Below are 72,089 nucleotides of genomic sequence, written 5' to 3'. Positions count from 1 at the left end.
TGTGCTACCAAATGTCACAACGTAACTGGGTGATTATGAAGGTGCTCTATAGGTGTTTCCGAAGGTACTTGTTGCATTGGCGAATTTCGAGGTTAGGATTTGTCACTCCGATTGTCGGAGAGGTATCTCTGGGCCCACTCGGTAATGCACATCACTATAAGCCTTGCAAGCATTGCAACTAATGAGTTAGTTGTGGGATGATGTATTACAGAATGAGTAAAGAGACTTGCCAGCAACGAGATTGAACTAGGTATTGAGATACCGATGATCGAATCTCAGGCAAGTAACATACCTATGACAAAGGGAACAATGTATGTTGTTATGTGGTCTGACTGATAAAGATCTTCGTAGAATATGTAGGAGCCAATATGGGCATCTAGGTCCCGCTATTGGTTATTGACCAGAGAGGTGTCTTGGTCATGTCTACATAGTTCTCGAACCCGTAGGGTCCGCACGCTTAACGTTCGTTGACGATATAGTACTATGAGTTATGTATGTTGGTGACCGAATGTTGTTCGGAGTTTCGGATAAGATCACGGACATGACGAGGAACTCCGAAATGGCCCGGAGATAAAGATTGATATATGGATAATAGTGTTTGGACTCCGGAAGGGGTTCCAGATGTTTCTCGAAATGTTTGGGTACGAGAACACTTTATTTGGGCCAAAGGGAAAGCCCACAAGGTTTTTGGAAAGCGCAAAAGGAAGTTTTGCGGAGTCCACGGGCTAGACGCCAGGGTCCCTGGCGTCTGGGTCCAGACGTCGAGAACCCTGGCGTCTGGCCCTGGAGTCCGAGAAGGACTCTTTCTTTTTGGGTGAAACCGACTTTGTGGAGGCTTTTACTCCAAGTTTCGACCCCAAGGCTCAACATATAAATAGAGGGGTAGGGCTAGCACCCAAGAGAAATCAAGAAACACCAAGCCATGTGCCGGCTACCCCGTCCCCTCTAGTTTATCATCCATCATAGTTTTCGTAGTGCTTAGGCAAAGCCATGCGGAGATTGTTCTTCACCAACACCGTCACCACATCGTCGTGATGCCGGAACTCATCTACTACTTCGCCCCTCTTGCTGCATCGAGAAGGCGAGGACGTCATCGAGCTCAACGTGTCCTGAACACGGAGGTGCCGTATGTTCGGTACTTGATCGGGACGGATCATGAAGGTGTATGACTACATCAACCGCGTTGATAAACGCTTCCACTTACGGTCTATGAGGGTACGTAGACAACACTCTCCCCTCTCGTTGCTATGCATCACCATGATCCTGTGTGTGCGTAGGAATTTTTTTTGAAATTACTACGTTCCCCAACAATGGCATCCGAGCCAGGTTTTATGCGTTGATGTAACATGCACGAGTAGAACACAAGTGAGTTGTGGGCGATATAATTCATACTGCTTACCAGCATGTCACACTTTGGTCCGGCGGTATTGTTGGATGAAGCGGCTCGGACCGACATTATGTGTACGCTTACGTGAGACTGGTTTTACCGCCGTTCTATGCACACAGATGACTAGCGGGTGTCAGTTTCTCCAACTTTAGTTGAACCGAGTGTGGCTACGTCCGGTCCTTGAGAAGGTTAAAAGTGCACTAACTTGACAAACTATCATTGTGGTTTTGATGCGTAGGTAAGAACGGTTCTTGCTCAGCCCATAGCAGCCACGTAAAACTTGCAACAACAAAGTAGAGGACATCTAACTTGTTTTTGTAGGGCATGTTGTGATGTGACATGGTCAAGAAGTGATGAGATATAAGTTGTTGTATAAGATGATCATGTTTTGTTGAAGTTATCGGCAACTGGCAGAAGCCTTATGGTTGTCTCTTTATTGCATAAGATGCAAGCGCCAAATAATTGCTTTACTTTATCGCTATGCGATAGCAATAGTTGCAAGAGCAATAGTTGGCGAGACGACCATGTGACGACACATTGATATAGATCAAGATGATGGAGATCATGGTGTCATGCCGGTAACGATGGAAGTCATGATGATGCTTTGGAGATGGAGATCAAAGGCACAAGATGATGATGGCCATATCATGTCACATATTTTGATTGCATGTGATGTTTATCTTTTATACATCTTATTTTGCTTTGTTTGACGGTAGCATTATAAGATGATTTCTCACTAAATTATCAAGATATAAGTGTTCTCCCCGAGTATGCGCCGTTGCGAAAGTTCTTCCTGCTGAGACACCACGTGATGATCGGGTGTGATAGGCTCTACGTTCAAATACAACGGGTGCAAAACAGTTGCACACGCGGAATACTCAGGTTAAACTTGACGAGCCTAGCATATAACAGATATGGCCTCGGAACACTGAGACTGAAAGGTCGAGCGTGAATCATATAGTAGATATGATCAACATAGTGATGTTCACCATTGAAACTACTCCATCTCACGTGATGATCGGACAAGGTTTAGTTGATATGGATCACGTGATCACTTAGAGGATTAGAGGGATGTCTATCTAAGTAGGAGTTCTTAAGTAATATGATTAATTGAACTTAAATTTATCATGAACTTAGTCCCGGTAGTATTAGCATATCTATGTTGTAGATCAATAGCTCGCGTTTATCTCCCCTGTTTTATTTTTGATATGTTCCTAGAGAAAACTAAGTTGAAAGATGTTAGTAGCAATGATGCGGATTGGATCTGTGATCTGAGGTTTATCCTCATTGCTGCACAGAAGAATTATGTCCTTGATGCACCGCTAGGTGACAAACCTATTGCAGGAGCAGATGCAGATGTTATGAACGTTTGGCTAGCTCAATATGATGACTACTTGATAGTTTAGTGCACCATGCTTAAATGGCTTAGAATCGGGACTTCAAAGTCGTTTTGAACGTCATGGACCATATGAGATGTTCCAGGAGTCGAAGTTAATATTTCAAGCAAATACCCGAGTTGAGAGATATGAAGTCTCCAACAAGTTCTATAGCTAAAAGATGGAGGAGAATAGCTCAAGCAGTGAGCATGTGCTCAGATTGTCTGGGTACTACAATTGCTTGAATCAAGTGGGAGTTAATCTTCTAGATAAAATAGTGATTGACAGAATTCTCTAGTCACCATCACCAAGTTAGTAGAACTTCATGATGAACTATAATATGCAAGGGATAACGGAAACGATTCCCAAGCTCTTCGTGATACTGAAATCGACGAAGGTAGAAATCAAGAAAAGCATCAAGTGTTGATGGTAAACAAAACCACTAGTTTCAAGTAAAGGGACAAAGGGAAGAAAGAGGAACTTCAAGAAGAACGGCAAGCAAGTTGTTGCTCAAGTGAAAAAATCCAAGTCTGGACCTAAGCCTGAAACTGAGTGCTTCTACTGCAAAGGGACTGGTCACTGGAAGTGGAACTACCCCAATTAATTGGCGGATAAGAAGGATGGCAAAGTGAACATAGGTATATTTGATATACATGTTATTGATGTGTAATTTACTAGTGTTTATAGCAACCCCTCAATATTTGATACTAGTTCAATTGCTAAGAATAGTAACTCGAAACGGGAGTTGCCTAATGAACAGAGACTAGTTAAGGGTGAAGTGACGATGTGTATTGGAAATGGTTCCAAGATTGATATGATCATCATCGCACACTCCCTATACTTTTGGGATTAGTGTTAAACCTAAAATAAATGTTATTTAGTGTTTGCGTTGAGCATGAATATGATTGGATCATGTTTATTGCAATACGGTTATTCATGTAAGTTAGAAAATAATTGTTGTTCTGTTTACATGAATAAAACCTTCTACGGTCATACACCCAATGAAAAAGGTTTGTTGGATCTCGATCGTGGTGATACACATTTTCATAATATTGAAGCCAAAAGATGCAAAGTTAATAATGATAGTGCAACTTATTTGTGGCACTGCCATTTAGGTCATATTGGTGTAAAGCACGTGAAGATCCATGTTGATGGGCTTTTGGAATCACTTGATTATGAATCAGTTGAAGCTTGCGAACCATGCCTCATGGGCAAGATGACTAAGACTCCATTCTCCAGAACAATGAAGCGAGCAACAGATTTGTTGGAAATCATACATACTGATGTATGTGGTCCGATGAATATTGAGGCTCGCGGTAGGTATCATTATTTTCTGATCTTCACAGATGATTTGAGCAGATATGAGTATATCTACTTGATGAAACACAAGTCTGAGACATTTGAAAAGTTCAAAGAATTTCAGAGTGAAGTGGTGAATCATCATAACAAAAATAAAAATTTCTACGATATGATCGCAGAAGTAAAATATTTGAGTTACGAGTTTGGCCTTCAGTTAAAACAATGTGAAATAGTTTCACTACTCACGCCACCTGGAACACCACAGTGTAATGGTGTGTCTGAATGTCGTAACCATACTTTATTAGATATGGTGCGATCTATGATGTCTCTTACCGATTTACCACTATCGTTTTGGGGTTATGCATTAGAGACAGCTACATTCACGTTAAATAGGGGACCATCTAAATCCGTTGAGACGACACCGTATGAACTATGGTTTAGCAAGAAGCCTAAGCTATCGTTTCTTAAAGTTTGAGGTTGCAATACTTATGTGAAAAAGTTTCAACCTGATAAGCTCAAACCCAAATCGGAGAAGTGCGTCTTCATAGGATACCCAAAAGAAAATGTTGGGTACACCATCTATCACAGATCTGAAGGCAAGATATTCATTGCTGAGAACGGAACCTTTCTAGAGAAGGAGTTTCTCTCGAAAGAAGTGAGTGGGAGGAAAGTAGAACTTGATGATGTAACTGTACCTGCTCCCTTATTGGAAAGCAGTTCATCACAGAAAATATGTTCTTGTGACTACTACACCAATTAGTGAGGAAGCTAATGATGATGATCATGTAACTTCAGATCAAGTTACTACCGAACCTCGTAGGTAAACAAGAGTGAGATCCACACCAGAGTGGTACGGCAATCCTATTCTGGAGGTCATGCTACTTGACCATGACGAACCTACGAACTATGAGGAAGCATTGATGAGCCCAGATTCCACAAAATGGCTTGAGGCCATCAAATCTGAGATGAGATCCATGTATGAGAACAAAGTATGGGCTTTGATTGACTTGCCCAATGATCGGCGAGCCATTGAGATTAAATGGATCTTCAAGAGGAAGACGGACGCTGATAGTAGTATTACTATCTACAAAGCTAGAATTGTCGCAAAAAGTTTTCGACAAGTTCAAGGTGTTGACTACGATGAGAGTTTCTCAGTCGTATCTATGCTTAAGTCAGTCTGAATCATGTTAGCAATTGCCGCATTTTATGAAATCTGGCAAATGGATAAACAAAACTGCATTCCTTGATGAGTTTATTAAAGAAGAGTTGTATATGATGCAACCAGAAGGTTTTGTCAATCCTAAAGGTGCTAACAAAATATGCAAGCTCCAGCGATCCATCTATGGACTGGTGCAAGCATCTCGGAGTTGGAATATAAGCTTTGATAAGTTGATCAAAGCATATAGTTTTATACAGACTTGCGGTGAAGCCTTTCTGATAAGTATTTCTGATAAATGAGTGGGAACACTACAGCATTTCTGTTAAGTATATGTGAATGACATATTGTTGATCGGAGATAATGTAGAATTATTCTGCAAAGAATAAATGAATGTTTGAAAGGAGTTTTTCAAAGAAAGACCTCGGTGAAGCTGCTTACATATTGAGAATCAAGATCTATAGAGATAGATCAAGACGCTTGATAAGTTTTTCAATGAGTACATACCTTGACAAGATTTTGAAGTAGTTCAAAATGGAACAGTCAAAGAAAGAGTTATTGTCTGTGTTACAAGGTGTGAAACTGAGTAAGACTCAAAGCCCGACCACGGCAGAAGATAGAAAGAGAATGAAAATCATTCCCTATGCCTTGGCCATAGGTTCTATAAAATATGCCATGTTGTGTACCAGATCTATTGTATACCCTACACTGATTTTGGCAAGGGAGTACAATAATGATCTAGGAGTAGATCACTGGACAGCGGTCAAAATTATCCTTAGTGAAATAAGGATATGTTTCTCGATTATGGAAGTGACAAAAAGGTTTGTCGTAAAGGGTTACGTCGATGCAAATTTTGAACTGATCCAGATGACTCTAAATCTCAATCTGGATACATATTGAAAGTGGGAGCATTTAGCTAGAGTAGCTCCGTGCAGAGCATTGTTGACATAGAAATTTGCAAAAATACATACGGATCTGAATGTTGCAGACCCGTTGACTAAACTTCTCTCACAAGCAAAACATGATCACACCTTAGTACTCTTTGGGTGTTAATCACATAGCGATGTGAACTAGATTGTTGACTCTGCTAAACCCTTTGGGTGTTGGTCTCATGACGATGTGAACTATGGGTGTTAATCACATGGTGATGTGAACTATTGATGTTAAATCACATGGCGATGTGATCTAGATTATTGACCCTAGTGCAAGTGGGAGACTGAAGGAAATATGCCCTAGAGGCAATAATAAAGTTATTATTTATTTCCTTATTTCATGATAAATGTTTATTATTCATGCTAGAATTGTATTAACCGGAAACATAATGCATGTGTGAATACATAGACAAACAGAGTGTCACTAGTATGCCTCTACTTGACTAGCTCGTTGATCAAAGATGCTTAAGTTTCCTAACCATAGACATGAGTTGTCATTTGATTAACGAGATCACATCATTAGGAGAATGATGTGATTGACTTGACCCATTCCGTTAGCTTAGCACTTGATCGTTTAGTTTGTTGTTATTGCTTTCTTCATGACTTATACATGTTCCTATGACTATGAGATTATGCAACTCTCATTTACCGGAGGAACACTTTGTGTGCTACCAAACATCACAATGTAACTGGGTGATTATGAAGGTGCTCTACAGGTGTCTCCGAAGGTACTTGTTGGGTTGGCGTATTTCGAGATTAGGATTTGTCACTCCGATTGTCGGAGAGGTATCTCTAGACCCACCCGGTAATGCACATCACTATAAGCCTTGCAAGCATTGCAACTAATTAGTTAGTTGCGGGATGATGTATTACAGAACGAGTAAAGAGACTTGCCAGTAACGAGATTGAACTAGGTATTGAGATACCGATGATCAAATCTCGGGCAAGTAACATACCGATGACAAAGGGAACAACATATGTTGTTATGCGGTCTGACCGATAAAGATCTTTGTAGAATATGTAGGAGCCAATATGGGCATCCAGGTCCCGCTATTGGTTATTGACCAGAGAGTGTCTCGGTCATGTCTACATAGTTCTCGAACCTGTAGGGTCCGCATGCTTAACGTTCGTCAACGATATAGTACTATGAGTTATGTATGTTGGTGACCGAATATTGTTCGGAGTTCCGGATAAGATCACAAACATGACGAGGAACTCCGGAATGGTCCGGAGATAAAGATTGATATATGGGATAATAGTGTTTGGAATCCGGAAGGGTTCCAGAATTCACCGGAAGGGCTTCTGGATGTTTCCCAAAATGTTTGGGTACTTGAACACTTTATTTGGGCCAAAGGGGAAAGCCCACAAGGTTTTTGGAAAGTGCAAAAGGATATTTTGCGGAGTCCAGGGGCCAGACGCCAGGGTCCCTGGCGTCTGGGTCCAGACGCCGGGAACCGTGGCGTCTGGCCCTGGAGTCCGAGAAGGACTCTTGCCTTCCGGGTGAAACCGATTTTGTGGAGGCTTTTACTCCAAGTTTCGACCCCAAGGCTCAACATATAAATAGAGGGATAGGGCTAGCACCCATGACACATCAAGAAACACCAAGCCGTGTGCCGGCTACCCCGTCCCCTCTAGTTTATCCTCCGTCATAGTTTGTGTAGTGCTTAGGCGAAGCCCTGCGGAGACTGTTCTTCACCAACACTGTCACCACGCCGTCGTGCTGCCGGAACTCATCTACTACTTCGCCCCTCTTGTTGGATCGAAAAGGCAAGGACGTCATCGAGCTGAACGTGTGCTAAACGCGGAGGTGCCGTACGTTCGGTACTTGATCGGGACGGGTCGTGAAGGTGTACGACTACATCAACCGCGTTGATAAACGCTTCCGCTTATGGTCTACAAGGGTTGATACGTCTCCAACGTATCTATAATTTTTTATTGTTCCATGCTATTATATTATCTGTTTTGGATGTTTATGGCCTTTATTATAAACTTTTATATTATTTTTGGGACTAACCTATTAACCCAGAGCCCAGTGCCAGTTTCTGTTTTTTCCTTGTTTTAGAGTATCACGGAAAAGGAAAATCAAACGGAGTCCAATTGACCTGAAACTTCACGGAACTTATTTTTGGAACGGAAGCAATCCAAAAGACTTGGGTTGTGCGTAAGGGAAGCAACAATGAATGCACGAGGCAGGGGGCGCACCCTCCACCCTCGTGGCCCCCCTGATGTATTTCTTCCTCCTATATATACCAATATACCCTAAAACCATCGAGGAGCACAATAGATCGGGAGTTCCGCCGCCAGAAGCCTTCATAGCCACCGAAAGCCAATCTAGACCCGTTCCGGCACCCTGCCGGAGGGGGAATCCCTCTCCGGTGGCCATCTTCATCATCCCGGTGCTCTCCATGACGAGGAGGGAGTAGTTCTCCCTCGGGGCTGAGGGTATGTACCAGTAGCTATGTGTTTGATCTCTCTCTCTCTCGTGTTCTTGAGGTGGTACGATCTTGATGTATCGCGAGCTTTGCTATTATAGTTGGATCTTATGATGTTTCTCCCCCTCTACTCTCTTGTAATGGATTGAGTTTTCCCTTTGAAGTTATCTTATCGGATTGAGTCTTTAAGGATTTGAGAACACTTGATGTATGTCTTGCGTGGGATAACCGTGGTGAAAATGGGTTATTCTATTGATTCTCTTGATGTATGTTTTGGTGATCAACTTGCGGGTTCCGCCCATGAACCTATGCATAGGGGTTGGCACACGTTTTCGTCTTGACTCTCCGGTAGAAACTTTGGGGCACTCTTTGAAGTACTTTGTGTTGGTTTGAATAGATGAATCTGAGATTGTGTGATGCATATCGTATAATCATACCCACAGATACTTGAGGTGACATTGGAGTATCTAGGTGACATTAGGGTTTTGGTTGATTTATATCTTAAGGTGTTATTCTAGTACGAACTCTAGAGTTGTTTGTGACACTTATAGGAATATCCCAACAGATTGATTGGAAAGAATAACTATGAGGTGGTTTCGTACCCTACCATAATCTCTTCGTTTGTTTTCCGCTATTAGTGACTTTGGAGTGACTCTTTGTTGCATGTTGAGGGATAGTTATGTGATCCAGTTGTTATTATTGTTGAGAGAACTTGCACTGGTGAAAGTATGAACCCTAGGCCTTGTTTCAACGCATTGCAATACCGTTTACGCTCACTTTTATCATTAGTTACCTTGCTGTTTTTACATTTTCAGATTACAAAAACCTTTATCTACCATCCATATACCACTTGTATCACCATCTCTTCGCCGAACTAGTGCACCTATACAATTTACCATTGTATTGGGTGTGTTGGGGACACAAGAGACTCTTTGTTATTTGGTTGCAGGGTTGCTTGAGAGAGACCATCTTCATCCTATGCCTTCTACGGATTGATAAACCTTAGGTCATCCACTTGAGGGAAATTTGCTACTGTCCTACAAACCTCTGCACTTGGAGGCCCAACAACGTCTACAAGAAGAAGGTTGTGTAGTAGACATCAAGCTCTTTTCTGGCACCGTTGCCGGGGAGGTTAGCGCTTGAAGGTATATCTTTAGATCTTGCAATCGAATCTTTTTGTTTCTTTTTTTATCACTAGTTTAGTCTATAAAAGAAAACTACAAAAAAATGGAATTAAGGGTACCTCATATGCTTCATCTTTTTAATATCTATCATGAAAAGAAGGATTCCGATAATTGTGCTCAAGTGCTAGAAGAAGAATGCATTAGAATGTTTGGCACTAAATATTTGAATGATGAGCATGATTTCAATGTTGTTAGTATGAATTCCTTGAATATCCATGATGCTAATGATATGCAAAGCCACAAGCTTGGGGATGGTATGTTTGATGAAGATGATATTTTTTGTCCCCCAAGTTTTGATGAGCAAATTTATAATGATGAAAGCATTCCTCCTATTTATGATGATTATATATATATATATATATATATATATATATGAAAGTGGATTTGGAGAGGTCATGACTTTATTTTGTGATGAATCCACTATTTCGGAAGAGGTTCCAATTGATTATGAGAACAAAGTTGCTATCTATGATGATTATTGTGATGACTTGTATGCTATAAAGAATAATGATATCCATGAAACTTGTCATCATGATTTTAATTTTCAATTGGATTATGCCTCACATGATAGTTATTTCGTTGAGTTTGCTCCCACTACTATTGATGAGGATACATTTGCTTATGTGGAGAGTAATAAATTTTCTATGCTTGTAGATCATGAAAAGAATGCTTTATGTGATGGTTATATTTTTGAATTCATTCATGATGCTACTTAAAATTATTATGAGGGAGTAATATATGCTTCTAGGAATTGCAATAATATCAAGTTTCCTCTCTATGTGCTTAAAGTTTTAAAGTTATCCTTGTTTTGCTTTCCTATGCTAGTTGATTATTGTTCCCATAAATTGTTCGCTCACAAAATCCCTATGCATAGGAAGTGGGTTAGACTTAAATGTGTTAGTCATATTCTTCATGATGCTCTCTTTATGTTTCAATTCTTATCTTTTATGTGAGCATCATTGAAATCATCATGCCTAGCTAGGGGCGTTAAACAATAGCGCTTATTGGGAGGCAACCCAAGTTTATTTTTGTTCCTTGCTGTTTGATACTGTTTAGTAATAAATAATTCATCTACCCTATGTTTATATGTGGTTTTATGCTTTTAATTAGTGTTTGTGCCGAGTAGAACCTTTGGGAAGACTTGGGGAAAGTCTTTGCGATCATGCTGTAAAAAACAGAAACTTTAGCGCTCACGAGAATTGCTGCCATTTTTTATTGGAGAGTGATATTTAGTTAATTATTTTTTCAGATGATTAATAGATAAATTCCTCGCTTCCAGAAATTTATTTGAGAATTTTATGAGTTCCAGAAGTATACGTTTGACCCAGATTACTACTGACTGTTCTGTTTTTGACAGATTCTATTTTCGATGTGTTGTTTGCTTATTTTGATGAATCTATGAGCAGTATCGGAGGGTATGAACCATAGATAAGTTGGAATACAGTAGATATTACACCAATATGAATTTAGAATGAGTTCATTACAGTACCTTGAAGTGGTGTTTTGTTTTCTTTCGCTAACGGAGCTTACGAGTTTTCTGTTAAGTTTTGTGTTGTGAAGTTTTCAAGTTTTGGATAAAGATTCGATGTATTATGGAATAAGGAGTGGCAAGAGCCTAATCTTGGGGATGACCAAGGCACCCCAAGTTAATATTCAAGGACAACCAAGAGCCTAAGCTTGAGGATGCCCCGGAAGGCATCCCCTCTTTCGTCTTCATTCATCGGTAACTTTACTTGGAGCTATATTTTTATTCACCACATGATATGTGTTTTGCTTGGAGTGTCATTTTACTTTGTTTTGATTGCTGTTTGAATAAAATACCAAGATCTGAAATTATTAAATGTTAGAGAGTCTTCACATGGTTGCATAATTATTCGACTACTCATTGATCTTCACTTATATCTTTTGGAGTAGTTTGTCATTTGCTCTAGTGCTTCACTTATATCTTTTTTAGAGCACGGTGGTGGTTTTATTTTATAGAAATAGATGAACTCTCATGCTTCACTTATATCATTTTAGAGTCTCTAAACAGCATGGTAGTTTGCTTTGGTTATGAATTTAGTCCTAATATGATGGGCATCCAAGAGGGGTATAATAAAAACTTTCATATAAAGTGCATTGAATACTATGAGAAGTTTGATACTTGATAATTGTTTTGAGATATGGAGATGGTGATATTAGATTCATGCTAGTTGAGTAGTTGTGAATTTGAGAAATACCTGTGTTGAAGTTTGTGATTCCCGTAGCATGCACGTATGGTGAACCGTTATGTTAAGAAGTCGGAGCATGATGTATTTATTGATTGTCCTCCTTATGAGTGGCGGTCGGAGACGAGCGATGGTCTTTTCCTACCAATCTATCCCCCTGGGAGCATGCGTGTAGTACTTTGTTTCGATAACTAATAGATTTTTGCAATAAGTATGTGAGTTCTTTATGACTAATGTTGAGTCCATGGATTATACGCACTCTCACCTTTCCACCATTGCTAGCCTCTCTAGTACCTCACAACTTTCGCCGGTACCATAAACCCACCATTTACCTTCCTCAAAACAGCCACCATACCTAACTATCATGGCATTTCCATAGCCATTCCGAGATATATTGCCATGCAACTTTCCACCGTTCCGTTTATTATGACACGCTTCATCATTATCATATTGCTTTGCATGATCATGTAGTTGACATCGTATTTGTGGCAAAGCCACCGTTCATAATTCTTTCATACATGTCACTCATTGCACATCCCGGTACACCGTAGGAGGCATTCATATAGATTCATACTTTGTTCTAGCATCGAGTTGTAATCATTGAGTTGTAAATAAATAGAAGTGTGATGATCATCATTAATAGAGCATTGTCCCAAAAAAAAGCCAAATAAAAAAATAAAGGCCAAATAAAAAAAGAAAAAAAGAAAGGCCAAATAAAAAAAGGCCAAAAAAGGGGGCAATGCTACTATCCTTTTACCACACTTGTGCTTCAAAGTAGCACCATGATCTTCATGATAGAGAGTCTCTTATTTTGTCACTTTCATATACTAGTGGGAAATTTTCATTATATAACTTGGCTTGTATATTCCAACAATGGGCTTCCTCAAATGCCCTAGGTCTTCGTGAGCAAGCAAGTTGGATGCACACCCACTTAGTTTCTTTTGTTGAGCTTTCATACATTTATGGCTCTAGTGCATCCATCGCATGGCAATCCCTACTTGCTCACATTGATATCTATTGATGGGCATCTCCATAGCCCGTTGATACGCCTAGTCGATGTGAGACTATCTTCTCCCTTTTTGTCTTCTCCACAACCACCATTCTATTCCACATATAGTGTTATATCCATGGCTCACGCTGTATTGCGTGAAGATTGAAAATTTTTGAGAACATCAAAAGTATGAAACAATTTCTTGGCTTGTCGTCGAGGTTGGGCATGATTTATATATTTTGTGTGGTGAAGATAGAGCATAGCCAGACTATATGATTTTGTAGGGATAGCTTCCTTTGGCCATGTTATTTTGAGAAGACATAATTTCTTTGTTAGTATGCTTGAAGTATTATTATTTTTATGTCAATATTAAACTTTTGTCATGAATCTTATGGATCTGAATATTCTTGCCACAATAAAGAGATTTACTTAGAGAAATATGTTAGGTATCATTCCACATCAAAAATTATGTTTTTATCATTTACCTACTCGAGGACGAGCATGAATTAAGCTTGGGGATGCTGATACGTCTCCAACGTATCTATAATTTTTTATTGTTCCATGCTATTATATTATCTGTTTTGGATGTTTATGGGCTTTATTATACACTTTTATATTATTTTTGGGACTAACCTATTAACCCAGAGCCCAGTGCCAGTTTTTTCCTTGTTTTAGAGTATTGCAGAAAAGGAAAATCAAATGGAGTCCAATTGACCTAAAACTTCATGGAACTTATTTTCGAAACGGAAGCAATCTAGAAGACTTGGGGTGTACATAAGGGAAGCAACAAGGAAGGCACGAGGTAGGGGGGCATGCCCACCCCCTGGGCATGCCCTCCACCCTCGTGGGCCCCTCGTGGCCCCCCTGACGTATTTCTTCCTCCTATATATACCAATATACCCTAAAACCATCGAGGAGCACAATAGATCGGGAGCTCCGCCGCCAGAAGCCTCCATAGCCACCAAAAGCCAATCTAGACCCGTTCCGGCACCCTGCCGGAGGGGGAATCCCTCTCCGGTGGCCATCTTCATCATCCTGGCGCTCTCCATGACGAGGAGGAAGTAGTTCTCCCTCGGGGCTGAGGGTATGTACCAGTAGCTATGTGTTTGATCTCTCTCTCTCTCTCGTGTTCTTGAGGTGGTACGATCTTGATGTATCGCGAGCTTTGCTATTATAGTTGGATCTTATGATGTTTCTCCCCCTCTACTCTCTTGTAATGGATTGAGTTTTCCCTTTGAAGTTATCTTATCAGATTGAGTCTTTAAGAATTTGAGAACACTTGATGTATGTCTTGCGTGGGATAACCGTGGTGACAATGGGTTATTCTATTGATTCTCTTGATGTATGTTTTGGTGATCAACTTGCGGGTTCCGCCCATGAACCTATGCATAGGGGTTGGCACACGTTTTCATCTTGAATCTCCGGTAGAAACTTTGGGGCACTCTTTGAAGTACTTTGTGTTGGTTTGAATAGATGAATCTGAGATTGTGTGATGCATATCGTATAATCATACCCACGGATACTTGAGGTGACATTTGAGTATCTAGGTGACATTAGGGTTTTGGTTGATTTGTGTCTTAAGGTGTTATTCTATTACGAACTCTAGGGCTGCTTGTGACACTTATAGGAATAGCCCAACGGATTGATTGGAAAGAATAACTTTGAGGTGGTTTCGTACCCTACCATAATCTCTTCGTTTATTTTCCGCTATTAGTGACTTTGGAGTGACTCTTTGTTGCATGTTGAGGGATAGTTATGTGATACAATTATGTTATTATTGTTGAGAGATTGGAAAGTATGAACCCTAGGCCTTGTTTTAATGCATTGCAATACCGTTTACGCTCACTTTTATCATTAGTTACCTTGCTGTTTTTACATTTTCAGATTACAAAAACCTTTATCTACCATCCATGTACCACTTGTATCACCATCTCTTCGCCGAACTAATGCACCTATATAATTTACCATTGTATTGGGTGTGTTGGGGACACAAGAGACTCTTTGTTATTTGGTTGCAGGGTTGCTTGAGAGAGACCATCTTCATCCTATGCCTCCTACGGATTGATAAACCTTAGGTCATCCACTTGACGGAAATTTGCTACTGTCCTACAAACCTCTGCACTTGGAGGCCCAACAACGTATACAAGAAGAAGGTTGTGTAGTAGACATCAAGGGTACGTAGACAACACTCTCCCCTCTCGTTTCTATGCATCACCATGATCCTGCGTGTGCGGAGGAATTTTTTTTGAAATTACTACGTTCCCCAATATGGAGATGCCCATCAATAGATATATATCAATGTGAGTGAGTAGGGATTTCCATGCAACGGATTCACCAAAGCTATAAGTTTATGAAAGCTCGAAAAGAAACTAAGTGGTGGTGCATCCAACTCGCTTGCTCACGAAGACCTAGGGCAATTTGAGGAAACCCATCATTGGAATATACAAGCGAAGTTCTATAATGAAAAATTCCCACTAGTATATGAAAGTGACAACATAGGAGACTCTCTATCATGAAGATCAAGGTGCTACTTTGAAGCACAAGTGTGGAAAAAGGATAGTAGCGTTGCCCCTTCTCTATTTTCTCCCATTTTTCTGGTGGGCTTCTTTGGCCTCTTTTATTTTCTTAAAGTCCAGAGACTCATCCCAACTTGTGAGGGGATCATAGCTTCCTTCATCCTTTCCTCACATGGGACAAGGCTCTAATAATGATGATCATCACACTTTTATTTACTTACAACTCAAGAATTACAACTCGGTACTTAGAACAAAATATGACTCTATATGTATGCCTCCGGCGGTGTACCGGGATGTGCAATGATCTAGTGTAGAAAATGACATAAAAACAGATAAGCCATGAAAACATCATGCTAGCTATCTTACGATCATGCAAAGCAATATGACAATGATGAAGTGTGTCATAATAAAATAGAATGGTGGAAGTTGCATGGCCATATATCTTGGAATGGCCACCGAAATGCCATAATAGGTAGGTATGTTAACCATTTTGAGGAAGGTTAAATGGTGGGTTTAATGCACCAGTGAAAGTTGCGCGGTACTAGAGAGGCTAGGAATGGTGGAAGGGTGAGAGTGCGTATAATCCATGGACTCAACATTAGTCACAAAGAACTCACATAATTATTGCAAAAATTTATTAGCTATCGAAACAAAGTACTACACGCATGATCCTAGGGGAATAGATTACTAGGACAAGACCATCGCTCGTCCTCGACCGCCACACATAAGGAAGACAATCAATAAATAAATCATGCTCCGATTTCATCACATAACGGTTCACCATACGTGCATGCTACGGGAATCACAAACTTTAACATGAGTATTTATAACAATCCACAATTACTCACTAGCATGACTCTAATATCACCATCTTTATATCTCAAAACAATCATAAGGAATCAAACTTCTCATAGTATTCAATGATCTTTATATGAAAGTTTTTATTATATCCCTCTTGGATGCCCATCATATTAGGACTAAATTCATAACCTAAGCAAATTACCATGCTTTTTAGAGAGACTCCCAGAATAATATAAGTTATACATGAGAGTTCAAAAATTTCTATAAAATAAAGTCACCGATGTGCTCTAAAAAGATATAAGTGAAGTGCTAGAGCAAAATTGCCTAGCTCAAAATATATAAGTGAACCACATAGAGTATTCTAATAAATTCACGATTCATGTGTGTTCCTCTCAAAATGTGTGTGCAGCAAGGATGATTGTGGCAAACTAAAAAGCAAAGACTCGTATCATACAAGACGCTCCAAGCAAAACACATATCATGTGGTGAATAAAAATATAGCCTCAAGTAAATTTATCAATAGACGAAGCCGAAAGAGGGGATGCCATCCGGGGCATCCCCAAGCTTAGATGCTTGGTTGTCCTTGAATATTACCTTAGGGTGCCTTGGGAATCCACAAGCTTAGGCTATTTCCACTCCTTATTCCATAGTCCATAAAATATTTATCCAAAACTTGAAAACTTCACAACACAAAACTCAACAGAAAACTCATGAGATCCGTTAGTATAAGAAAATAAATCACCAATTTTTGGTACTATTATGAACTCATCCTTTATTTATATTGGTGTAATATCCATTGTATTCCAACTTCTCCATGGTTCATACCACCCTATACTACTCATAGATTCATCAAAATAAGCAAACAACACATAGACAACAGGATCTGTTAAAAACAGAACATTTTGTAGAAATCTGAAAACTTAGAATACTTCTTTAACTCGGAAAATTCTGAAAAGTTAGGACAATCTGGGAAATTTGTATATCAATATGGTGTAAAAAAATCAAAAAATTATCATGTTCCAGCAGCTCAGGTCAATTCTCTTATTGGGTGCAAAAGTTTTTGTTTTTCAGCAAGATCAAATCAACTATCACCGTAAGCCATCCCAAAGGTCTTACTTGGCCCAAACACTAATTAAAACACAAAAACACAATTAATATAGAGGTAATAATGTGTATTTATTGCAAAACAGAACCAAAAACCAAAAACATAAAAATAAAATAAAATTGGGTTGCCTCCCAGCAAGCGCTATTGTTTAACGCCCCTAGCTAGGCATAAAACATAGATCTAGGTGTTGTCATATTTGGTATGCAATTCCTCAATTGCACCTTTGGGCCTCATAGGAGTTTTTTTGATCTTATCGATAATCACACTCCTTGGTAGGAAATCAAGAAATTCATTCGTAACAAAAGGTTCCTTCATGATATTGACAAAACTAGGGTGAACAGTTGTCATCTTAATATCTTCATTTTCCCCACTAGATGATCCCCCTCTATTTTTAGAAACGTAAATAAACTTAGTTGCCTTGGTGAAAGGGAAATTTGGGGTAGTTTTAGCAGAGGCAAAAGCGGAACCCAAGTTAGTAATGATATTTTCTAACTTATCAATTCTAGTAGAACCTTGATCTATCTTCTCATTAACTATGGGTTCTTTTTCCTTTAGATTCTTCAAAGTAACTCCTACCTTTGATCCATATTGAGTAATGTGATTATGAATCTTTTTATCCAAGTTTATTCTCAATAATATCAAGCCTTTGCATCACATGTTCCAAAGTCAAAACATTTTCATTAACCATAAGAGGTGGTGAGCCTACTAAATCTATCTTCGAATTATAAGCATTCAAGGTGTGGCTCCCCAGGAAATTTCCCCCGGTAATGGTATCTAAAACATATATATTCCAAGGAGTAACACCCACATAAAAATTACGAAGGAGAATGGTAGATCTATTTTGAGCATTGCAAATTCTATACCAAGCATCTTTGAAATTTTATCCCTCCCTTTGGTTAAAATTAAGAACCTCACTCTCGGGAGTACTAGCAATGGTAGAAGGACTAGCCATTAAAGCAAATTAAGCAATCTAGTACACATGCAAACGATAAGCAAACGAAAAGAGAACGGAAGAAGGGCGAATAAAAAGGCAAATCTTTTTGTATTTTTCTAAAAATATTTTAGAAGTGGGGGAGAGGGAAGCGAGAGGCAAATGTCTAATATTGTAATGCAAGAGATGAGAGTTTATGATGGGTACTTGGTAGGCTTGATGTAGATCTCCCCGGCAACGGCGCCAGAAATTCTTCCTGCTACTTCTTGAGCTTGCGTTGGTTTTTCCCTTGAAGAGGAAAGGGTGATGCAGAAAAGTAGAGATAAGTATTTCCCTCAGTTAAGAACCAAAGTATCAATCTAGTAGGAGATACAAGCAAGTCTCCAATCTGTGCACCTGCACAAACAATCAAATACTTGCACCCAACGCGATAAAGGGGTTGTCAATCCCTTTACGGTCGCTTGCAAAGGTGAGATCTGATAGAGATAGATATAAAATATTACTAAAACATTAAAAAAATAGAAGTAACTAAATTGCAGCGAGGTATTTTTGGGTTTTTTGGTTTATAGATCTGAAAATATATGATGAAAATAGACCCAGTGGCCATAGGTTCCACTAGAGGCTTCTCTCTTGAAGAAAAATAATACGGTGGGTGAACAAATTACTGTCGTGCAATTGATAGAAAAGCACAAATTTATGACAATATCCAAGGCAATGGTTATGAATATAAGCATCATGTCCGTGTCAAGTAGACTGACTCCTGCCTGCATCTACTACTATTACTCCACACATTGACTGCTATCCAGCATGCATCTAGAGTATCAAGTTCATAAGAACGGAGTAACGCCTTAAGCAAGATGACATGATGTAGAGGGATAAACTCAAACAATATGATGAAAACCCTATCTTTTTACCCTTGATGGCAGCAATACAATACGTGTATCGCTACCCCTACTTTGTCACTGGGTGAGATCTCCACAAGATTGAACCCAAAACTAAGCACCTCTCCCATTGCAAGAAAAACCAATCTAGTTGACCAAACCAAACCGATAATTCAAAGAGAAATACAAAGATATCAAATCTTGCATATAAGAATTCAGAGAAGATTCAAATAATGTTCATAGATAAACTGATCATAAATCCACAATTCATCGGATCTCGACAAACACACCGCAAAAGAAGATTACATCGGATAGATCTCCAAGAACATCGAGGAGAACATGGTATTGAGGATCAAAGAGAGAGAATAAGCCATCTAGCTACTAGCTATGGACCCGTAGATCTGCGGTAAAATACTCACGCTTCATCAGAAAGGGCAATAGAGTTGATGTAGATGCCCTCCATGGTTGAATCCCTGTCCGGCAGGGTGCCGGAAAAGGTCCCTAGATGGGATCTCATGGGTACAAAAGGTTACGGTGGCGGAAAAGTATTTTGGTGGACGCTTCTGGTCATTTGGGAATATTTGGGAATTTATAGAGCTGAGAGGAAGGTCGGTGGACTCCCGGGGGGGCACAAGCCAGGGGCGCCCCCCTAGGGCGTGCCCTGAGGACTTGTGGAGCCCTCGGGACTCTTATGACTTCATCTCCAAGTTTCGTGGATGTCTTCTGGCCCAAGAAAAGTTATCGCGAAAGTTTGATTCTGTTTGGACTCCGTTTGATATTCATTTTCTGTAGAACTCAAAAAACAAGGAAAAAACAAAAACTGGCACTAGGCTCTAGGTTATTAAGTTAGTCACAAAAATAATATAAAATAGCATATTAATGCATATAAAACATCCAAAACAGATAATATAATAACATGGAACAATAAAAAATTATAGATACGTTGGAGACGTATCATCTACTTGTCACGATTGTGATGCCTATATTCATGATTATTGCCTTAGATATCGTCATAACTTTGCGCTTTTCTATCAATTGCTCAATAGTAATATGTTGACCCACCGTATGTGTTCTTTCAAGAGAGAAGCCTCTAGTGAAAAATATGGCCCCCGGGTCTATTTCCCATCATATATTTTTAGATCTATAAAACTGAAAACCCAAAAAAATACCTTGTTGTAATTTAATTTATTTTGCCTTTTACTTATCTTTTATATCTATCTCTATTAGATCTCACTCTTGCAAGTGACCGTGAAGGGATTGACATCCCCTTTTTCGTGTTGTGTGCAAGTGTTTGTTAGTTTGTGCAGGTGCATCTATTGGGGACTTGCTTGTGCCTCCTACTGGATTGATACATTGGTTCTTAACTGAGGGAAATACTTATCTCTACTTTGCCACATCACCCTCTCCTCTTCAAGAAAAAAATCAACGCAAGCTCAAGAAGTAGCAGCGACGGGGATAGCAAATGACGAGAGCAGCAACGTAGCTGTTTGTTTCGCGGAGGCCGCCTTAGCCCTGATGGAGGCCGCCCACGCCTATGTCAAGGCCGCCCACGCCCAGATACTAGCGGTCACCGCACAAATCACATGAAGCTTCTCCGACAATAGTCGGCAACCCACTTCTGAAGAGTTGGCAAATGCGAGAGCATCGAGCAGCCATCCGTTCGTTCGTGGCATACCTTGCCCAGACGGAGCCTGTCCAATCCCATCTCGCGGCCGCCCACTCCTAGCTCGTGGCGGCCTTTTCCGAAGAGACGGCGGACGCGAATGACGAGATGCTTGCCGAGTATGTTGCAATGGATGCCATGGAACCCCTTCATGAGAAGATCGTCGGGCGCGAGCTGGACATGGAAGATGCAGCGAAGATCGACGAGCGCCAGCCGAAGTAGTAGTCTTTGTTTAGAGTGCCAATCTTTTTTAGAGTAATCTTTAGGTCTGCTAGCTATGTCTAATTGCTGAACTTGCTCGATTAAGAAGTGTGGGTGTTGTAGGCTATTTTGTGTACCCAAATTATACAATGACATGGATGACCACTATAACCAGGGAAAATCAGACCAAAATTTGCACATTCAAACTCGTCACACACTGGGTAAGCTATATGATTCGTTTGTGATGTTCACATATTGTACACAATGCTGAATAAAGGACCGTGTCCGATGACACATTGCACGTCAGTTTTTCACTGCACCGAGCAAAAAAATTTGGCTTTCGCGGAAATATCTATCCCCTTCTTGATAAAAAGCCACCTTTCTCCTGTTTCCACCTTCCTTTCCAAGTTCAAACCTTCACTGCTTGCTTGTAGCGCCACCTCCTCGCCAGCGACACTCCTTCCTGCTGCTCGGCCTCGTCGATCTAGGCAGGTAATCCACACCCGACCCTCATCCCTCGTCCTCCTTCTACATGCCATATGCCCCGATCGTTGGCACGACACCTTCCACCCAAATCACCAACCCATCCTCCAAATAAGCGCTGCCCTAAGCCATGGTGCACGCAGTATTGCCAGGAGCTCAAGGAGCATTTAGCAGAGAAGAAGCAAATCGCGGTCGCACATGCGGATGAGGTCGCGATGGTTGCCATTCGTGCCGACACCTAGATCTTGGAGGAGCACCTCGTCGTCGAGGCCATCATAGACGCCTCGCGCACCGATGCTGCCACGCGGTTGGTTGCTTTAAATGACAGCTCATTGCATTTTCTCGAGGCCACCATCTGTGCCTTCGACGAAGACTACGAGGTGTTTTCTCAGCGTGCCCATGCTTACCTCAACTCCAGAGCTAGCAGGTTGGTGCCCGGAGCGGCTCAGGCAACTCACCACTACGAGGAGGGCACCCATGATGTGCATGCCTCGCCCTCTTCTAAGTCCAAGGATTTAATCTTCATCGATATCTTCGACGATGAGGAGTAGCTTGTCTTATTAGCTCACTATAAGGACTTATGTTCAGCTAGCTACGCTGGTTAAGCATGTTTGGTTTACCTATTGCATGTGTGCTCCTGCCTTTCCTTAACAAATTCTAGTGAATTTTCCTATGTATTGTTACCATGCAATCTGATCCTCTAGTATATATGTTCTATATATCATCCAATGTGGTGCTCATTTATTAACTGTTTGGTTCGATTCTGCAATGTGATGTTCAATTCTTGTGGGTGCAATTTTGTATTGCGTTGCATGTGAGAAATAAATCGAATTTGGATGTATGAAATATATGAGAAACAAATACAATTGCTATATTTTCAAGTTGTTAAGCATGTTTGGTTTGGTTAACTTTCTAATCTTCTAGTGTGTTATATATTGTGCAATGTGGTGCTCAGTTAATGTATGGTTCATTTCTTGTGGTGTTTAGTTAATTGTTTGGTTCAATTCTGCAATGTGATGTTCAATTGGTGTGGGTGCAATTTCGTATTGTCTACCATGTGAGAAATGAATCTAATTTAGTTGTACTAAATACATGAGAAACATATACAATTGCTATATTTCCAAGTTGTTAAGCATGCTTGTTTGATTAAATGTTTGATCTTCTAGTATGTTATATTGTGCAATGTGGTGCTCGGTTAATGTTTGGTTCATTTGTTGTGGTGTTTAGTTAGCTGTTTGGTTCAATTATGTAATGCGATGTTCAATTGTTGTGGGTATAATTTTCTATTGTTATGCATGTGAGGAATAAATTGAATTTGGCTCTACTAAATACATGAGAAATCTATACAATTGCTATATTTCCTAGTTCTTAATCATGCTTGGTTTGGATAAATGACTTTTCCATGTGGCTCAAATTAATCTGCTGAATCTGTAGTGTGTTTATTTTTCATCAACATATTTTACTGATAGTATGCCAACCCTCACTTAACTTGATCAATAACTACCTTATATGTGTTGCAAGGAAACAATGAGAGGCACCGAGGTTTACCATCGAGGTTTGCACATGCATGGTCCTTTGTCTAATAGCGTATTATTGTGCAATTGCAGGAACCATTCTAATATTTAGGTTTTTAACAATTTGGTCTTGCACATGTATGTCATGTTGTCATAGGTTATGACCCACTTTCGACCCATTTTTCATATGGGGAAATGAGTTGTCCATGAATATCAGTCAAGTCAAGAAACTTGGAAAGATTGTTAGGATAAACAAACTAGCGATGAAAAACAATAATATATTTGTCTGCGCAATGAAGAAGACATCGGTGAACTACAGGATGGTACTAACTCTTATACCCTATCTTTTTATTCCTTTGCGCCATTTACAAATTTAGAGAACATATTTATGCATATATTTGTTTCCAGACCTTTCCAAAGCAGTTCACTGATGATTACCTCTCAAACCATTTGTATGGTCAGAAGACGAGAAATGTATTCATACAACACCCACGGTACAATATTGAAGTCTTCCTCAAGAGGATGAAGGATGGACGGTCAATTATACACAGGCACTGGCCTAAAGTTGCAAGGACTTTCAACATCATTGAAGGCTCGATATCTACCTTCCGCTTCAACGGTTTTGTAGATGAGATCCATCTATCTATCTACGTCTATGATGCTAATTTCAAAAGTTTATAGATGTTGCATGTGAAACTTGGTGCTGGTGCAGTTGTGTAATGGGGTAGCTAGCTATATGCCTATATGGTGTAACTAAGTGCTGAAACTATATGATATTATACTCTTATGTATTTCAATTATGAAATCGTGATTCCGTAATACAAAAATGAAATATATCATGTGCTTAATATGAAATGTCAGTTTGATTAATAAATGAATTAATAATAGGCCAATTAGCATGCTTATTGGGTTTTTCTATTGCAAACGGTTATTGAGATAACACCGTGGGCGATGAACCCGGACAACCCACACAGTTTCTAGGAATTATACTATTGGATCAATGAACAATCACACATGACTTCCTCTGGAAAACTGTTTGCATTAGGCCATCTTGCACAAACATTTTCCACATAAAAAGTGTGTGTGATGAATATCATATGCCACACAGTTTCTTCTAGGCACTGTGCGTGATGCATTCAATAATGCAAACTATTAAATCTTCTGCAATGGCAACGCTATCACGGACGATTTCATGGGGAAAATTGTGTGTGATGTACGTAAGAACGAAAATGTTTGTCTGTGATGCACCGTGTGGGATGTACATACGAACGGAGACATATTTATTGGATTGCTTGTGTGGGATGCACATACGAACGGGAACATATTTCTTGGATTGATTGTTGGGATGTACATACGAACGGAAATGTATGTCTTGGGTTCATAGTCTGGGATGTACTTACGAACGAAAACGATTAGGCCTGTATAATTATCTGCGATGGCTCGCCCAATCGCACATGAGCTCTTTTTGCCCCGCGTGTGTGACCGAAGGGCCTATCCCCGACGGTTTATGGGTCGTGTGGTAAGGACCCACCTATTGCACAGACAGGTAAGGCGACAGTTTAAAACTCTGTCGCGGAAAAGGGGTTAAAACCGTTTGTATAGAAGATTGCTGCACTCGAGGCACCTCTCCGATCAATAAATAATAGCGGGACCTAGATCCCATACTGAATCCCACATATTCAACGAATATCTTTATTAGTTTGAACCACGATGTCAAAGGATTCAGATGATCCCGTACACAATTCTCTTTGTCTCGTGATATTTTACTTGCCCAAGATTTGATCATCGGTATAACTATACCTAGCTCAATCTAGTTACCGGTAAGTCTCTTGAGGGCCCAGAGATATCTCTCTGTCACACGTAGTGGCAAATCCTTGTCTCGACCCATGCAACCCAACAAATATTATCTGAGATACCTGAAGAGCACCTTGACGATCACCCAATTATGAAGTGACGTTTGATATCCACAAAGCATTCTTTCGGTATTAGGGAGTGGCATGACTTCATGGTCCAAGGAATAGATATTTGACATTACGAACGTTGTAGCAATTAAACTAAGTGACAAGATCAGATGCTAAGCTTATGATTGGATCTGTCCATCACATCATTCTCCTAATTATATGATCCTGTTATTAAATGACAACTCATGTTTATGGTTAGGATACCTTAACCATCTTTAATCAACGAGCTAGTCTAGTAGAGGATCACTAGGGACACGGTGTCTGTTTATGTATCCACACATGTATTAGAGTTTCCAGTCAGTACGATTATAGCCTGGAGAATAGACATTTATCAAGAACAAGGAAATATGATAATAACAACTTTATTATTTGCCTCCAGGACTACCTCCAACACAAATGTTTGGGGCAGTTCTCCCATCGATAATGCATGCAATCAACTGAATCGAGCAGACGTGGAAAACCTCTTGCCGCTCCAATTTCCATCAACCTTTCTGCATCTCGCACAGATGGTTCTCTTGAACACTCCGCTCCAAACACCTTCTCAATAGCGCGTGCAAATCTCATAGTGGCGTCAAGGCATGTGCTCTACCCATTCGAACTATCTCACCAATGGCATTGGCGGTGGTGCCTAAATGCAAGCATCCTTAGGGAAGTCATGCATTTCTGTAAAGGAGAGAATGAGAGTTATCCGCAACAATCCTTCTTGAGACCGAAGTAGGGATCATGTGCCTCCACTCGCCCCAACACGCGCAAGAAGAAGGGTTTCTGCACACAGAAGCATTGACGAAAAAAGGTTTCACGGGATGGTTGTCCGGGCTGGAAGTAGTCCTTGTAGAGTAGTCATGCACCAGCGATCCTATCCTGGTTTATAACTCTCCTCCCTTTGATCAAACCCTTGAAGTTTAGAATGTGCGCCACATCCCTCTCCATTTTCTCCTAGATGTTGATGATCATTAACAAGTCAGCATCTTCGTTGTTTGAATCTGACAAATCAATGAACTCCTTTTGAATGACATCATCGAGCTCCTTGTTTTGATACTCCTCATCCGGCGAACCGAATGAATCCATCGGTTCTCCTACAAAGAATAAAAAATCGCTTGGACATTTTGTCGAACACATAGAGGGCAAGATGTATGATCAAAGGAGTGGGACATACCACGACGGCTACCGTGTTTGGGACGGCGAGAATTGTGGGGAGGAGTTTTGTGGCGATGGTGCCGGTGCTATGGAGTCGGTACGACGATAGAGCTAGGGTGGCAGTGAAGTTAGGGGAGGTTTGGCACAGACGAGGGAGAAGAGAGGAGATGAATAGGACAGGTGTGACTCGACATGGCTATGTCTCGCCCGTACCGTTTACTACTAGGAATGGCCTACACACAAGTGAATCGGGCCGGCCCATTAGCCTCGTGTGTCGTTGTAGGTTCACTCATTCTGCTCCCGTTTCTTCGCCTCCTTTTATTTTGCTTTTCTGTGTTTTTTCTAGGCTTTTCCCTTCTTCCCTTGTTATACTTTGTTTTATTTGTTTTTATGGTTTTTTTGTTTCTTTTTTTGGTTCTGTTCGTATTCTTTGGTTTTCTTTATGTTTCTTTGATGCTTTCAGTACACAATGTCAATTTTAGCGCACATGTGAAACAGTTTTTGATACACTTTGGACATTTTTCACATAATATATGATGCACTTTTTAAATAACTATTTTGAACAATTTTTTTAATAGATGCCAACATTTTACAAATACACATTGTAAATTTTGTTTAATGGTAATAAATATTTTTTAAACTACAGAACATTATTTTCTATTGTATAAACTTTTTCAAAAAAACATGGACATCTTTTGACACACATGAATATTTTATTTAAAATGTTGACTCAATTTTCGTAATGCAAATAAATATATTATTTTAAATGTCACATACATTTTTTTTGAATCACTGGATTTTTCTTAAATGTCACATACATTTTTAAATAGTACGAAATTTTTTATTACCTTATGTATTTTTTTACATGTTATACATTGTGTTTGAAATGTCACAAACACATTTTTGAAACTCGTGATAATTTTTTAAATACAACATACATAATTTTAATGTATGAAAAAAAACTATTTTAAATGCAACGTACACTTTTATTGAATGTACGAAACATTTTTTTGAATTACGAGACTACTTTTTAAATGTCACATATATTTTCTAAAGTGTTCTTTAAATGTCACACATTTTTTGTACACATCCTTAACATTTTTCTATACATGTTTAATATTTTGAAATGCATGATAAACATTTTTCCAAATTAATTAAAGTGATTATATATATAATATTTTATACTATAAACAATATTGCAAAATAAAGCAAAAACGAAGACAAAAACGTGAAAAAAAAACATAAAACAAAACGAAACATGGATGACATCAAAGTGACGTGAGCCTTACGCGACCACCTTCTTAATGGGCCGGTCTGTAAGGGCACCCTAGAGGCAACCCTCGCTAGGAGTCGCTGCGAGCGACACATAGCCTCGCCTAGCCCAGCTAGTTTCGTGGCAATTTTGTGAAATTGAGGTAGATCTGGTTTGTCAGGTCTGACGCGACGGATGTATCTGGGCCCACCGTATGTGCCCCAAACATGACTGAACATGAGGGTTGTTGATCTCCTGTGACGCTTCGAGACCGTTGCGTCATGTGTCTTTTAGTTATTCGCTGTCGTTGCCATGTCATTCGCTTGCGTGTTGCTTTTTGCCTTGTCATCATGTGCATTGCATCATCATGTTTTCAAAACTTGCATCCGTCTCGGCCTTTCCGTTCCTTCCGTTGTCCGTTCTGAGCAGACACACTTGCACGCGCCCGCGGCACGTCCGAAATGGTATTTTATAAGTGGCCGGAAAATGTTCTCGGAATGGGTTGAAAGTTGGCATGCGGTGTTGTTATAGTGTAGATAGGCCGCCTGCCATGTTTCATCGCATTCGGAGTCCGTTTGACGCCCCAACGGTTAATTATAGCGGCACGATAGTCGGTCAAACGTCGGACGTTTTCGGTCTCCGAAAACTGTTGCCGGGCTTCCCTCTTTTTCCTCCCTAGACCGTCTACACAGTCCACTACCTACCGCCAGGCCCAACCTAATCTCTCCCGTCAGCTCGCGGCCCTCCTCGCGCGCGCGTTCGAAAGCTGTCTCGGACCCGACCCGGGCAATTGTCACCGTTGGATCCGGATCATCCCCAAACGTTCCTAAAACATCTTTAGTTTTTCTTTTGGACTCCCCTAGCTTTTTATCTTAACCGTACGATTTTATTCGGATGGTCGAGATACCCCTTCCTTTCCCTATATAAAAACCCTAGTCCTAATCTAGCCTAACCCTAAAATCTAGGACATTTGTCCCTTACCCCGCCGCCGCCGCATCTTCATCGGGATCCATCCCGAGCCAACCTGCGCCTCCTTCCTCCCTCGTTTTCAGCACCATACCATCCCACCTCCTCCTCTCGATCCATCCTCGACCCCAAGCTCCCGATGGAGTCCCCTCCGCCGCCTCGTCCACGTCGGAGCACTGCCAGATCGCCGGACCACCGCCTCTGCTGCGTCCCTGCTCCCTACTCTGTCCATCTCTCTTTTCCTTCTTCTCCCTGTCTCCTAAGATCTCCATCTCTCTCTGTAACCCGCAGCAACAGGAGACCACCATGGCCGCCCGAGGCACAGAGCTTCGCCGACAACAGCGCCTCGATGCCCAGCTCGCCTTTGCCTTGTTCCTGGATGAAACCGCCCTCCGGCCCCGCTTTCTGCCGCTGAAGACCCACGTCGGGATCTGCTTCGCTGCGCCGGTGCTCGTAGGCCCTCGGCTCTCCTGCACCGCGTCCCGACGCCGACAAGATTGTCGCCGCCAAGACCTTGCCTTGACGGACCCGCCTCCCATTGCGGAGGATCGGTTCCCCTCGATCTCGCCCCGCCCCCGGTGGTCGTCCCGCCGTCTGCTGTCGCCGGGAAGCACCAGCGCCGCCACCACTCATCTTCCTGGAACGAACTCTGCTCCAAGTCCCGCTCGCCATGCCTGTTGACTTCGTCGCCCCGCACGTGGGCCACGAGGGTGCCAAGGCCCAGCACCTCGCGCGCCTTGCCAGCCCATCTCCACCGAGGCCGCGCCTGGCCCAGCTCCAGCACCCACGTGGGCCACAGGCAGGCCGGCCCAGCGTACCCTCCTGCTATACCTCTCCACAGTTCTAGGCAAGGCCCATGGTGAGAACAGATCCGGCCCGACACGTTTTTTTCCTAGTTATGGACGAATTTCGTAATTATTCAGAGAATGCCTGTTTTACAGTTTGGCCCCTAAGCTTCATGCATTTGATAACTCACAAACTGTGCATCGGATTAAAAAGATCTATATATGTAAAATGCTTAGTTTTTCATCTAGTTTCATAATATGTCATTTTCATCCATGTTTAAAATGATGTTTGCATTTAATTTGCATATTGCCATGCTAAAATGATTTATTTCATAACTAAATAACCGTAGCTCCAAATTTAATAAACTTTATATGTAAATGGGGTAGAAAAATGCCTAGTTTAACATGGTGACATTACTTTGCAAGTTAAACAACTCTAAAATATGCTTTAGGACAGAACAGTACCAAATATAATATATGCTCAAGAGGATTTTCCGGAATGGTTGTTTGTTGTTTCCGGCCTCATTTAAACTTGCCTAGTTAGGTAGTTTTTTATGCTTCATCTCTTGCCATGTTTAACAACTTTTAATATTTTTGGGTCCCTAAATGAGAGAGCTCTAAATAATTCACATGGTGTTTCGTCAATATGCAATGGAGTTGCATATTGAGCTCCACTTAATTTGTAGGATTGCTTGTGCACTTTGCCATGCCATGCTTCATTAAACCGGACATGCATCATACTTGGTTGTCCATCATGCCATGTTGATGTGATGGTTGTTTACTATGTTGTTTGCTTCTCTTCGGTGTTGCTTCTTCGGGTTAGTTCGACTATGTCTGTTTGTCTTCTTCATGGACTCGTTCTTCTTCCTTGCGGGATCTCGGGCAAGATGACCATACCCTCGAAATCACTTCTATCTTTGCTTGCTAGTTGTTTGTTCTACCGGTATGTCGCGCTACCTACCACTTGTTATATCATGCCTCCCATATTGCCATGTCAAGCCTCTAACCCCCCTTTCCTAGCAAACCGTTGTTTGGCTATGTTACCGCTTTTGCTCAGCCCCTCTTATAGCGTTGTTAGTTGCAGGTGAAGATGAAGTTTGTTCCATGTTGGAACATGGATATGTTGGGATATCACAATATCTCTTATTTAATTAATGCACCTATATACTTGGTAAAGGGTGGAAGGCTCGGCCTTATGCCTGGTGTTTTGTTCCACTCTTGCCGCCCTAGTTTCCGTCATACCGTTGTTATGTTCCTTGATTTTGCGTCCCTTACACGGTTGGGTGTTATGGGAACCCCTTGACAGTTCGCTTTGAATAAAACTCCTCTAGCAAGGCCCAACCTTGGTTTTACATTTGCCTCACCACCACCTACTTTTCCCTTGGGAGTCGCGCTCCCGAGGGTCATCTTTATTTTAACCCCCCCCCCTTGGGCCAGTGCTTCTTTAAGTGTTGGTCCGAACCAGAGCACCGTGCGGGACCGTCACTTGGCAACATGGGCTATGTTGGTACATGTACGCTTAGCTTATCCGGTGTTGTCCTGAGAATGAGATATGTGCAGCTCCTATCAGGACGTCGGCACATCGGGCGATCTTGCTGGTCTTGTTTTACCATTGTCGAAATGTCTTGTAACCGAGATTCTGAGACTGATCGGGTCTTCTCGGGAGAAGGAATATCCTTCGTTGACCGTGAGAGCTTGTGATGGGCTAAGTTGGGACACCCCTGCAGGGTTTGAACTTTCGAAAGTCGTGCCCGCGGTTATGGGCAGATGGGAATTTGTTAATATCCGGTTGTAGAGAACTTAACACTTAACTTAATTAAAATGAATCAACCGGGTGGTAGCCGTGATGGTCTCTTCTCAGCGGAGTCCGGGAAGTGAACACGGTTCTTGTGTTATGCTTGAACATAAGTAGTTTCAGGATCACTTCTAGCTTCACGACCGTTGCGTTGCTTCTCTTCTCACTCTTATTTGCATATGTTAGCCACCATATTTGCTTAGTGCCTACTGATGAAGCTATGTACCTAGGGTAGGGGCATGGACCTGTCCAAAGAGCCCTACCCAAAGACATCCCTAGAAGAAGTCACCTTTCAATCGACTTGAAGGTATCCCACTCGACGGGTTCAAGACACCCGACCAAGAAGCTATCACTCGACCATGAAGCCAACCACTCGACTGCCAGGAGACCTAAAGTCACTCAGCAGGCAAACGGTCGGCTATTAAGTAGTCTTTATGGTCATTATAGCACTTTATTAGGGGCGTTACCAGTAATGCCCAACCTTAAATGTACCTTAAACCCTACATCACTTAGGGCAGGAGAGGGCCGACGAACTCTATATAGGCCACCCCCCTCCTCAGTATGAAGGGTTCGCACCCCTGTTATTCACACACGCATAATTCAATCGACCGCCTCCGCGCACCGAGACGTAGGGTTGTTACTTCCTCCGCGAAGGGCCTGAACTCGTACATCCTGGTGTATTTACAACTTCTCCATAGCTGAGATCTAGCCTCTCCATACACACACCCCTACATCACTGTCAGAGTTAGAACCACGACAGTTGGCACCCACCATGGGGCAGGAATCTTAGCGCCTAGTTGGAGAAGTTGCGATCTTTTCCGATCCCTTTGATCATGGTTTCCCGCGGAGTTTTGGTGGAGGGCCGCGAGATCCATCTCGGCGCGCTCACGTTCATCGCCGACGACTCCGCCTGGCTTCAGGAGGCACCACTCGACATCGACGCGCTCCCCGTCCGCGGTGCGACGCACTTCCGCGCGTGCATTCGTGGCGTCCTCCTGCGGCAGCCATCGACCCAGTATCAGTCGACCCCCGTGTCGTCTCCCCGCCCTGTCTCCCACCGGCGCAAGCGCTCCGGCCGGTCGAGACTTCGGAGGTGGGTGAGGCATGCCGTGGCCCGCCAGTCGGCAGCCCCGCAAGTCGCAACAATCGAGCCCGACGAATCCCTCTACGGCCTGTTCGACTGGCTCCGCAGGGACCGCATCCGAGTGCGACAGCAGCGACCCAGCGGCTGAGGTTCTGGCGGTCGATGGAACACACAGTCCTCCCGGTTTCCCTCGCACCGATGGAGGCGCGGGTGGAGGCGACCCGTCGCATCCTCACGATGAATATCTCCCCGAACCTCTCACGTCAGTGCAGCGGGAGGAGCTTCGCTGCCGGAACATGGATGCACTCCACACTCCTATCGTCGGAGAAACCCCCGAGGCCCGGGCCTTGGAGGACGCGCGCTTGGCTAACTTGGCCGAGCGCACTCGACTGGAGAATCTCCAGCGAATACTCGACGAGCAAGCACGTCAGCGGGCTCCCGAGTCTAGTCGACGTCAGCTCTTCCCGCCTACGCAGGTATATCGAACCCCAGTTCAGAATTTGGCAGCCGCGGCCCGTATAGCGGAATCGATTCAGCCCTCCCAGTCGGAGGCTGGCAGGAGCTTGTTGCAAATCAGAGCGTTGCTCCGGGCGGCGGGAAACCAGAATTCCGCCATTTCTCAGTCGCAGAATAGGATCCACAGTCGATCCGTTGCAATAGATACAGTCCAGTCGGCTCACAGCCCGAGATCGCCCCCGAGGCGTGAGGGACATGGTGACCGGCATGATCAGTACAGGAGGAACGAGCAGTATGATCACCGATTCGATCATGATGATCGACGTCGAGTGCCAACCCCTCCCCTGAGGAGTGGGTCGTATGCGCCTCGACGGCAAGATGACAGACGCCCTCATAGTGTTGGGCAGAGGATTCCAGTCGACCCCAGGGACCCAGGCTTTGATGCGAGATCCATCGTCGTTCAAGGTTTGGTTGACAGGAACAGAGCTCATCGAGAAGGCCACAACAAAGATGCGCCTGCCAGCAGCAGAGTACATGCTTCAGGGCCAGAGTGTTTTAGTCGAGCCATCAGGGCCGCAGTGATTCCTCCCAACTTCCGGTTGGCGACCGGAGTCAGCAAGTTCACCGGCGAGTCTAAGCCTGACACTTGGCTCGAAGACTACCGAGTGGCTGTCCAGATTGGTGGCGGCAATGATGAGGTGGCTATTAAGCATTTGCCTCTCCTGTTAGAGGGCTCAGCCAGAGCGTGGCTGAATCAGTTAGCACCCAGCAACATCTACACTTGGGAGGATCTCTCTCGAGTGTTTGTCACAACCTTTGAAGGAACATGCAAGCGACCGGCAGGCCTTATAGAATTGCGGTCCTGCATGCAGAAACCGAGTGAAACTCTGAGGGATTACATCCAGAGGTGGATCACTTTGCATCACACGGTTGAGAATGTATCAGATCACCAAGCGGTTTGTGCCTTTAAAGAAGGTGTCAAGAACAGAGAGTTGAACCTGAAGTTCGGTCGGACCGGAGAAATGTCTCTGAATCGGATGATGGAAATTGCCACCAAATACGCTAACGGAGAATATGAAGATCGACTCCGGAGTGGCAAGCAGAAAGCAGTCGCCCAGGAAACCGGAGGCAATTCCAGTCGGAAGCAGAAGCGGAAGGCCGAGCCAGCCGCTCCTAGGGAGGCCCTGGCCGTGACCCAGGAAAAATTCAAGGGAAAACCCAAGGGGCCCTGGAACCCCAAGAAAGTCAAGGATCAAGATGGAAATGATGTTTTGGATCTGCCATGTCACATCCACACCAAGAAAGATGAAGAGGGTAATTTTATTTACCCAAAGCATACCACTCGACAGTGCCGGCTCCTAATCCAGCAGTTTCAAGGCAAACAGTCCAAGGACAAGGAAAAAGAGTCGGACAGAGTTGAGGACAAGGAAGACAGTGATGATGGGTACCCCCAAGTCAATTCTACCCTGATGATTTTTGCTGATGTCAAAAACAAAAGTCGACTGAAAGTCATTAACCGTGAAGTGAATATGGTTGCCCCGGCAACACCAGCTACCTGAAGTGGTCTCAGACTGCCATCACGTTCGACCAGTTCGATCACCCTACGCACATTGCCACCCCTGGGAGGCAAACTCTGGTGGTCGATCCAATTGTCGAAGGCACTCGACTAACCAAAGTCCTGATGGATGGTGGCAGCGGACTGAACATACTGTATGCAGAAACGTTAAAAGGGATGGGCATTCCGATGTCCAGGCTCAGTGCCAGCAACATGAGTTTCCATGGAGTCATTCCTGGAAAGAAAGCCGAGTCACTCGGCCAGATTGCTCTCGATGTGGTTTTCGGTGATTCAAAGAATTACCGCAAGGAAAAGTTGACATTTGAGGTTGTGGACTTCCAAAGTGCTTATCATGCTATTCTAGGCCGGCCAGCTTATGCACGCTTCATGGCTCGACCGTGCTATGTGTATCTCAAGTTGAAGATGCCCGGCCCCAAAGGCGTGATCACCGTTACAGGCAATCGGAAGAAAGCAGAGGAGTGTTTTCAGAAAGGATCAAAGATCGCCGATGCTCAGATGTCAGTAGTCGAACTGCAAGAGTACCAGAAGACTGCTGATCCAAGTGAATTGCTGCGAGCGAAGAAGCCAGCTTCAGAATCAGCTTTTCAGTCATCCGGTGAAACTAAGCCAGTTCACATTCACCCGACCGACCCCAATGCCGCCTCGACTCACATCTCAACGATGCTCGACTCCAAATAGGAAGAACCGCTCATCCAGTTCCTCCGTGAGAACTGGGACATCTTCGCATGGAAGCCTTCTGACATGCCTGGAGTTCCCAGGGGGCTGGCTGAGCACCGTCTACGAGTCGACCCAAAGTTCAAGCCTGTGAAAGAACATCTTCGACGGTCCGCCGTCCAGAAGAGGAAAGCTATTGGCGAGGAGGTGGCTCGGCTCTTAGCAGCGGAGTTCATCCGAGAGATTTACCACTCCGAGTGGCTCACCAATGTTGTCATGGTCCCCAAGAAGGACAAGTCACTTCGCATGTGCATTGACTTTAAACACATCAATCGGGCCTGCCCGAAAGATCATTTCCCGCTCCCCCGCATCGACCAGGTAGTTGACTCGACCGCGGGGTGTGAGCGTTTGTCTTTTCTAGATGCTTATTCAGGGTACCATCAGATCCGTCTGTATGGACCTGACGAAATCAAAACGGCTTTCATCACCCCATTCGGGTGCTTCTGTTACGTCACCATGCCCTTCGGCCTCAAGAATGCTGGAGCCACATTCATGAGGATGATTCAGTAGTGTTTGCTCACTCAGATCAATCGGAACGTAGAAGCATACATGGATGATATTGTGGTTAAGTCACGGAAAGGTTCTGACCTACTGACTGACCTTGCCGAAACCTTTGCTAACCTCAGGGGATACAATATCAAGCTCAATCCATCAAAGTGCACATTCGGAGTTCCGGGTGGGAAGTTACTCGGTTTTCTCGTTTCCGAACGAGGAATCGACGCCAATCCCGAGAAAGTTGGCACCATACTCCGGATGAAGCACCCTGTGCGTGTACACGATGTCCAGAAGCTTACAGGTTGCTTGGCCGCTCTAAGTCGATTCATTTCTCGTCTCGGTGAAAAGGCGTTGCCTCTTTACCAACTGATGAAGAAGTCTGACAAGTTCGAGTGGACTCCAGAAGCTGATGCAGCGTTTGCAGAGCTCAAAGCTCTGCTCTCCACCCAGCCGGTGCTTGCTTCCCCAATCAGTAAAGAGCCTCTGCTGCTGTACATTGCGGCCACGGGGCAAGTTGTCAGTACAGTACTTACGGTCGAGCAGGAAGAAGAAGGAAAGGCCTTCAGAGTTCAGCGCCCAGTATATTATGTGTCTGAAGTTTTGACCCCTTCGAAGCAAAGATATCCCCATTACCAGAAGCTTGTATATGGGATCTACATGACCACGAAGAAGGTTGCACACTACTTCTCTGACCATTCCATTACAGTCATCAGCGACGCTCCACTGTCAGAGATCTTGCATAACAGAGATGCAACTGGTCGAGTGGCGAAGTGGGCGATTGAACTCCTTCCCCTAGATATCAAGTTCGAAGCAAAGAAGGCTATCAAGTCCCAAGCAATTGCAGATTTCGTCGCCAAATGGATTGAACAGCAACTTCCGACTCAAGTTCACTCGGAGCACTGGACCATGTTCTTCGATGGATCTATGATGCTGAATGGTTCCGGTGCTAGGGTAGTCTCGGTCTCCCCCCGAGGAGATAAGCTCAGATATGTTCTCCAGATTCACTTTGATTCCTCCAATAATGAAGCAGAATATGAAGCACTCTTGTATGGGTTGCGCATGGCCATTTCACTCGGCGTACGGCGCCTCATGGTCTATGGTGACTCAGATTTGGTGGTTAATCAGGTGATGAAGGAGTGGGACGTCAGAAGCCCAGCTATGACTGGCTACTGCAACGCAGTAAGAAAGCTAGAAAAGAAATTCGAGGGGCTAGAGCTTCATCACATCCCCCGACTGAAAAATCAAGCAGCTGATGATCTGGCAAAGATAGGCTCCAAGAGAGAAGCCATTCCCAGCAATGTATTTTTGGAGCACATCCGCTCGCCGTCAGTCCAGGAGGATCCTTTTACAGAAGAAGCCCCGCAACCGAAAAGTGCCACAGATCTGACTGAAGTCGAAATTCCTGCTGTGGTCGACCTAGTCATGGAGGTCTTGGCAATCACTCCCGACTAGACGGTACCATACATCGCGTATATCTTGAGGAAAGAACTCCCGGAGGACGAGGAAGAGGCTCGACAGATCGTCCGCCGATCCAAGGCCTTCACAGTTATAAAGGGATAGTTGTATAGGGAAAGCGCGACTGGAATCGGTCAGAAGTGCATAACACCAGAAGAGGGTCAGATAATCCTTGATGATATCCACTCAGGGACCTGTGGTCACCATGCGTCCTCTCGGACCATTGTGGCTAAAGCATACCGAGCGGATTTTACTGGCCAAGAGCAAATGAGATGGCAAAAGAGATAGTCGACAAGTGTGGAGGCTGCCAGTTCTACTCCAACATGTCACACAAGCCCGCATCAGCCCTAAAGACCATTCCACTCGTCTGGCCCTTTGCTGTCTGGGGACTGGACATGGTTGGTCCACTGAGAATAGGCAGGAGCGAATTCACGCATGTGCTTGTGGCAGTCGACAAGTTCACCAAATGGATTGAAGCCAAGCCTATCAAAAATCTTGATGCCAACATTGCTATCGGTTTCATCAGAGAGTTGATATTCAGATATGGGGTCCCGCATAGCATCATCACTGACAATGGGTCAAACTTCGATTCAGACAAGTTCAGAGCTTTTTGCGCCTCTCAAGGCACATGAGTCGACTACGCGTCGGTCGCGCATCCTCAGTCGAATGGACAAGCTGAAAGAGTAAATGGTCTGATTCTCAAAGGACTGAAGCCTCGATTGATGCGTGATCTCAAGCACGCAGCAGGCGCTTGGGTCGACGAACTTCCGTCAGTTTTTTGGGGGCTGAGGACCACCCCGAACCGGTCGACCGGAAGAACGCCATTCTTTCTGGTTTACAGAGCCGAAGCCGTCCTGCCGAATGATCTACTTCACAACGCCCCCAGAGTCGAGCTTTATAACAAAGACAAAGCAGAGCAAGCCCGGCAAGATGCAGTCGACCTCCTAGAAGAGGAGAGGGAAATGGCTATGATCAGGTCGACCATCTATCAGCAAGACTTGCGTCGATTCCATGCCAGAAATGTGAAGAGCCGGGCCTTCCAGGAAGGAGATTTGGTCCTCCAAGTGGATCAACAGAAACCACACAAACTTGCTCCTACTTGGGAAGGCCCCTTCATCGTCACCAGAGTCCTCCACAATGGAGCGTATCACCTCTACAATGTTGATCGCCAGATTGACGAGCCACGAGCTTGGAATGCGGAACTGCTCCGCCCCTTTTACACTTGAGTTCTCCCTTGGACGAGATGTAATAAGAAAAAAATTCTGCAGTTTATTTTTACCAAAGACAAGAGTGTTCCAATAATTGCTGTCACTCTTGTTTGCATACGAAATCCCCCAGTGGGTGACTTAGCTGCGAATCCGTTTCGCCTAAGTTTGAAAAAATCCTACCGAGTGGAGAGCAATCCTCCCACTCGGGGGCTTAGCTGCAGTCCAGTACTCACCTAAGTTCTCCCACTTAGAGACTTAGCTGCAGTCAGGCACTCGCCTAAGTTTTAAGAAATCCTACCGAGTGGAGAGCAATCCTCCCACTCGGGGGCTTAGCTGCAGTCCAGTACTCGCCTAAGTTCTCCCACTTAGAGACTTAGCTGCAGTCAGGCACTCGCCTAAGTTTGAAAAAATCCTACCGTGTGGACAGCAATCCTCCCACTCGGGGGCTTAGCTGCAGTCCAGTACTCGCCTAAGTTCTCCCACTTACAGACTTAGCTGTAGTCAGGCACTCGCCTAAGTTTGAAAAAATCCTACCGAGTGGAGAGCAATCCTCCCACTCGGGGGCTTAGCTGCAGTCCAGTACTTGCCTAAGTTCTCCCACTTAGAGACTTAGCTGCAGTCAGGCACTCGCCTAAGTTTGAAAATTCCTACTGAGTGGAGAGTCAGACTCCCACTCGGGGGCTTAGCTGTGGCCCAGTGCTCGCCTAAGCGTTTAAAAATCCTACCGAGTGGAGAGCAAACCTCCCACTCGGAGGCTTAGCTGTAGTCCAGTACTCACCTAAGTTCTCCCACTTAGAGACTTAGCTGCAGTCAGGCACTCGCCTAAGTTTGAAAAAATTCTATCGAGTGGCGAGCCAGACTCCCACTCGGGGGCTTAGCTGCAGCCCAGTGCTCGCCTAAGTGTTTAAAAATCCTACCGAGTGGAGAGAAAACCTCCCACTCGGGGGCTTAGCTGCAGCCCAGCGCTCGCCTAAGTGTTTAAAAATCCTACCGAGTGGAGAGAAAACCTCCCACTCGGGGGCTTAGCTGCAGCCCAGCGCTCGCCTAAGTGTTTAAAAATCCTACCGAGTGGAGAGTAAACCTCCCACTCGGAGGCTTAGCTGCAGCCCAGTGCTCGCCTAAGTGTTTAAAAATCCTACCGAGTGGAGAGCAAACCTCCCACTCGGGGGCTTAGCTGCAGCCCAGCGCTCGCCTAAGTGTTTAAAAATCCTACCGAGTGGAGAGAAAACCTCCCACTCGGAGGCTTAGCTGCAGCCCAGTGCTCGCCTAAGTGTTTAAAAATCCTACCGAGTGGAGAGCAAACCTCCCACTCGGGGGCTTAGCTGCAGCCCAGCGCTCGCCTAAGTGTTTAAAAATCCTACTGAGTGGAGAGCAAACCTCTCACTCGGAGGCTTAGCTGCAGCCCAGTGCTCGCTTAAGTATAGGACACAACCCAATCCGCAAGGACGATGAGGCGCAAGTCGACTGCTGCCTTCTCCTTCGGAGTTGCGCCGCAAATACAAGGTTATTCCGAGTGAAGATCAAGTTCCACTCGACGAATCAAATCATGAAGATATTCAATGAGAAATCAAGATCAGATAAAGCCTAAAAGGTCTCAGACCTCAGATCAAAGTACTCGAGCCCTCGGCTCGGCGGGGTTTAACGGTTACAAATCCACTCGGCATTCCGAGGCAAATTTAAAGTGAAGCATAAAAGTTTTTCATTCCTGAGGAGGAGGACTGGAAGGGGCGACGAACTCGTCCAAGTCGATCCCGTCTGCAATACGAGTGGCAGCAGCAATGAAAGCCTCCATGAAGTCTTGAAAGTTGTGCTTCCTGGTATTGGCAACTTGGATGGCGGCCAGCTTTTCTTATCGCGCCTCCTTGCAATGGACGCGGACCAGAGACAGAGCGACCTCAGCACCACATCTAGTAGAAGATTTCTTCCATTCCGCCACTCGACCTGGGACTTCATTAAGTCGAGCCATCACGGACTCGAGGTCGTTCTGAAGCGTCGTCCCAGGCCAGAGTGATGTGTCGATCCGCGACATCGCAACCTTCAGTCGAGCAAGATAGTCAACCACGCTGGCAATACGAGACTCCAGACGAAGCACGTTCATTGCAGCCTCGTCCTTCACAAGGGAGTTAGCAGGGTCCAAGCCTGGCTCCACTCGACTGGTCTCCTCTTCAAAGTTCTGACAGAATTCTGCAAACACGATTCAAGAATAAGACAGTGACCCTACACAGACTTGGTAACTGCAAGACAGTCGGGGCAGAGTAATTACCTTCGAGCACGACGAACAACTTCTTGGCGAGTCCATCGAGATAAGCCTCCAGATCGTTCCTCTTCCCCGCCAGCTCACCTGCCTTGTCGTGCAGAGCCACGTTGTCGTTCTTCAGTCGGTTGACCTCTTGATTGGCTACCTCGAGAGCAGCTTTCAGTCTGGAGTTATCCTGCTCAAGAGCTCCGACCGAGGCCATTTTCTCTTCAGCAAGCCTCGTTTTGTCCAAGACCTCCTTCTGTGCCTCTGCAAGATCTTGATCCTTCTTCTTCAGAGCTTCCTCCAGTTTATCTGCGGCGCGTCGAGTGCAATCAACATCAAGAATGGACAAGAAAGAAAAGCCACTCGTCAAGAATGGAGAACCTCACCAGCCATACCTTTTGCTTCTTCTTGCGCCTTCTTCAAATTCTCCTGAGCAAGCTCCAAGTTAAGGTTGAGTTGGATCTGCTGATTCTCCAACTCAGTATAGCGAGCTACAAGTTCGCAAGATTTCTGTAAAAAGAAAAATCAGTCGACAGACGTCCAAAATAAGTTGCTTCCGAGTAACTAAGAGACAATGATGACGTTTCTAAGACTACAGCCGAATCAAGAACATTCAACAGTAGTCTCGGGGACTACACCCAGTGGGTGCACTCAGCGTGCCCCCACTATAACAAAAAGAACAAAAAGTCGACTACCCGCAGTCGACCGGATACAGTCCCATTCGACATGGCCTGACCAGACCGAGTGAAGAAATACAGCTACAGCAACACAATATAAAGACTACAGTCGACTGCCAGCAGTCCACCGTAGTCTCGGGGACTACACCCAGTGGGTGCACTTAGCGTGCCCCCACTCGTCCAAGAATTGGCAGACACACCCAGTGGGTGTACAGATACAAAGATCTTCGGAAAAGAGATTCTTCAAACAGCATATCATAACAGATCAAGTGTTGAGTCGACTGACCTGGACGTTGCTCTGAAGAGCCGAGCTCGCGTCATAAGCTGCTTGGCTGGCCTCCCGAGCCACCTTCACTTGCTCCATCATGATCCCCGCCTGGCATATAGCCTCTTTTGCGGCAGCCGCTTGGTCCTCAGGGACAGGGTACGCGGCAAAAAGCGAAGGCGGATCCGCAGTCGACGTCGAAGGCCGCACACTTGTCAGAGGAATGGCGGAAGTCACAGAAGCCCGAGCGGTGTCACCACCATCCCGAGCCACGGCCTCAGATGCCGGAGCAGATTGGGGGATCTTGTCAGCCGACGCCCTCTTGTTCCTCCTCACTCTTAGAGGTTCGTTGTCGTCGTCATCCGGGAGGTCGATAACATGAGGAGGGGCTACAAGGGAAACATTCAATCGACCAGAGTTGCAATAACTGTTCAGTCGACTCAAAACGGAACGTCAGTAATCATACCAAGGTTGGAGGTAACAGCATCCTCCATCTCTTGGTCGTCGTCCTTGGCGGAGATCTCAGAAGTAGCAGCGCTGCAAATCTCGAAAATCAGTCAGTTGGCTCAATGAATCGACCAAGGATCTGTCCGCGGTCGACGAAGGAAAGCAAGTTTTATTATTACCCGGAAATAGTAGGGACAACCATCTTCATCTTGGGCAGAGCCTTGGGCGGCTTGGATAGCGTCGCGCGTGGGTGCTTGGGAGCCTTCCCAGTCGGCGTAGGAGAAGAGGTTCGAGGGCGTTTCGACGACTGTCCAACAGAAGCAGTCGCCTTGCCACGTTCCCACGCTGGATCGTGTGTGAGCTTGGATCGCCCCTCCGGGCGAGGGGGTTCAACCTCCTCCTCCTCCTCTTCACTGGAGTCGACGTTGTCGTCGCCCTCTCCTTCACCGTCGGACTCCCACTCGCCTTGGTCGTCTCCACTCTCACCTCCGCTCGCCTCCCCTTCCTCAGTTGGCCCCTGGGCCCTGTTGGGCGTCGAGTACATCTTGGTAGTCGCCTGGAAAACAACAGACAAGACGAAAGTCAATCAACCTACTCGAAGAAGACCAATGAAGAAGACAAGATCTCAGTCAGGAGCATAAAGACATACCTGGTCCACGTCATATGAGTTGTCGAGTGGAATTACCCTCCTGGCTCCTTGGGGGTTGTCTTTGTTCCTCGTGATGCTCGACAGCCACCCCTCCAGCATCTCGTCAGTAACCTCCTCCGGGTGGACCCGAGTGGTGTCGTCGAGACCCGAGTACAGCCACATCGGGTGGTCACGAGCCTGGAGCGGTTGGATGCACCTCCGGTGGAAGACCTCCAGCAAGTCCATACCAGTCACGCCCTCACGAACAAGCTCAAGCACTCGACCAGCCAGCACTTTGACTTGGGCCTTTTCCTCCGGTGTCACTTTCAGAGAAGCAGGTTTTTCAGCTCGGTCGAGAGAGAAAGGGGGAAGTCCGGTCGACTGCCCTGGGGTCGCCTGGTCTTGACAGTAAAACCAGGTCGCCTGCCAACCGCGGACCGACTCCGGGAAAGTGATAGATGGAAAACAACTCTTTCCCCTCGTCTGGATCGCCAGGCCCCGCACAGCTGAATCACCTGCGTCCTTTCGTCACTCGACTTGGCCTTCTTGACCGATTAAGAGCGGCAGGTAAAGATGTGCTTGAAGAGTCCCCAATGAGGGCGGCAACCCAAAAAACTCTCACACATGGAAATGAAAGCAGCAAGATATACGATGGAGTTGGGAGTGAAGTGGTGGAGCTGCGCTCCAAAGAAGTTCAGAAAGCTCCGGAAAAAAGGATGGGGCGGCAGAGAAAACCCTCGGTCGACATGGGTGGCTAGGAGCACACACTCACCGTTGCGAGGCTGAGGTTCGATCTCTCTCCCCGGGAGACGCGCAGCTTCATGGGGAATGACTCCCCCCTCGACCATGTCGTCGAGATCTTCTTGCCGGATCACCGACGGCATCCAGTCGCCCTGGATCCAGCCGCGGGGCAGAGTAGACCTTGAGGAAGATCCGCCCCGAGCAGATCTCTTCCCTTTCCCCTGCGCTGCCGCCTTCTTCGCGCGCTCCAGAGCGGATGTCTTGTCCTTCGCCATCGTTGCCGGCAAATCTCGCACGGGTCTGCGGCGCTAGGGTGAGAGCGGAGGTGGCGGAGGAGCTTGCGAAGGGAGAGAGGAAGAAGAGAGCACACTGTTTGGAAACCCCGAGCCGGCTACTTATAAGAGGTCGCTCCCGAGTGGCTGACTGATAGGCCCAGGCAATCCAGTCAAATCCCGCAGCAGACGCGCGCGCAGTACGTGGCGAAAAAGGTGGCATGGAAATCGAGGAGCTTCCGCTTTATCGCTTCTGATTACTGCGGCCGCTCCCGTCCCGCGTGCTTCCCGAAATCCGAATCCCGCGACATCCGCGTGCCGCAAAACAACTTGTCAAAACAGAAGACCCCGCTCGCGCCGACACTCGGTATGTCACAAGTAAAGAAATTCACTCGACGAAAGGCCTGGAATGGATCAAGGCGACTAAAAGAGGTTGATGACGTCATCCGTGACGATTGACCCAAAACGAGGCACTCATGTAGCCCAAAGAACCAGTCGGAAAGATCTCCAACTCTTTCCCCATTCAAACCTCGATCCATTCGGGGGCTAATTATGAAGCTATATACCTAGGGTAGGGGCACGGACCTGTCCAAAGAGCCCTACCCAAAGACATCCCTAGAAGAAGTCACCTTTCAATCGACTTGAAGGTATCCCACTCGACGGGTTCAAGACACTCGACCAAGAAGCTATCACTCGACCATGAAGCCAACCACTCGACTGCCAGGAGACCTAAAGTCACTCAGCAGGCAAACGGTCGGCTATTAAGTAGTCTTTATGGTCATTATAGCACTTTATTAGGGGCGTTACCAGTAACGCCCAACCTTAAATGTACCTTAAACCCTACATCACTGAGGGCAGGAGAGGGCCGGCGAACTCTATATAAGCCACCCCCTCCTCAGTATGAAGGGTTCGCACCCCTGTTATTCACACACGCATAATTCAATCGACCGCCTCCGGGCACCGAGACGTAGGGCTGTTACTTCCTCCGCGAAGGGCCTGAACTCGTACATCCTGGTGTATTTACAACTTCTCCATAGCTGAGATCTAGCCTCTCCATACACACCCCCCTACATCACTGTCAGAGTTAGAACCACGACACCTACTGCAGCTCCACCTCATCGCCCTATCCTACCCATAAGCTTAAATAGACTTGATCTCGCAGGTGTGAGATTGCTGAGTCATCGTGACTCACAGATACTTCCAAATAGTTGCAGGTGCCGATGATACTAGTGCAGGTGACGCAACCCAGCTCAAGTGGGAGCTCGATGAAGATCTTGTTCATTGTGTTGTTTTCGTTTCCGATTGATCAGTTGTGGAGCCCAGTTGGGACGATTGGGGACCTAGCATTTGGGGTTGTCTTCTTTTATTTTGGGTTCCGTAGTCGGACCTTGATTGTACTTTGGATGATGTATGTTTAACTTGTATTTGTGTGAAGTGGCGATTGTAAGCCAACTCTTTATCCCTTTCTTATTCAATACATGTGATTGTGTGAAGATTACTCCTCTTGCAACAAACCTACCATGCGGTTATGCCTCTAAGTCATGCCCCGACACGTGGGAGATATAGCCGCATTGTGGGTGTTACAGAATATGGCCGGTTTAGAGCATCTACAACGACATTATCTAATCTGATCCCCTATATGTCCACTGACACTGATTGGGCCAACATCCAAATTCCGCGTCGAGAACTGGATCCATCAAAACAAATCCTTAAATCCATACTAGTCTCATGCAACGTTTAAATTACATATGTAGTTCACACAAGTCATCGGACTACGAAAAATTGGCATGCTCTACTAACTAGGAATAGTATGACAATGCCTGAAGTTGATCCACGGTCACCCTCGCCCTTGCTCGTGTCGTCGTCCGTGTGGCAGTAGCAGTCAAAGACACAAAACGAATTGTGGCGGATCTGCTCACTGCCGGAGGTGTCCGATTCGTCGCCATTCGTGTGTTCTCCTCCTTAGGGGGGGCTGCCCGGACTGCCCTGTGATACATCCCCATCGTATCTATAATTTTTGGTTGTTTCATGTTAATATTCTACAACTTTTATATACTTTTGGCAACATTTTATATTATTTTCGAGACTACATATTGATCCACTGCCAGTTTCTGTTTGTTGCATGCTTTTTATTTCGCAGAATATCCATATCAAATGAAGTCCAAACGAGATAAAAATTTACAAATATTTTTTTGGAATATATGTGATTTTTGGGAAGAAGAATCGGCGTGAGAGGTGGTCCACAGGCCCCACAAGCTCATAGGGTGCGCCCTGGGGGGGGGGGGGTAGGCGCGCCCCTAGGGCTTGTGGCCACCACGTAAGTCGGTTGGGGGTGTCCTTTGGCCGCAAGAAAGCTTATATCTGGATAAAAATCGTGTTAAAATTTCAGCCCAATCGGAATTATGAATCTCTGGATATTTAAGAAACGGTGAAAGGCCAGAAAATAGGAACGCGAAACAGAGAGAGATCCAATCTCGGAGGGGCTCTCGCCCCTCCGCCGCCATGGAAGCCATGGACCAGAAGGGAAACCCTCCTCCCATCTAGGGGGTGGTCAAGGAAGAAGAAGAAGGAGGGGGCTCTTTCTCCCTCTCTCCCGGTGGCGTTGGAACGCCGCTGGGGCCAACATCGTGACGGTGATCTACACCAACAACTTTGCCACCATCATCACCAACTCTCTCCCCCTTTATGAAACGGTGTAACACCTCTTCTCGCCGTTGTAATCTCTACTTAAACATGGTGCTCAACGCTATATATTATTTCCCAATGATGTATGGCTATCCTATGATGTTTGAGTAGATCTATTTTGTCCTATGGGTTGATTGATGATCATGATTGGTTTGAGTTGTATGTTTTATTATTAGTTCTATCCAAAGGTGCTATCCGTGTCGCGCAAGCGTGAGGGATTCCTACCGTTGGGTGTTGCAATATGTTCATGATTCGCTTATAGTGGGTTGCTAGAGTGACAGAAGCTTAAACCCGAGTAAGGGGGTTGTTGCGTATGGGAGTAAAGATGACTTGATACTTAATGTTATGGTTGGGTTTACCTTAATGATCTTTGGTAGTTGCGGATGCTTGTTAGAGTTCCAATTATAAGTGCATATGATCCAAGTTGAGAAAGTATGTTAGCTCACACCTCTCCCTCATATAAAATTGCAATAATGATTACCGGTCTTGTTATCGATTGCCTAGGGACAAATAACTTTCTTGTGACAAAAGGCTCTCTACTAACACTAACTTAATTGTTTCTTTATCTAAACAGCCCCTAGATTTTATTTACGTGTTGTTTATTATCTTGCAAACATATCCTATCACACCAACAAAGTTCTTCCAGTTTCATACTTGTTCTAGGAAAAAGAAAACGTTAAGTGTGCATAGAGTTGTACCGGTGGTCGATAGAATTTGAGGAAATATTTGTACTACCTTTAGCTTCTTGTTGGGTTAGACACTCTTACTTATCGAGAAAGGCTACAATTGATCCCATATACTTGTGGGTTATCACCCTACTTTGATCTTTGGCCAACACCTCGACCACCCTCCATCGCGCTTCTTGGCTATGCGGGCACGGAGGCCCTCCTCCGTCTTCGCCTCGCGTGGTGCTGCCACCACCTTTGCTTGAAGGCACGCCCGCAGCCTCATGTGGCGGGCATGCCACACCACCTTATTATTTTGATTATGCAACATTAGGCAGATATGGCCTCCATTTCTGTGGGCGAGGCCATGGGGACGAGGCGCCACCTAAACAGTTCCGGCAGCATAGCAGGGTTACCGTGCCATGCGGTGGTCTGAGATTTCGATGAGGTTGTGGTCACGCGGCGTGATCCACCGGCCCGGCTGCTCCCAACACAATTTGGCGTTTGGATTCCCACCGTGTGATGAAGATCGTGGGAGGGCTCACTCCTTCCGTGAGCATCGGGGAGCAGCGCAGACAACCACTTGCTCCTTGGGACCGCAAGGGATGAGCCCCCAGTCCTCGGATCCGGACATCTCGGAGTCGGATCCGATGGCCGCCATGGAAAACTAAGCCGGAGCTCGCCGGAGAGGAGTTTGGATACTCTGGGTGGGAAGCGGAGTCGAGTGGACTACGGTTAGGGTTTCTCTGGAGTTCGTATAGGGTCTAATACACAGTGGGCCAAATCTGACGTGATGAGCGCGTTCGGACGTCCCCATATCCGCCCTAGATATGTATCGGGTATAGGAAGTGTCGGTCAATCAGGACGTTTGAGCTGGATTTGCTAGCTGCGGTTGGGTGACAAATTTGAATCCTACCAGTAATCGGGCAAGTCGCACCAACGTTTGGGGCAGATGTGAGAGCTCCAGTTGTAGAAGCTCTTCTTAGGCAGGGGACCCGATTTCTTAACCAGTCACTTCTCTAAGGGTATCTCCAACGGCAACCCGCAAACTTCCTCCGGCATGCGTCCGCGGACACGAATGCCGGAGGACACCGTCCAACTGTAGTTGCATACATTTTCACAACAACTCAAACTAACCGGATGAAATTCGATCAAACAGGGCGAATTTTGATATAAACATGACGAATTCCGTTGAAATTAGGATAATTTGTACAGAAAACCGGACGATATTTCGTCGGTCAACTAAAACCCCTAAAATAAAACCTTAAACTATCCTATAGTTGACGGTGACCTCGTCGTGCTTGGGGCGGCGGAAGGTGGTAGCGTCGCGGCAGGGCTTCTCGACGGTTGCCTGACGCTCGCGGATGATCCTCTCCGCTTCCTCTTGTGTCGTGCGCAGTACGACCGATGCCACAGGGAGACGTAGGCTGGGAAGAGGGCGGCGGTCGTTGGAGGAGGCATATCGTTGGCGGCGTCGATATCGGCGATGGACAATTCCTCGTCGTAACTGGCCATCTCCCTACCGAGGCGGCGGAGACTGCGTTGGCTGTCTCTGACGTCGTCACCGAGAGTTCCAGGGACCAGCCGTACGCCAGGTCCGGGGCCGCTGTGATGTGTGGCGGGGGGATGTCCGAGACCGCGAACTTGGACCGGCGTGCGCCGTTGCGGCGGGCCGGTCAACCGCTTCAATGTGGCGTAGCGGTCAGTGTTTGAATCCTCGGGAACCCGCGTGTGCATTGAAGCAGCGGCTGCCGAGAGGTTGCGTTGTTCAGCACCGCCTCCATCCCTTCCCGGTCATATCACGGCATCAATGCCGGCCCCCGCGCGTTCTGGGCCGACATGAATACGGCACGGAAAGTGACGTGTGCATCAGAAGGAAAGCGCGAGAGGGGCGGGTGACGGTTTTTTGGTGGGCCAGGGCAGTTAGAGCGTGCGCGGGATTGGTCCGGACTCCTGTAAACCTTCCCACATTTGTATCCTATATATGAAGAAATCATGTCCGCACCGTTTTATGAACCAATACAGAACCGCGTTGAATGGCTTTCGCAGTCCGAACAATGCGGTCCGTACGGTTACGGTTACAAAAGGTTTACGCGTCCAAGCCTTGGAGATGCCCTAAGGCCAACTCCACCGCGCGACCCCAAACGGACGTCCGGTTTGGCCGGATTTTGTCCCTTTGGGGCGGCGATGGATTCGCCCGTGTCCGGTCTTGTCCGTTGGGTCGTGCTCCCCAAATCACGTCCGCGTTGGACATGATTTAAAAAATAGAAAAACATAAATAAAATGACTAAAAAATTAAATAAGCGCAGTTTAATAAACATAAAACTTAGTTAGGGTCGCCACGGCCACAAAACGGCCCAGTTTCACGTCCAACTTGACATAATTAAACATAAAAAGGAAAATAAAAAACGGTCGCCGCTAGCGCCCTCCTGCCCGTGCCCGTCGATGCCGTCGCCGTCGCTGTCTTCAGTGCCCGCCGGCGTCGTCGTCGTCGCCGACGAGGTCCACGTAGGTCGGCGGCGTCCAGAGGTGGGCCGGCGGTGCGTGGTAGACGGGGGCGGGCTGGACGGCAGGAGGTGCCTGCACGACCTCCTCCCGTGGCGACGCCTCCCGCTCCGGTGACCGCGGCGGAGTGGCGCACCAGTCCATGCCCACGGCGGCGGCCATCTCCGGTGCAGTGTAGGACCAGCCCCACTCCTGGCCCAGCAGACCTAGGTGGAACGCGGCCACCGGCTCCTCCTCCATCGCCTCCTCCTCGGGGATGGCTACCTCGCTGGCAGCGGAGCGGGCCATCATCTCCTCCAGGCCCTCCCATTGCCGCTCATCGTGCGTGTACATGAAGTCCTCCATGACACGCGCCATGAGACGGGCCTCCTCCTCCTCTGTCATGCGAGGAGGTGGTGGTGGCGATGGAGACGACGAAGGCGACGTCATGGGTGTGACGCCGCGCACCCGCCTATGCCCGCGCTCCTGGGGAGCAGGCGCTGCGCGCTCCTGTCATGGCCGCCCCGGCCCCGTCGAGGTGCTGGCGAAGAACGACGCGCGCCTGGTGTCGTTCTCGTCACGAAACCAGGTGTCCCAGAGCCCGGAGTCGGGGCGTACCTGGGGTCGTAGAAGAGGTCGTCGGGGAGGAGGCGGCGGCGGGGCTCGATCTCCTTGTCGCGCGCACGGCCGCTCGTCGGGACCGGCGGGATCGGGACCCGGTCGGCAGAGAGATGCCAGTTATTGGGGAGATGGACGTCGCTCCAGAGGAGCAGCGTCCTCGTCTCCCAATAATGGCGGCACACCGACGCACAGATGTAATGCCGGTCGCGCTCGCCGGCGGACGTGGGCGCGATGGAGAAGGCGGGCGGCGCGGGGGCCCGGCGTGGTGGCGATGGCGACGCGGGCTCCTCTTTCTTCACCGAGCCGCGGCGGCGTCCCGACGAGGAACCAGCCTCGCGGTCGTGCTTGCCTTTGCGGCCCATGGCTGCGAGCGGCCGGCCGGCGAGGTGTTGGCTAGGGTTTAGGACTGGGGCTGTTGGGTTTCGAGGAGGCCGCGGGATGGCGTGGGGCAGTATGGACAACGACCCGTCCACGTTTCCCACTTAAAGAAGGACGGCGACCGTTCGACGTGCGGATGACAGATGGGGCCACCCGCTCGTGTGCATTGATGTGGGTGGATGGGAGGTAGGTGGCCGCCTGCCACGCGGCCTCGATGTGGACGAGGCGCGCGTCCGTTTGGTGTCCGTCGCGATCCAAACCCGACGCAAGTTTGCGTTCAAAATGGGTCAGTCCGGATACAAAACGGACAAAATGAGTCCGGGCCGTCGCGCGCTGGGCCGCCTCTTTGTTCATTTTATCCCAAACGGACGGGGCCGGATAGAATAGGGTCGTGCGGTGGAGTTGGACTAAGATTGTCTTTTGCTCCTCGATTGGTCACCTTTTAAGTGTGCACGGGCTTGCGTCTACGTTTCTGGCTGTGATATGAGAGCGTACAGTACTTCTATTTTTATTGTGAACCGTGCACATCACGGGCGACGTCGAGGCGAGTAGCCTCTGGATGTAGCTTGCCGCGGCTCGTGGACTTCTCGATTCTGCCGACAGCCGAGATGCGGATGCACGAGGTCGTGGCGGTGCCCCCTTCGGAAGAAGCCGGTACATGCACGCGACCGACCGCCGGGGTGATCGGGTCCGTGACGCGACTCCGACGGACAGTAGCTGGCGGGCTCACACGCGCGCTGGGTACAGTTCACGGAACCGGGAAGCGTTTCTGACCATTTCTTTTGAGCTTTGCCAGCCTGACCTAGTGAGTCACGACCTCGCGAAGGCAAGGCGCGAGACTGGTGGTAGGACTCAAGTGAGTCGGGACGTGTACAACTCCGACGCGGACGCAAATTTTATCAGTTTTTTATTTGTTTGGCTCGGCCGGGCAGATGAACATGTCTGCTGCCCTTTTTTGTTTGACTCGGTCGATGTGTCCAACGAAGACCGGCGTATTTTTTTGACTAAAAAAGTGTTTAAAACATGCTCACAAATTAGACATCAAGTAAACATAATCTTTACCTAATACTAATACTAATAATAATAAAGCGGTGATTGTTTCTGATCATACATCGTTATTAGTAGTTAATGTTTCTTAGTACGTATGATTCAAGAAAAAAACGTTTCTTCGTACGTTGCCTGCAAGCCAGGGAAGTGGGTTTTTTACTGGATTTCTTTTGTAGGCTTGCTAGAATCAGGTGTACGAGAGCTGTTTGGATCGAACTCGGCCTTCCCGTTTGTCCCACCGGCTTGTTTACATCTAATCCTACCAGTACATATACATACGCAATCTTTTTGAAGAATCAACAAGTGACCTCAGAAATCAATAAGCAGACATGGGTACCACGAGGAAGGGAGCGACAAGAATCGAGAGAACGTGAAGGAAGGAACAACTGACCCAGTGACCGAATTGAGAATGGGAGAACAGGGAGGAACAACTCACCCGGTGACCGAATTGATACCAGACAAAATTGATACCAGACAATTGTTATTTGCTCAGTATCCCTAAAATAATGTTATTTGCTCAGTCAATAGATACATACATACATTGATATATGCTACTAATAATTACTGGTGTTATGCTATTGGTACAGCGTCGATTATACCATTTACAATGTTCAGATATATTTTGAGTCTGGTACATGCTAAAATGTTTACAATCTATTAACGTGTAAGTGGTAATTGATAAACATTGTTATGTGTAGATTCATCCATCTATTGTAACTATGCAAACATGCATGACTAGATTTTTTTGAAATTTCCAAAAAAAATGTCAACACTAGACATTTTTAATTCCTGAAAGCACAAAACAACTCCTAAAAGAAAAGTTACTTTTGTATTTAAAATTACGGCCATTGACATCACTTTTATATTATCAAAGCATTGACTATGAGTCAGTCTCTCCTTCTTGGTGTTATGAACTTATGATAAATCTTATTTTTGTTATTTGCTCAGTATCCCTAAAAAAATGTTATTTGCTTAGTCAATACATACATATATTGATATATGCTACTAATAATTATTGGTGTTATGATATTGGTACAACGTCAATTATACTATTTACAATGTTCGGATATATTTTGAGTTGGTACATGCAAAAATGTTTACAATCTATTAATGTGTAAGTGATAATTGATAAACATAGTTATGTGTAGATTCATCCATCTATTGTAACTATGCAAACATGCATGACTAGATTTTTTTGAAATTTCCAAAAAAATGTCAACACTAGACATTTTTAATTCCTGAAAGCACAAAACAACTCCTAAAAGAAAAGTTACTTTTGTATTTAAAATTATGGCCATTGACATCTCTTTTATATTATTAAAGCATTGACTATGAGTCAGTCTCTCCTTCTTGGTGTTATGAACTTATGATAAATCTTATTTTTGTTATTTGCTCAGTATCCCTAAAAAATGTTATTTGCTTAGTCAATACATACATATATTGATATATACTACTAATAATTATTGGTGTTATGATATTGGTACAACATCAATTATACTCATATATATATTTTGAGTTGGTACATGCAAAAATGTTTACAATCTATTAACGTGTAAGTGATAATTGATAAACATTGTTATGTGTAGATTCATCCATCTATTGTAGCTATCCAAACATGCATGACTAGATTTAAAAAAAATCCAAAAAATGTGAACGCTGGACATTTTAAATTCCTGAAAGCACAAAAAAAATCCTGAAAGAAAAGTTTTTTTGTATTTAAAATTACGGCCATTGCCCTGTCTTTTATATTATTAAAGCATTGCCTATGAGTAAGTCTCTCCTTCTTGGTGTTATATTAAATCTCATTTTTTGTATTTGCTCGGTATCCCTCAAAAAAAATATTTGCTCAGTCAATACATACATATATTGGTATATGGTACTAATAATTATTGGTGTCAGAATATTGGTACAGTGTCAATGATACCATTTATAGTATTCAGATATATTTTGGGTTTGGAATATGCAAAAATGTTCACAATCTATTAATGTGTAAGTGATAATTGATAAAGATAGTTATGTGTAGATCCATCCATCTATTGTAACTATGAAAACATGCATGACTAGATTTTCTTTTTTGAAATTCCAAAAAAGTCAACAGTGGACATTTTTAATTCTTGTAAGCACAAAACAAATCCTACAAGAAAGTTCATTTTTGTATTTAAAATTCCGGCCATTGACCACTCTTTTATATTATTAAAGAATTGACTATGAGCGAGTCTCTCACAAGAAAAGGTGATCCTAGTTTCGAGGATGACACTTGTTCTCCCGTGAAGAGGCCCTTTTGCTAGTAAACATTAAAACGGCCGGTCAACGGTGGCCAAAGTCCACTTAAATATAATTAAACATAAAGTAAAAAACTATAAAAAAACTTGCGCCTCATAACCGCCCAACACGATGCCCTAGGCGTCGCCATAGTCCATGTCGATGAGGTCGACAAAGTTCGGCCACAGCCCCGCCCACGGGAAGGCTTGCGGAGGGAGTCCTGGATTAGGGGGTCTACGGACAGCCGGACTATATCCTTTGGCCGGACTGTTGGACTATGAAGATACAAGATTGAAGACTTCATCCCGTGTTCAGATGGGACTTTCCTTGGCGTGGAAGGCAAGCTTGGCAATACGGATATATAGATCTCCTCCCTTGTAACCGACTCTGTGTAACCCTAGCCCCCTCCGGTGTCTATATAAACCGGAGGGTTTAGTCCACAGGACAACAACAATCATACCATAGGCTAGTTTTTAGTGTTTAGCCGATCTCGTGGTAGATCAACTCTTGCAATACTCATATCATCAAGATCAGTCAAGCAGGACGTAGGGTATTACCTCCATCGAGAGGGCCCGAACCTGGGTAAACATCGTGTCCCTGCCTCCTGTTACCATCCGCCTTAGACGCACAGTTCGGGACCCCCTACCCGAGATTCGCCGGTTTTGACACCGACATTGGCGCTTTCATTGAGAGTTCCACTGTGCCGTCACCATAAGGCTCGATGGCCCCTTCGATCATCGGTAACGATGCGGTCCAGGGTGAGGTTTTCCTTCCCGGACAGATCTTCGTATTCGGCGGCTTCGCACTGCGGGCTAATTCGCTTGGCCATCTGGAGCAGATCGAGAGCTACGCCCCTAGCCATCAGGTCAGGTTCGGAAACTTAAACTACACTGCCGATATCTGCGGAGACTTGATCTTCGACGGATTCGAACCCATGTCAGGTGCGCCGCACAATCACGACGAGCATGACATAACTCTGTCGTCGAACAGTGTTCGGGAGATCGCATCTGCAACTATCCCGGACTTCAATCCGGAGCAAATTGCGCCATCCGAGGACGGAGGGATAGACCCCGCCATGGAGGCCGCACTCTCAGTGGCGATGGAGCCGGATACTGACTTCACCCCTTACGAGAGTCGTGTTGCCGAACCACTGGATTCGTCTCCGACCACGGACTCCGAGCCGCCTGCATCCGTGCCTATCGAATCCGATTGGGCGCCGATCATGGAGTTCACCTCCGCGGATACCTTTCAGCACTCGCCTTTCGGCGATGTGCTAAATTCATTAAGGTCTCTCTCCTTGTCAGGAGAACTTTGGCCGAACTATGTCCGGCTAGAATGGGATGCGGACGACGCAGAAATTCGTTGCCCACCCACCACCCACTTAGTAGCCACTGTCAACGATTTAACCGACATGCTCGACTTCGACTCTGAAGACATCGACGGTATGGACGACGATGCTGGAGACGAACAGGAACCACCACCCACAGGGCGCTGGACCGCCACCTCATCATATGATATATACATGGTGGACACCCTCAAAGAAGGCAATGGCGACGAGACAACGGAGGATGATCCCTCCAAGAAGCAACCCAAGCGCCAACGTCAGTGGTGCCGCTCTAAGTCCCGCCATAGCAAAAGTAGTGATACCGGCACAAGAGACAATAACACTCCGGATAGTGCCGAAGACAACCACAATCCCCTCCACCACGAAGTAGAGCGGGAGGGTGAACAAGCTAGCCCTCCAGAGCAGGCAGCAGATGCAGAATCAGAGGAGGACAATTACATGCCTCTCTCCAAAGACGAGGTGAGCCTCGGCGACGAAGAATTTATCATTCCCGAGGATCCCGTCGAGCAGGAGCGCTTCAAGCGCCGGCTTATGGCCACAACAAATAGCCTAAGAAAAAGCAACAACAACTTCAAGCTGATCAAGACTTGCTAGCAGACAGATGGACCGCAGTCCTTGCGGTCGAGGAATACGAACTCGAGCACCCCTCCAAGAGTTACCCAAAGCGCAGGTTGCTACCTCGCCTCGAGGAGGAAGCATTGAAACCTCCATCACTAGTGTATGATGCGGCTGACCGGCCACCGCGTGGCCGAGCCAGAGAGGCGTTTCAGCCTAAAGTTCAGCCTGCACCCCGCCGCCACTCAATCAAAAATACCAAGGCCCGAGGCAACACAAGAGACCTGCGAGACATATTGGACAGCAGGGCAAAACATGCAAGGTCAATATACGGGTCACGGGGGCGTGCAACGCGGGATGATGACCGTCGCGCCGGATACACTAAAAGTAAATCTGGCCAGGCCGAATACAGCAGACAAGACTCATATGAACTGCGTCATGATATAGCCCGGCACAGAGGCGCCGCGCACCCCCTATGCTTCACTGATGAAGTTATGGATCATGAATTCCCGGAGGGTTTTAAACTCGTAAATATCGAATCGTATGATGGTACAACAGATCCCGCTGTATGGATTGAGGATTTCCTCCTTCACATCCACATGGCTCGCGGTGATGATCTGCATGCCATCAAGTACCTCCCACTAAAACTAAAAGGACCAGCTCGGCATTGGCTGAATAGCTTGCCAGCAGACTCCGTCGGCAGTTGGGAGGATTTGGAAGACGCATTCCTTCACAACTTCTAGGGCACTTATGTGCGACCACAGGGTGCTGATGACTTGAGCCATATAACTCAGCAGCCAGGGGAATCGGCCAGGCAATTCTGGACACGGTTCCTAACTAAGAAAAACCAAATTGTCGAATGTCCGGATGCAGAGGCCTTAGCGGCATTCAAGCATAACATCCGTGACGAGTGGCTTGCCCGGCACCTCGGCCAGGAGAAGCCGAAGTCTATGGCAGCCCTCACGACACTCATGACCCGCTTTTGCGCGGGCGAGGATAGCTGGCTGGCTCGCAGCAACAACACATCAAGGAATCCGGGCACTTCAGATACCAAAGATGCCAACGGCTGACCACGTCGTAACAGACAAAAGCGCCGCAACAACGGCGATAACACCAATGATACGACAGTCAATGCCGGATTCAGAGGCTCTAGATCCGGTCAGCGGAAAAAGCCATTGAAAAGAAGTATTCCGGGCCCGTCCAGTTTGGATCGCATACTTGATCGCTCATGTCAAATCCATGGCACCCCCGATAAGCCAGCCAATCACACCAACAGAGAATGCTTGATGTTCAAGCAGGCCGGCAAGTTAAATGCCGAAAATAAGGACAAGGGGTTGCATAGTGATGATGAGGAGGATCCCCGGCCGCCGAACACGGGAAGACAGAAAAGGTTCCCCCACAAGTGAAGACGGTGAACATGATATACGCAACCCACATTCCCAAGAGGGAACGGAAGCATGCACTAAGGGACATCTATGCGATGGAGCCCGTCGCCCCAAAGTTCAATCCATGGTCCCCTTGTCCGATCACCTTCGATCGCAGGGACCACCCCACTAGTATCCGTCATGGCGGATCCGCCGCACTGGTCCTAGACCCCATCATCGACGGATTTCACCTCACTCGAGTCCTTATGGACGGCAGCGGCAGCCTGAACCTTCTCTATCAGGATACAATGCGCAAAATGGGTATAGATCCCTCGAGGATCAAACCCACCAAAACCACCTTTAAGGGCGTCATCCCAGGTGTAGAGGCCCATTGCACGGGCTCAATCACACTGGAAGTGGTCTTCGGATCTCCGGACAACTTCCGAAGCGAGGAGTTATTCTTTGATATCGTCCCGTTCTGAAGTGGCTATCACGCACTACTCGGGCGAACGCATTTGCAAAATTCAATGCGGTACCGCATTACGCATACCTCGAGCTCAAGATGCCAGGCCCTAGGGGGGTCATAACAGTCAATGGAAACACAAAACGCTCGCCCCACACGGAAGAGCACACTGCGGCCCTCGCAGCAGAAGCACAAAACAACCTTTTAAGGCAAACCACTAATTCGGCGATACAACCCCCGGACACCGTCAAGCGAGTCCGGAGTAAACTGCAACAGGATCGCCTGGCACGTTCAGAGCTCGCCTAGCAATTCGGCCCCCGACCCAGTCCCAGTCAAGTGATGAAATCCGTGCCGCGCGTACATAATTACGCACTGAAAATACCACGGGCATAGGCGGGGGCACGATCCGGGCATGTCCCACAATGCGGCTTAACCGCCCTAGGGGCTGCATACCTTTATCATTTTTTCTCTTTCAGGACCTAACTCTCTGGAAGCCCTTTCCGGCAGTACGATTGCCGAACACATTACGGGAAGGAACAACCAAGGAGGCAAGAAGCTAAGATGTACAAGGGAACCCCTAGATGGTCTCTAATAATAATCGATATACCCGCTTTATACTATCCATACGCAGCTTGCCCTTGGATAGGACATGTCAAATAGTCCTATTTTCTACTTATTGCACTACTTGTATCAGTACGCTTCGACGTATTATTTAAATAACAATGCATAGCATTAGTCTATTATTGCATTATTCATCCTTTTTTCTTCTTATATGTTCATTTACGACAACTTGCACACGTACATTCTGGTACAGTCAGTACGCCAGGGGCTTTCGTTTACCCCATAATATGGCGTGAGAAGTCCGAACATTTTTGACAGTGCGGCACCCCGAACTTATAGCATTATATGCATCACCTCCGAATCATGTCTTGGGTCAATCGTTGGGTTTTCCCGGCTCCCATGTTTTGGTACCTTACATTCCGCTATATCGGCTAAGGTAGCACTGGGATAACTACTGCGATTGTGTCCCGGTTCTTCCGGACAAGCACCTCAGTAGAGAAAGCCGAAAACTGACTGTCATGATAAGGCGAGAGCTGGTCGCTGTTCGAGAGGTCTCAAGTCCTTAAAGACTTTTTCCGCTTCGGGCGAGGAGTCGGCCTTGTCCGACTTAGGCATATATAGCGCCCCCAATTCGGCCTTCCGAATACTAGGGGCTTCGCCAAAATTTAAAATTGTAGACTTCTATGGCTAAGTGAGAGTGATAAAGCCTTATAGTCTGATTGCCTGGTTCGTTGTGCTGAACACCTCCTTCGAAGGACCCAAAATTGGGATAAATAGTGCTCAGGTTTATCCCGAACACCCCAGTACTAGTTACATGGGGGCAGAAGCCGACGACTGGCCAACTCTCAAATTTTATAAACGGCTGCATAGAAGGTAATATTTTAAATTAAAAAAGCGTTGCATAGCGCAAATGAACTCGTTTCATATTACAGGATCACATGAGCATGTTCATTCAAAAATTACATCTCTTGCACATTCCTCCGCCACAAGGCGGGAAACCTTCAGGACACTGTCATAATACATTTCGGGGCAGCGATGCTCCTTGCCCTCTGATGGCCCCTCCTTCACCAGCTTTACGGCGTCCAGCTTCGCCCAGTGCAGCTTCGCCCAGGCAAAAGCCCTGCGCGCACCCTCGATGCAGACAGACCGCTTTATAACTTCAAGCCGTGGGCAGGCATCTACGAGCCGCCTCACCAGATCGAAGTAGCTGCTAGGCAGGGGATCGCCAGGACACATCCGGACTATAAGACCCTTCATGGCATGTTCAGTTGCCTTGTGAAGCTCGACCAGTTGCTTCAGCTGGTCGCTCACGGGCATTGGGTGTTCGGTCCCAGTATACTGAGACCATAACAACTTTTCCGTCGAGCTCCCCTCCTCAGCTCGGTAAAACTCTGCGGCATCCAGTACACTACAGGGAAGATCTACGAATGCTCCTGGAGAGCTCCGAACTCGGGTAAGTAAAAGGGAAGTTTCCATCACATGCTTGCTTTGCATAATGAATGCCTTACCCGCTGCTATCTTCTTCACTGCATCCATCTCCTGGAGGGCCTTGTGGGCTTCAGCCTTGGCGCTCCGTGCGCTTTCGAGCGCCTTCACAAGCTCGGACTCTCGTGTCTTAGAGTCAAGCTCCAAGGACTCGTGTTTTTGGCAAGAGCCTCGAGCTCTTGCTGCACCTCACCTACCCGGGCTTCTTGCTTTTACCACTCAATGCGCTCCTTGGCCGCTTTGTCTTCGGCCTCGGGCAACGCCTTCTTTAGGGTCGCCACCTCGGTTGTGGCCCCTGACAAATTCATAATGATCCTATTACTTACAACCGAATTTATTTTTAATATATAGACAAGGTATTGCTTACCTTTGCTCTCCTCGAGCTGCCTCTTGGTAAGGCCGAGCTCGTCTTCGGACCGCTCAAGGTCCTGCTTCAGTGCAGCGACCTCCGCAGTACGTGCGGCAGCGGCCAGCAATGAAGCCTGCATATGCACATAGACATATTCTGATTAGACTCCTGAGTCATTATTTGATCCTCTATTCGGCCTTTCTTCGCGAACGCCAAACAGAGCATCAGGGGCTACTGTCTATGCGATAATATTTTCCTATATTTTGATTGCTTACCTCAAAGCCTGTTAGGAGGCTGGCGCAAGCTTCGGTCAGTCCGTTTTTGGCGGACTGAACTTTCTCGATCACCGCACTCATGATAATGTGGTGCTCTTCGTCGATGGAAGCGCCGCGAAGCGCTTCCAGCAAGTTGTCCGGTGCCTCTGGATGGACAAAGGCCACCGGCACGGACGGCTTGCCCCTTTTAACGGGGGATCGCCTGCCGGAGTCCGGAACCACCAAAGGTTCCGGCGCAGTGTTCGGCTGAGGGCCAAACTTGGAGCCCGTGGGAGTCTTGCTCCCTTTGCGCTCAGGGTCTGGAAGGTCGCCTCGAGGCGCCCCCAGGACTACCTCCCCTCGACTCGGTGCCTTTTTAGAGAACACCTCGACGTTGTCCGTAGGGCAAGGGGTGGAGGCGGTCGGAAGTGAATCGCTATTCATATCCGACGAGTCCAAAGAACCGTCCGACGAAGATACGTCAAGACGGGCTCGGGACGGACTGCATAATCATATTCGGTGTAAGAAGAAGCAGTGCATTAAAACATACCATGAATTACTATGGTATCCGGATACTTACGACTTCGCCAGGGGCTTCTCCCTGGGTAACCACTCGTCGCCGCTGTAGGCGCCCGTCGTGGAACAGTCCGAAATGAGGGTCCTTCCCTTCTTGGACCCTTTGGCCTCCCCGGTTGGGTCGGCCTTCCTTTTCTTCTGTCCCCCAACTAAGGGGAGGAGAACTTTCCTCTTCCTCCTCCTCGTTTTCGTGGGAGGAGGGCGCGTCAGAGTTATCGGACGATGAGTCCGATATAACCTTGCACCGGAGACCCTTTCGGGTCCCCGTGGCCTTCTTCTTGGCCTTCTTCGCCGGCACCTCGTAAGGCGCCGGAACCAGCATCTCCGTTAGGAGAGCATCTGCAGGATCTTCAGGCAGGGGGGCTGGGCAATTGATCCGCTCCGCTGTCTCCACCCAGTCCTGTTAATGGCATGGAAGCTTAGATCCTGCACATGATTAAAAGTGGGGCAAATAAATATCCTGTGAGATACAAAAACTTACTGGATTGGCGTGGCGCTTTGCGCTGAGTCCGCGGTCCCCGGTAAGGGAAGGAGGTACCTCAGCGCCCTTGAACAGCACCTTCTAGACATCCTTGTGCATTGTGTCGAAGAGCTCTCGCAGGGTCTGGTGCTCGGCCGGGTCTAACTCCCACGAGTTGAATACCCGTCGTTGACACGGGAGAATCCGGCGGAAGAGCATTGATGTCTACTACACAACCTTCTTCTTGTAGACGTTGTTGGGCCTCCAAGTGCAGAGGTTTGTAGGACAGTAGCAAATTTCCCTCAAGTGGATGACCTAAGGTTTATCAATCCGTAGGAGGCGTAGGATGAAGATGGTCTCTCTCAAGCAACCCTGCAACCAAATAACAGAGAGTCTCTTGTGTCCCCAACACACCCAATACAATAGTAAATTGTATAGGTGCACTAGTTCGGCGAAGAGATGGTGATACAAGTGGTATATGGATGGTATATAAAGGTATTTGTAATCAGAAAATGTAAAAACAGCAAGGTAACTAATGATAAAAGTGAGCGTAAACGGTATTGCAATGCTAGGAAACAAGGTCCAGGGTTCATACTTTCACTAGTGCAAGTCCTCTCAACAATAATAACATAATTGGATCATATAACTATCCCTCAACATGCAACAAAGAGTCACTCCAAAGTCACTAATAGCGGAGAACAAACGAAGAGATTATGGTAGGGTACGAAACCACCTCAAAGTTATTCTTTCCAATCATTTTGTTGGGCTATTCCTATAAGTGTCACAAACAGCCCTAGAGTTCGTACTAGAATAACACCTTAAGATACAAATCAACCAAAACCCTAATGTCACCTAGATACTCCAATGTCACCTCAAGTATCCGTGGGTATGATTATACGATATGCATCACACAATCTCAGATTCATCTATTCAACCAACACATAGAACCTCAAAGAGTACCCCAAAGTTTCTACCGGAGAATCACGACAAAAACGTGTGCCAACCCCTATGAATAGGTTCATGGGCGGAACCCGCAAGTTGATCACCAAAACATACATCAAGTGAATCACGTGATATCCCATTGTCACCACAGATACGCACGGCAAGACATACATCAAGTGTTCTCAAATCTTTAAAGACTCAATCCGATAAGATAACTTCAAAGGGGAAACTCAATCCATTACAAGAGAGTAGAGGGGGGAAGAAACATCATAGGATCCAAATATAATAGCAAAGCTCGCGATACATCAAGATTGTATCACCTCAAGAACACGAGAGAGAGAGAGAGAGAGAGAGAGAGAGAGATCAAACACATAGCTACTGGTACATACCCTCAGCCCCGAGGGAGAACTACTCCCTCCTCGTCATGGAGAGCACCGAGATGATGAAGATGGCCGCCGGAGAGAGATTGCCCCCTCCGGCAGGGTGCCGGAATAGGTCTAGATTAGTTTTCGATGGCTACGGAGGCTTCTGGCGGCGGAACTCCCGATCTATTGTCTTCCCTGGAAGTTTTAGGATACGTAGGTATATATGGGTGAAAGAAGCACGTGGTGGACCGAAGGGGGGGCCACGAGGCAGGGGGCGCGCCCTAGGGGGGTGGGCGCGCCCCCCACCCTCGTGGGCACCTCCCTTCTTTCCTGACATGCACTCCAAGCTTTTCTGGTTGCTTTCCTTCCAAAAATAACTTCTCCAGTTGATTTCGTTCCGTTTCGACTCCGTTTGATATTCCTTTTCTTCGAAACACTGAAATAGGCAAAAAAACATCAATTCTGGGCTAGGCCTCTGGTTAATAGGTTAGTCCCAAAAATAATATAAAAGTGGATAATAAAGCCCAATATTGTCTAAAACAGTAGATAATATAGCATGGAGCACTAAAAATTATAGATACGTTGGAGACGTATCAAGCATCCCCAAGCTTAATTCCTGCTCGTCCTCGAGTAGGTAAATGATAAAAACATAATTTTGATGCAGAGTGCTACTTGGCATAATTTTAATGTAATTCTTCTTAATTGTGGTATGAATATTCAGATCCGAAAGATTCAAGACAAAAGTTCATATTGACATAAAAATAATAATACTTCAAGCATACTAACTAAGCAATTATGTCTTCTCAAAATAACGTGGCCAAAGAAAGTTCATCCCTACAAAATCATATAGTTTAGTCATGTTTCATTTTCGTCACACAAGCATGCTCTCATCATGCACAACCCCGATGACAAGCCAAGCAATTGTTTCATACTTTAGTAATCGCAAACCTATAAACTTTCACGCAATACATGAGCACGAGCCATGGATATAGCACTATGGGTGGAATAGAATAATGAGGGGGTTATGTGGAGAAGACAAAAAGGAGAAAGTCTCACATCAACGAGGCTAATCAATAGGCTATGGAGATGCCCACCGATTGATTTTAATGCAAGGAGTAGGGATTGCCATGCAACAGATGCACTAGAGCTATAGATGTATGAAAGCTCAACAAAAGAAACTAGTGGGTGTGCATCCAACTCTCTTGCTCACGAAGACCTAGGGCACTTGAGGAGGCCCATTGTTGGAATATACAAGCCAAGTTCTATAATGAAAAATTCCCACTAGTATATGAAAGTGATAACATGAGAGACTCTCTACTATGAAGATCATGGTGCTACTTTGAAGCACAAGTGTGGTAAAAGGATAGTAACATTGTCCCTTCTCTCTTTTTCTCTCATTTTTTTGGGCCTTTCCCTTTTTTATGGCCTTTCTCTTTTTTTGGGCCTTCTCTTTTTTGGGGCCTTCTCTTTTTATGGCCTTTCTCCCTTTTTTTATTCCTCACTTGGGACAATGCTCTAATAATGATGATCATCACACTTCTATTTATTTACAACTCAATGATTACAACTCGATACTAGGACAAAGATGACTCTATATGAATGCCTCCGGCGGTGTACCGGGATATGCAATGAACCAAGAGTGACATGTATGAAAGAATTATGAACGGTGGCTTTGCCACAAATACTATGTCAACTACATGAGCATGCTAAGCAATATGACAATGATGAATGTGTCATGATGAACGGAATGATGGAAAGTTGCATGGCAATATATCTCGGAATGGCTATGGAAATTCCATAATAGGTAGGTATGGTGGCTGTTTTGAGGAAGATATAAGGAGGTTTATGTGTGAAAGAGCGTATCATATCACGGGGTTTGGATGCACCGGCGAAGTTTGCAACCACTTTCAATGTGAGAAAGGGCAATGCACGGTACCGAAGAGGCTAGCAAGGATGGAAAGGTAAGAGTGCGTATAATCCATGGACTCAACATTAGTAATAAAGAACTCACATACTTATTGCAAAAATCTACAAGTCATCAAAAACCTTGGTACTACGTGCATGCTCCTAGGGGGATAGATTGGTAGGAAAAGACCATCGCTCGTCCCCGACCGCCACTCATAAGGAGGACAATCAAATAACACCTCATGTTTCAAATTTGTTACATAATGTTTACCATACGTGCATGCTACGGGACTTGCAAACTTCAACACAAGCATTTCTCAATTTCACAACTACTCAACTGGCACGACTTTGATATAATTATCTCCATCTCTCAAAACGATCATCAAGCATCAAACTTTTCTTAGTGTTCAATACTCTATATGAAAGTTTTTACTATTCTTGGATGCCTAGCATATTATGATTATTTAAGCAAATTACCATGCTATTTAAGACTCTCAAAATAATCTAAGTGAAGCATGAGAGTTCATCTATTTCTACAAAATAAAACCACCATCGTGCTCTAAAAAGATATAAGTGAAGCACTAGAGCAAATGACAAACTACTCCGAAAGATATAAGTGAAGATCAATGAGTAGTCGAATAATTATGCAACCATGTGAAGACTCTCTAACATTTAATAATTTCAGATCTTGGTATTTTATTCAAGCAGCAAGCAAAACAAAAGAAAATTACATTCTAAGAATGGCAAACATCAGGTGAAGAAGCAAAAACTTAGGATCAACCGAAATTAACCGATAGTTGTTGAAGAATAAAGGTGGGATGCCAACCGGGGCATCCCCAAGCTTAGACGCTTGAGACTTCTTGAAATATTATCTTGGGGTGCCTTGGGAATCCCCAAGCTTGAGCTTTTGTGTCTCCTTAATTTCTCTCATATCACGGTCTTCCCTAAATCTCAAAAGCTTCATCCACACAAAACTCAACAAGGACTCGTGAGATAAGTTAGTATAAACCATTGCAAAAACCTTATCATACTCTACTGTATCAAATCACTAAAAATTATTATTCAACATTGCATACTAAATGCCTCTGCATATTTAATAGTCCTATCCTCAAATAGAATCATTAAAGAAGCAAACATATGCAAACAATGCAAACATAACAGCAATCTGCCTAAACAGGACAGTCTGTAAAGAATGCAGCAGCATCCATACTTCCCTAGCTCCAAAAATTATAAAAGAAAATTCCCAATGTAGTAAATTTCTCATATCTTAATATGCAAAAGGTTTCAATATTTTATCTCATTCTAACTTTTCTAGGGAATTATTGCAACAACGGTAAACTTTCTGTTTTCAAACAGCAACATGTGGACTTCTAAAATAGGCATAGTAAAGACTATCAATGCCACTTTTATTGAAATAAGAGATGCAAAACATTGTTATAAATAACAGCAAGAAAATCTTAACAAAATAAATTGACGCTCCAAGCAAAACACATATCATGTGGTAAATAAAAATATAGCTCCAAGTAAAGTTACCGATGAACGAAGACGAAAGAGGGGATGCCTTTCGGGGCATCCCCAAGCTTAGGCTCTTGGTTGTCCTTGAATATTACCTTGGGGTGCCTTGGGAATTCCCAATATTAGGCTCTTGCCATTCCTTATTCCATAGTCCATCGAATCTTTACCCAAAACTTGAAAACTTCACAACACAAAACTTAACAGAAAACTCGTAAGCTCCGTTAGTATAAGAAAATAAATCACCACTTCAAGGTACTGTAATGAACTCATTCTTTATTTATATTGGTGTTAAACCTACTGTATTCCAACTTCTCTATGGTTTATAAACTATTTTACTAGCCATAGATTCATCAAAATAAGCAAACAACACACGAAAAACAGAATCTGTCAAAAACAGAATAGTCTGTAGTAATCTGAATCAAACGTATAGTTATGGAACTCATAAAATTATCAAATAAATTTCTGGACCTGAGGAATTTATCTATTAATCATCTTAAAAAAGAATTAACTAAATATCACTCTCCAAATAAAAAAGGCAGCAATTCTCGTGAGCAATAAAGTCTCTGTTTTTTACAGCATGATCGCAAAGACTTTCCCCAAGTCTTCCCAAAGGTTCTACTTGGCACAAACACTAATTAAAAGCATAAAACCACATCCAAACAGAGGCTATATGAATTATTTATTACTAAGCAGGAACAAAGAGCGAGGAACAAAAATAAAATTGGGTTGCCTCCCAACAAGCGCTATCGTTTAACGCCCCTAGCTAGGCATGATGATTTCAATGATGCTCACATAAAAGATAAGAATTGTGACATAAAAAGAGCATCATGAAGAATATGACTAGCACATTTAAGTCTAACATAATTCTATGCATAGGGATTTTGTGAGCAAACTACTCGTGGGAACAAGAATCAACTTGCATAGGAAGGTAAAACAAGCATAACTTCAAAACTTTAAGCACATAGAGAGGAAACTTGATATTATTGCAATTCCTACAAGCATATATTCCTCCCTCATAATAAATTTCAGTAGCATCATGAATGAGTTCAACAATATAACCATCACATAAAGCATTATTTTCATGATCTACAAGCATAGAAATTTTATTACTCTCCACGTAAGAAAATTTCTTCTCATGAATAATAGTGGGAGCAAACTCAACAAAATAACTATCATGTGATTGAAAATTATGATCAAGATGACAAGTTTCATGGTTATCATTATTCTTTAAAGCATACGTGTCATCACAATAATCATCATAGATAGGAGGCATGCTTCCATCATAATAAATTTTCTCATCAAAACTTGGGGGACAAAAAATATCATCTTCATCAAACATAGCTTCCCCAAGCTTGTGGCTTTGCATATCATTAGCATCATGGATATTCAAGGAATTCATACTAACAACATTGCAATCATGCTCATCATTCAAATATTTAGTGCCAAACAATTTATAAATTTCTTCTTCTAGCACTTGAGCACAATTATCCTTTCCATCATACTCACGAAAGATATTTAAAAGGTGAAGCGTATGAGACAAACTCAATTCCATTTTTTTATAGTTTTCTTTTATAAACTAAACTAGTGATAAAACAAGACACTAAAAGACTCGATTGCAAGATCTAAAGATATACCTTCAAGCGCTAACCTCCCCAGCAACGGCGCTAGAAAAGAGCTTGATGTCTACTACACAACCTTCTTCTTATAGACGTTGTTGGGCCTCCAAGTGCAGAGATTTGTAAGACAGTAGCAAATTTCCCTCAAGTGGATGACCTAAGGTTTATCAATCCATAGGAGGTGTAGGATGAAGATGGTCTCTCTCAAGCAACCCTGCAACCAAATAGCAAAGAGTCTCTTGTGTCCCCAACACACCCAATACAATAGTAAATTGTATAGGTGCACTAGTTCGGTGAAGAGATGGTGATACAAGTGGTATATGGATGGTAGATAAGGGTATTTGTAATCTGAAATTATAAAAACAGCAAGGTAACTAATGATAAAAGTGAGCGTAAACGGTATTGCAATGCTAGGAAACAAGGCCTAGGGTTCATACTTTCACTAGTGCAAGTCCTCTCAACAATAATAACATAATTGGATCATATAACTATCCCTCAACATGCAACAAAGAGTCACTCCAAAGTCACTAATAGCGGAGAACAAACGAAGAGATTATGGTAGGGTATGAAACCACCTCAAAGTTATTCTTTCCAATCAATCTGTTGGGCTATTCCTATAAGTGTCACAAACAACCCTAGAGTTCGTACTAGAATAACACCTTAAGACACAAATCAACCAAAACCCTAATGTCACCTAGATACTCCAATGTCACCTCAAGTATCCATGGGTATGATTATATGATATGCATCACATAATCTCAGATTCATCTATTCAACCAACACATAGAACCTCAAAGAGTGCCCCAAAGTTTCTACCGGAGAATCACGACGAAAACGTGTGCCAACCCCTATGCATAGGTTCATGGGCGGAACCCGCAAGTTGATCACTAAAACATACATTAAGTGAATCACGTGATATCCCATTGTCACCACAGATACGCACAGCAAGACATACATCAAGTGTTCTCAAATCTTTAAAGACTCAATCTAATAAGATAACTTCAAAGGGGAAACTCAATCCATTACAAGAGAGTAGAGGGGGGAAGAAACATCATAGGATCCAAATATAATAGCAAAGCTCGCGATACATCAAGATCATATCACCTCAAGAACACGAGAGAGAGAGAGAGAGAGAGATCAAACACATAGCTACTGGTACATACCCTCAGCCCCGAGGGAGAACTACTCCCTCCTCGTCACGGAGAGCACCGGGATGATGAAGATGGCCATCGGAGAGAGATTTCCCCCTCCGGCATGGTGTCGGAACATGTCTAGATTGGTTTTCGGTGGCTACGGAGGCTTCTGGCGGCGGAACTCCTGATCTATTGTCTTCCCTGGAAGTTTTAGGATACGTAGGTATATATGGGTGAAAGAAGCACGTCGGTGGACCAAAGGGGGGCCACGAGGCAGGGGGCGCGCCCCCCACCCTCGTGGGCACCTCCCTTTCTTTCCTGACGTGCACTCCATGCTTTTCCGGTAGCTTTCCTTGCAAAAATAACTTCTCTAGTTGATTTCGTTCCGTTTCGACTCCGTTTGATATTCCTTTTCTTCGAAACACTAAAATAGGCAAAAAACAACAATTCTGGGCTGGGCCTCCGGTTAATAGGTTAGTCCCAAAAATAATATAAAAGTGGATAATAAAGCCCAATATTGTCTAAAACAGTATATAATATAGCATGGATCAATCAAAAATTATAGATACGTTGGAGACGTATCAAGCATGACCTGGACCATGTTGACGAGCCTCATTTTCTTGCTCATCATGTTCTTGATGCAGATCTGGAGTTCGGTCAGCTCTACCGGGGAACCCCAGGACAGGCCCTTCTCTTTCCAGGAGGTGAGCCGCGTGGGGATTCCGGATGGAAATTCGGGGGCCGCCACCCAGTTGGTGTCGCGCGGCTCGGTGATGTGGAAGCACCCTGATTGCCACCCCTTTATGGTCTCCACGTAGGAGCCTGCGAGCTAGGTGACGTTAGGTATTTTGCCCACCATGGCGCTGAAGGAAATATGCCCTAGAGGCAATAATAAAGTTATTATTTATTTCCTTATATCATGATAAATGTTTATTATTCATGCTAGAATTGTATTAACCGGAAACATAATACATGTGTGAATACATAGACAAACAGTATTTCACTAGTATGCCTCTACTTGACTAGCTCATTGAATCAAAGATGGTTAAGTTTCCTAGCCATAGACATGAGTTGTCATTTGATTAACGGGGTCACATCATTAGATAATGATGTGATTGACTTGACCCATTCCGTTAGCTTAGCACTTGATCGTTTAGTTTGTTGTTATTGCTTTCTTCATGACTTATACATGTTCCTATGACTATGAGATTATGCAACTCCCGTTTACCGGAGGAACACTTTGTGTGCTACCAAACGTCACAACGTAACTGGGTGATTATAAAGGTGCTCTACAGGTGTCTCCGAAGGTACTTGTTGGGTTGGCGTATTTCGAGATTAGGATTTGTCACTCCGATTGTCGGAGAGGTATCTCTGGGCCCTCTCGGTAATGCACATCACCTAAGCCTTGCAAGCATTGCAACTAATGAGTTTGTTGGAAATATGCCCTAGAGGCAATAATAAAATGGTTATTATTATATTTCTTTGTTCATGATAATTGTCTATTGTTCATGCTATAATTGTGTTATCCGGAAATCGTAATACATGTGTGAATACATAGACCACAACACGTCCCTAGTGAGCCTCTAGTTGACTAGCTCGTTGATCAAAAGATAGTCATGGTTTCCTGACTATGGACATGGGATGTCATTGATAACGGGATCACATCATTAGGAGAATGATGTGATGGACAAGACCCAATCCTAAGCATAGCTCAAAGATCGTGTAGTTCGTTTGCTGTAGCTTTTCCGAATGTCAAGTATCATTTCCTTAGACCATGAGATTGTGCAACTCCCGGATACCGTAGGAGTGCTTTGGGTGTGCCAAACGTCACAGCGTAACTGGGTGACTATAAAGGTACACTACAGGTATCTCCGAAAGTATCTGTTGGGTTGGCACGAATCGAGACTGGGATTTGTCACCCCGTATGGCGGAGAGGTATCTCTGGGCCCACTCGGTAATGCATCATCATAATGAGCTCAATGTGACCAAGTGGTTGATCACGGGATCATGCATTACGGCACGAGTAAAGTGACTTGCCGGTAACGAGATTGAACGAGGTATTGGGATACCGACGATCGAGTCTCGGGCAAGTAACGTACCGATTGACAAAGGGAATTGTATACGGATTGATTGAATCCTCGACATCGTGGTTCATCCGATGAGATCATCGTGGAGCATGTGGGAGCCAACATGGGTATCCAGATCCCGCTGTTGGTTATTGACCGGAGAGGCGTCTCGGTCATGTCTGCATGTCTCCCGAACCCGTAGGGTCTACACACTTAAGGTTCGGTGACGCTAGGGTTGTAGAGATATTAGTATGCAGTAACCCGAAAGTTGTTCGGAGTCCCGGATGAGATCCCGGACGTCACGAGGAGTTCCGGAATGGTCCGGAGGTAAAGATTTATATATGGGAAGTCCAGTTTTGGCCATCGGGAAGGTTTCGGGGGTTACCGGTATTGTACCGGGACCACCGGAAGGGTCCCGGGGGTCCACCGGGTGGGGCCACCTATCCCGGAGGGCCCCATGGGCTGAATTGGGTGGGGAACCAGCCCCTAGTGGGCTGGTGCGCCCCCCCTTGGGCCTGCCCTGCGCCTAGGGTTGGGAAACCCTAGGGGTGGGGGCGCCCCCCACTTGGCTTGGGGGGGAAGCCACCCTTGGCCGCCGCCCCCTTGGAGATCCATCTCCCTAGGGCCGGCGCCCCCCCAAGGCCCCTATATAAAGAGGGGGAGGGAGGGCAGCCGGACCCCTTGCTCTTGGCGCCTCCCTCTCCCTCCGTAACACCTCTCCTCCCCGCTTGCGCTTGGCGAAGCCCTGCCGGGATCCTGCTGCATCCACCACCACGCCGTCGTGCTGCTGGATCTTCATCAACCTCTCCTTCCCCCTTGCTGGATCAAGAAGGAGGAGACGTCTTCCTAACCGTACGTGTGTTGAACGCGGAGGTGCCGTCCGTTCGGCACTAGGTCATCGGTGATTTGAATCACGTCGAGTACGACTCCATCAACCCCGTTCTCTTGAACGCTTCCGCACGCGATCTACAAGGGTATGTAGATGCACTCCTCTCTCCCTCGTTGCTAGATGACTCCATAGATTGATCTTGGTGATGCGTAGAAAATTTTAAAATTCTGCTACGTTCCCCAACAGTGGCATCAGAGCTAGGTCTATGCGTAGTTACTATTCACGAGTAGAACACAAAGCAGTTGTGGGCGTCGATATTGTCAATTTGCTTGTCGTTACTAGTCTTATCTTGATTCGGAAGCATCGTGGGATGAAGCGGCCCGGACCGACCTTACACGTACGCTTACGTGAGACTGGTTCCACCGACTGACATGCACTAGTTGCATAAGGTGGCTGGCGGGTGTCTGTCTCTCCCACTTTAGTCGGATCGGATTCGATGAACAGGGTCCTTATGAAGGGTAAATAGAAATTGGCAATTCACGTTGTGGTTTTGGCATAGGTAAGAAACGTTCTTGCTAGAAACCTATAGCAGCCACGTAAAAACTTGCAACAACAATTAGAGGACGTCTAACTTGTTTTTGCAGCAAGTGTTTTGTGATGTGATATGGCCAAAGGATGTGATGAATGATATATGTGATGTATGAGATGATCATGTTCTTGTAATAGGAATCACGACTTGCATGTCGATGAGTATGACAACCGGCAGGAGCCATAGGAGTTGTCTTTATTTATTTATGACCTGCGTGTCAACATAAACGTCATGTAATTACTTTACTTTATTGCTAAAGCGTTAGCCATAGTAGTAGAAGTAATAGATGACGAGACAACTTCAAGAAGACATGATGATGGAGATCATGATGATGGAGATCATGGTGTCATGCCGGTGACA

Source organism: Triticum aestivum, chromosome 6A (assembly GCF_018294505.1).
Source record: "Triticum aestivum cultivar Chinese Spring chromosome 6A, IWGSC CS RefSeq v2.1, whole genome shotgun sequence".
In the NCBI taxonomy this organism is placed as follows: domain Eukaryota; kingdom Viridiplantae; phylum Streptophyta; class Magnoliopsida; order Poales; family Poaceae; genus Triticum; species Triticum aestivum.
This window is presented reverse-complemented; position numbering follows the sequence as displayed.